The 56,711-nt window shown below is 44.8% G+C and overlaps 5 protein-coding genes and 4 pseudogenes across 5 annotated transcripts; 1 reads left to right on the top strand and 8 right to left on the bottom strand.

Moving 5' to 3' along the window:
- Positions 1-681: 681 nt before the first annotated feature.
- LOC113563853 lies at positions 682-3,230 on the bottom strand (annotated as a pseudogene).
- Positions 3,231-3,602: 372 nt separating this feature from the next.
- Positions 3,603-4,749, bottom strand: LOC113563852 (annotated as a pseudogene).
- Positions 4,750-6,207: 1,458 nt separating this feature from the next.
- LOC6555068 lies at positions 6,208-7,289 on the bottom strand (annotated as a pseudogene).
- A 1,147-nt stretch (positions 7,290-8,436) lies between these two features.
- Positions 8,437-9,592, bottom strand: LOC6555066 (annotated as a pseudogene).
- An 869-nt stretch (positions 9,593-10,461) lies between these two features.
- Positions 10,462-11,640, bottom strand: LOC113563848 (phospholipase A1-like). The gene is made up of 2 exons (XM_026976368.1): positions 11,564-11,640; positions 10,462-11,497 (listed from the first exon to the last, which is right to left on the bottom strand). The coding sequence occupies exons 1-2, from the start codon at positions 11,601-11,603 to the stop codon at positions 10,512-10,514; spliced, it is 1,026 nt and encodes a 341-aa protein (XP_026832169.1). The 5' UTR covers positions 11,604-11,640; the 3' UTR covers positions 10,462-10,511.
- Positions 11,641-13,388: 1,748 nt separating this feature from the next.
- Positions 13,389-14,477, bottom strand: LOC113563850 (pancreatic triacylglycerol lipase-like). The gene is made up of 2 exons (XM_026976371.1): positions 14,411-14,477; positions 13,389-14,341 (listed from the first exon to the last, which is right to left on the bottom strand). The coding sequence occupies exons 1-2, from the start codon at positions 14,448-14,450 to the stop codon at positions 13,431-13,433; spliced, it is 951 nt and encodes a 316-aa protein (XP_026832172.1). The 5' UTR covers positions 14,451-14,477; the 3' UTR covers positions 13,389-13,430.
- Positions 14,478-22,319: 7,842 nt separating this feature from the next.
- On the bottom strand, positions 22,320-23,498 carry LOC113563849 (phospholipase A1-like). Its single transcript, XM_026976369.1, has 2 exons — positions 23,422-23,498; positions 22,320-23,355 (listed from the first exon to the last, which is right to left on the bottom strand). The coding sequence occupies exons 1-2, from the start codon at positions 23,459-23,461 to the stop codon at positions 22,370-22,372; spliced, it is 1,026 nt and encodes a 341-aa protein (XP_026832170.1). The 5' UTR covers positions 23,462-23,498; the 3' UTR covers positions 22,320-22,369.
- A 1,689-nt stretch (positions 23,499-25,187) lies between these two features.
- On the bottom strand, positions 25,188-26,334 carry LOC113563851 (phospholipase A1-like). The gene is made up of 2 exons (XM_026976372.1): positions 26,268-26,334; positions 25,188-26,198 (listed from the first exon to the last, which is right to left on the bottom strand). Exons 1-2 carry the CDS (start codon positions 26,305-26,307, stop codon positions 25,213-25,215), a joined length of 1,026 nt encoding a protein of 341 aa, XP_026832173.1. The 5' UTR covers positions 26,308-26,334; the 3' UTR covers positions 25,188-25,212.
- A 6,914-nt stretch (positions 26,335-33,248) lies between these two features.
- Positions 33,249-36,994, top strand: LOC6555063 (RYamide receptor). The gene is made up of 5 exons (XM_001981569.3): positions 33,249-33,950; positions 35,107-35,223; positions 35,896-36,094; positions 36,686-36,851; positions 36,915-36,994. The coding sequence occupies exons 1-5, from the start codon at positions 33,295-33,297 to the stop codon at positions 36,992-36,994; spliced, it is 1,218 nt and encodes a 405-aa protein (XP_001981605.2). The 5' UTR covers positions 33,249-33,294.
- Positions 36,995-56,711: the final 19,717 nt, after the last annotated feature.

A 56,711-nucleotide genomic window follows, 5' to 3' on the forward strand; every position in this document is an offset into this window, starting at 1 on the left:
AAAACTTAAATGTCCGTTTGGCAGTTATTTTAATTTGTTCGTGAGAGATTGCCTTATTGACGTGGATGAAATCTGCGTAAGGAAAGAATACAATTATGTCGAGTAATAATGTGCAATTGATTAGTTCTGCAAGTATTTCTATATGATAATATAAAAATATATAAATCTAAAAAAGAAAGAAGAGAAGAGGAAGAAAAGAAACAGTATATGCTCTAATCAGGGCAACGACTTTTCCAACCTGATAATTTCATATAACGTAGTCTATTGATTTCGCATGAATAATAAATATGCAGGCATGATAAGTTCCAAGTATATAAATCTAGTTAATTGGAAGTAGCCATTTGGTAACCGGGACTTTTCGGAAAGTTTTTGATTGCCACCATCGAAAGCAGCAGTGACTGGCGGTAATGCGATAAAAGAACTTGAACATACTAATCAGCACGTTCTGTCTCAGTAATAATCAAGTGTTCGAGCTGATTAACTTGACATATAGCATGGATTTCTGGTCTATGTCACTATTAATTGTGAGTCATTCCAAAGCAACCTTAATTATTCTCTTAGTTAAATAGAGAAAAACAAACCAGCTAAAACAACCGACATGCATTGATATTTCAATTTTATTTTTATTTTTTCTTCGCCAAATGGGCGAGAACTAAGTGGAAGCATTGGCTTATTTTTCACTTTGTTTTCAATCTTTACATTCACCAAAAAACACGTTAAAAATGAAGATGTTCTTGGTGTTTCCAATCTTTCGGTGGCGGTGTTGAGGGAACTTCCGGAGCCAGGGTGGTGATGGGAGCTTCGGGAGGAACCCCAGTAGTCGAAGGAATCTCAGAGGGAACTGTGGTTGTCGTCCAAGGAAGCTCAGTGGAAATCGTGGTTGGGGTCGCCGGAAGCTCCGTGGGAACAGCGGTTGTGGATTCATTCTCGAGGTCCTCCGTTGTCGATTGGTCACCTTCTGGATCCACAGTACTATCAACATCCGGTTCAACGGTAGTCGATACTTCCTGTTCTGCGGTCGTTGTAGACGTCTCCTCAGGATTTTCGGTTGATGTAGGATTGTTTTCGGGCTCTTCTGTTGTAGACTCCTCGGAAACTTCAGTAGTGGACTCCTCGGGTTCTTCGGTTGTAGTGGAAGGTTCTTCGGGTTTCTCGGTCGTTGTAGTCTCTTCAGGAGCTGCGGTGGTCGAGTCCTCGGTTCCATCCTGGGGCTCTTCAGTAGTCGTGTCCTCAATATCGTTAGGGGTAGTAGTAGTAGACACCTCTTCGGGCCCTTCAGTCGTCGATTCCACTTCTTCAGGAGCTGCGGTGGTCGAGTCCTCGGTTCCTTCTTGGGGATCTTCAGTAGTCGTGTCCTCAATTTCATTCGGTGTAGTAGTAGTAGACACCTCTTCGGGCCCTTCAGTCGTCGATTCCACTTCTTCAGGAGCTGCTGTTGTCGAGTCCTCGGTTCCTTCTTGGGGATCTTCAGTTGTCGTATCCTCAATATCATTAGGTGTAGTGGTGGTCACTTCGGGGTCCTCGGGAGCCTTAGTAGTAGTAGTCACCTCTTCGGGCCCTTCAGTCGTCGATTCGACTTCTTCAGGAGCTGCGGTGGTCGAGTCCTCGGTTCCTTCTTGGGGATCTTCAGTAGTCGTATCCTCAATATCATTAGGTGTAGTGGTGGTCACTTCGGGGTCCTCGGGAGCCTTAGTAGTAGTAGGGTCACCTCTTCGGGCCCTTCAGTAGTCGATTCCACTTCTTCATCTTTTGAAGTAGTGGTGGTAGTTTCGACTTCTGAGGCTTCCGTAGTTGAAACTTCTGGTGCTTCGGTTGTAGTAGAGGACTCCTCTGGTTTTTCGGTTGTAGTAGAGGAGTCTTCGGGAGTTTTGATTGTTGTGGATCCTCTTCGGGTTCATCAGTTGTCGCCTCCTCTGGCTTATCTGTGGTCGTCGATGGGGAGACCTCTGTCGTCGATTCATCCTCACCATCGACAGTAGAAGTAACTGCAGGAGCAGCTGGTTGTAACCTCTCCGCCACTGCTCACCTCTCCAAACCCGTAGGGGGAATCCTTGTTTACCGGCACATAGAAGATACCCTCTGCGACAAAGAAGTTTACGGGCATCACCCATCATACTGAACTGTACGTATCGCCACAGCTGTTCTTGTTGGCGTCCAAGTAGGATGCGCACTTCTTCGAAGGGAAGTTGTTCCACAGCAGCGCCTCCACGTAATAAAGAACTGATTTGGTGTGTGAGCAACTGCCGGTTATATCGATACCACAACCTGGCTGGGATCTGCCTCCGTTCATGTAGAAGGCAGCTTTTCCAATTGGCTGGCTAAAGCCCAAAACTGCACCGTTTGTGTGTACTGACTCCACATATAAGGCATCATCGCGGGACAGACGTTTTTCAGTGTTCGAGTAACTGATGAGCGGGGAGGCCGGATCCAAACCCACGACTTTTCCCACGATGCCAGAAGCCACCTGCTTGGCGGTGTGTCCTGCAACGTGGGCGCCCAAACTGAAGCCCACAATTTCCAGAGTGTCCAGGCGCATGCCGTATCCCTCCACAAGGAAATCCACAAGTGCGGCTATCTTTTTGCCAGCTCCCGGGGCTCCGGCTACAGAGGTAGCGTACTCCAAGGAACGTCCACGCGCCCAGTCCACTGCAATCATGTTGTAGTCTCCGTACTGGAACCAGGCGTCGGCTATCCTGGTGTTCACACCATCCTGTGTAATTCGAGTTCCAGCCGTGAATGGTAATTCTAAAGAGCCATTGCAGTTAGTTGAAGTGTAAATTGATTTCTTGTATGCCCACCTGGTTGGATTTTGGGATTGAAGTTAGAGGCATCGATGGAGGCCTGGGTAGCCTTGATCTGCTGTCCAGTGGCTAGGATTCTGCTGCGTGTATAGGTAGAAGTTAACCGTGTTGGTGGACAGGCGACCTTCCAGCGTCTCCAAGTATTTCATTTCGCGCTCCGCCTCCGCTTTACCATCACTTTAGGCCACCATCCCTTTGAGGGACAAACCATCCATTGATGCCATGAACTCGAACCGAAAGGTGGTCGACCGGCCAGGCGCTGGCTAAATACAATTCATGCTAGGTTACCGAAAACTATCAATGTGCTAAGTCTTTACCAGCATCACGCAGCTCAGCACAAGAAGGCACAATCTCATCGTTGAAGTGAATATTTATAATGGTTTTTTAGTTGTTCCTCGTACTGGTATTTATACCTTCAGTCTGCACAAGTTGAATGAGAGCCAAATCTGCGCAATACCAGGGAAGTGATTAGATCAAGTTTAATCAGTGAGATTCTAATACCACGGAAAAAATACGTTACTAGCACTTAACGAAATTCTTGGAACCCTTATTTGGGCTCGGAAATGTTAATCCTCTAACTAAAGTAATACCACATAGGTTGTTAAAAATCTTTATTGTATAAAGATTGTAATTAAAATAATAGAAATAAATAATAGAAATCGCAACCGCTAGAAAGATAACCCAATTTTTGTTTTATAAATCATTTTTGTATTGAAAAGCTTTCAGTTATAAGTAAATCTAGTTAGTCCCCAAACTTGCGCTCCACAATGGAATATCGGTAAAATAAAAGCTCACAACAGATTGCTTTCGCTCACAGAGCTTTCACTCAATTTATTAGTTTAAAGACTGGACTTAGTTGCCCATTCCGTAGGGAGCATCGCTACGGACGGGAACATAGTAGTCTCCGGCGACCATGTAGGCATTGCTGGTGGCTCCCATGCGGACGGAGCTGTAGGAGCTACCGCACGACTTGGCCACAGCCTCCTCGTAATCGCCACAAACGCATGGTGGGGAAGTTGTTCTTGGGCACGGACTCGGCATAGTAGATCACCGAGCGGCTGTGGGCGCAGGATCCGGTCAGGTCAACACCGCATCCGGGCTGGCTCTTGCCTCCGTTGGGGTAGAAGGCTCCCTTGCCGATGGGCTTCAGGAATCCCAGGGTTCCTCCGTTGGTCTGGATGGACTCCACATACCAGGCATCATTGGAGCTCAGACGCTTGTTGGGGGGAATCGTAGCTGAAGAGGGGCAGGGCGGGGTCCAGACCAATGATGGTGTGCAACTGGCCGTTCTTCACATTCTTGCCAGCATAGCCAGAGACATGGGCGCCCAGGCTGTGACCAATCACCATGGTGTTGTCCAGGTTCAGGCCGTGGTTGTTGCGCATAAAGTTGATCAGGGTAGCCACCTGCTCACCGACTCCGGGAACAGCCAGAACGGAGGAGGCGTAGTCCACGGAACGGGCACGTCCCCAGTCCACGGCAATCATGTTCATGTCGCCGTGGGTGAACCAGGCATCGCGGACTCCGTAGTTGATGAACTCATCCTTGCTGGAGGACCATCCGTGGATGGTGAAGCGGGTGGGGTGATTGGGGTTAAAAGTGGGAGCCAGAGATTGATGCTGACGTAGCCTTGATCGCTGGGGAGAGTTGCGGTTGGAGTTGGTGTAGCAGGTAGAAGGTCACGGGGTTCAGAACACTGCGTCCCTCCATGCGGTTCTTGGTCTCCAAGTAGGCCTCGGCGAACTCGCGGTCCATCCACTCCATGGTACCATCGGCCTGGGGCACATACCATCCGTTCTCACCATTCACACGATCCTCCACGGCATTAGCTAAGGATGCGCAAGAAGTGCAAATAATTTATTAAGGACGATATAGTACTGAGTGTGAAACCTTCTCGTACTTACCCCGCCAGGACACAAAAGGCGAAGGCCAGGAACAGTTTCATCATAGCGGCAAAGTCAACCTTCAACTAACAACTGTGGGTGGCGTGGTAGCTACTTTATATGGGAGGTGGGTCCGATCAGTCGATCAAATCACAGACAAGTTGAAACATACCACTTAAGATAGCCCACTGGATTGGCCACTCGGACCATCGACCGCCTCGATAAGGATGGAACATGTGTTTCGGCAATCTATTCTAAGTTGAATGTCCATCTTGAATATAATTTGATTTCTTCTGGGCCGCGTGTCCCCATGAAGTAGTTCACGTTTCAGATAGGCAACAACTGTTGACGTATTATTTGATCAGTGCTATTATCATCTTTGTGTGGAGAGATAGACTATCTTTCTGCAATTTCAATTAAAGGTGTGTCCATGTCATTGCACTACTCTTAAAATTATTTAAATAAGATATAAATCTTATTCCTTTCACGCACAAGTGAATGATAGTGGATTTTGCTACTATTTTACTAAAATTGTTGTATCGCGTTTTGTTTTCTGGCGGGTTTCAGTTGCTTGCTTGTTGCCAATTCGTCAATTCTAATCACTATTTTTTGCTGCCAAAACATCACAGCTGGCCACCAATTTAAATATAAAACAAGATAAAATGCTATAGTCGAGTTCCCCCGACTATCAGATACCCGTTACTCAGCTAGTGAAACTGCAAACGAGAAATTTCAACATTATCTGGAATATCGGTAGAAATTGGGGGAAAAGTAATAAAATGAAAAAAAAAACTTAAAAATTGTTTGACAGTTTTGTGGGCTTGTTGGCGTTAGTGAGGGCGTGACAACATTTGGAAACAAACACTTCGCTGGGTCTATGTATAATCTCAACATTCTAAATATTGTAGTTCCTGAGATCGAGGCGTTCATACGGACAGACGGACATGGCCAGATCGACTCGGCTATTGATCCTGATCAAGAACATATATACTTGATATAATCGGAAACGTTACCTTCAGCTTGTTACATACTTTACAACGAATCTAGTCTACCCTCTTACTCTACGAGTAACGGGTATAACTAATCGCAAAAGCTTTTGAATCCTGAAATCAGTGAATGGCTTATCAAAGAAATGATCTTTGTCACTGCTATAAAGGTATTTTAATATTATATCAATATCTTAATTGCTGAGATAAGAAGCAACTTTAAATTTAACATAAGCAAGCGAATACACAATATATGTTCGTATCAATGAAAACCAATTCGCCAATGAGACGTTTCCCAGCAAACGATTTGATTAAAAATGCAGAATATCTGAAGACAACGTGACAGTGACTTGCCCAAAGAAGCCCTTCATGAATGGCGACTCAAATTCCACAGAGAACAGGTGAACCTATCCTTATCCACTGACGTGCGACAAAGCACTTGGCGATTTGACAGTGATTAGCACCCCCTGAGAGCCGTATCAAGATGCAGATAGACTGACAAAAATAGACCACCTGATTTTCGGGAGCTCAGTTTATTGTTTTTATTCAGTTTGCCCGAATGGAGCCTCACTGTTTACAGGCACATAGAAGTGGCCCTCCACATTGTAGGCATTTGTATCCTCTTGCCATGCGGACGCGGCTGAAGGTGCTGCCACACTTGTTGTCCAGAGCAGCCTGGTAGTCCTGGCACTGGATGGGCACCAAAAGTGTTCTCGGTGACGGCCTCTGCGTAGTAGAGAACGGATCGTGCATGGGAACAGGTTCCTGCCAGGTCCAGTCCACATCCAGGCTGCTTCTTTCCTCCACTCACATAGAATGGTGGCTTTTCCAATGGGCTTCACAATCCCTTCACCACCGCCATTGGTCTGGATGGACTCCACGTAGAAGGCATCTTCGCTGGATAGACGCTTGTCGGGAGTATCGTAGCTGAAAAGGGGCAGGGCAGGATCCAGACCCACAATTGTGTGGACTCTCTTCTGCCCAACTTGCTTTCCGGCATATCCAGCCACATGGGCACCCAAACTGTGACCAATCACCTTAAGAGTTTCAAGGGACATACCGTGATTCTCGTGCATGTACTGGATCATCTCTCCCACTTTGGTTCCAGCTTCGGGAACAGCACGTACGGACATGGCATAGTCCAAGGATTGGGATCGGTCCCAGTTCACAACGATCACGTTAAAGTCTCCCCTTGACAGCCAGGCCTTGGTTATATCGACATTCATACTATCCGTATATTTTTCCCTTCCATCCGTGAATGACAAACCGAGTTCCATGGTCCTTGTTGAAATGGGAGGCCACAATTGAAGAAGAATCGGCCGTAATTTTTTGGCCTTCCGTGGGGTTTTGTTTGGTGTAAAGATAGAAGGACACCTCATTGGAACGGAAGCCGATAGGGGAAATGTTCTCTAAGAGGTCTTTAGCTTCCTCCTTGTCCATCCACTCAGAAGTGCCATCCTCCTGGGGCACAAACCACCCATTTTCGCCATTGACACGCTCCTCAATGGGAAGTGCGAAACCTAAGGTGCAGGAAATTATTATTTAAGTCGAAATGGTTGGAAAGCCAATTAGGACTTACCCGCTACAAACAATGCTGCCAGAAATAATATCTCCCTCATATTGGTATCTCCGCAAAATGAAGTGGTGCTAAGTGTGCTTCATTACAACGGTTTTTATAGGCTGTAACTTATCAATAGCCAGACCACTTGAGATCCGGAAACGACTGCTATAAGTTGTTGAGAGTTGTATATATGTGGTAATAATATCAACTGATAGTATGCTAATGGCATTATTAAGTTGCTTGTGTTGCATCTATCGAGTATATGGCAGCCCATGGGAATATGCTATCTATAAAGTTTACTTTTAAATGTGACAGTATACCGACGGAATACAACACAACGTTTTAAGTGGTTGAAATCCTAGTGCACTTCACTTGCGAGTACTTGAAAATCGAAATCAAAGAATGACTAAACTTTATTGGAGTAAAGTTGATAAGATGATGAATACAATAGTACCCCCTCTATTCGGTCTTGCCGAAGGGGGCCTGGCCGTTCACGGGCACATAGAAGTCGCCCTCGACCATGTAGGCGTTGTTAATGGCTCCCATGCGAACTCCACTGTAGGTGCTTCCGCACTCGTTGGCCAACGCAGCCTGGTAGTCGTGACACTTGATGGTTCCGAAGTTGTCACCTGCTGCCAAGAACGCTGCTAGAGCTATGAGCACCCTCATATTGATATCTTCGCCGAATCTAACGTACTGCACCATTTTACCGGAGCTTATATAGGCTGTATGTTATCAAAAGCTTATGTTATAGGATCAGGATGGATTATAAGATAATCTTATCATTTGCGGGCTGTTTATTCCTTTTCAATGATTGTGTTTGTAATCCCCAATAAGGCGAAACGCACCTTAAAGGGAAACCACACAAAATGCTTCACAAATATTTCTAATCTACTTCGTGATTTTTCTCGATTGAGAAGCACTTGAGCTTCGAAAATCCCAGTGTACTTCAGTTATAAGTACTTTTTTGAGCGGTAGTAGGTCCTCCATATCGATGGGGTTGCTGAGTATAATTAGGCGCTAGCAAAATACGACTCTATACGACAAAGCGTAAATACTTTCGGAACGCACTATGCTCTTCAAATCGGATTAAGTTAATGAATAATTGAAATATAAATGCAATTTCTTAAGATAAGTGTTTACAGGTTGGCGATTTCCACAATTATTATTATAGCTCTTAAAACTCCGAAATGAAAGAAAGATTGTATTTTTTGGAGTATTCAGTAATGTACTTTATTCAGAGCATGCTTCTACTCGATCTTGCCGAAGGGAGCCTCGCTGTTCACGGGCACATAGAAGTCACCATCGACCATGTAGGCGTTGGTAATGGCTCCCATGCGAACGCTGGAGTAGGTGCTGCCACACCTCTTGTCCACGGCGTCCTCGTAGTCATGGCACTTAATGGATCCAAAGTTGTCCTCGGTGATGGCCTCGGCGTAGTAGAGGACGGAGCGTCCGTGGGAGCAGGAACCGGTGGCGTCCACTCCGCATCCGGGCTGCTTCTTTTCCTCCGTTGGGGTAGAAGGCTCCCTTGCCGATGGGCTTCAGGAATCCCAGTTTGCCGCCGTTGGTCTGGATGGACTCTACGTAGTGGGCATCGTCGGTGGACAGACGCTTGTTGGGCTTATCGTAGCTGAAGAGGGGCAGGGCAGGATCCAGACCAACAATGGTGTGGACGCGCTTGTCTCCGACAGTCTTTCCGGCGTATCCGGCAACATGGGCTCCCAGGCTGTGGCCAATCACCTCCAGACTGTCGTAGTCCAAGCCGTGGTGGTCGTGCAGGTACTTGATCATCTCACCAACCTTGCCTCCGGCTCCAGGAACAGCCAGGACGGAAGAGGCGTAGTCCACGGATCGGGCACGAGCCCAGTCAACGACGATCACGTTGTAGTCGCCCTTGGACAACCAGGCCCTGGTGATGCGTGTGTTCATGTCATCGGTATACCTCTGGGTCCAGCCGTGGATGACGAACCGGGTACCATGATGCCTGTCGAAGTGGGAATCGTCCACGGAGCCAGACTTGGCCTTGATCTCCTTGCCATCGGTTGGATTCTTTCTGGTGTACAGGTAGAAGTTCACGGCGTTGGTGCTCATGCGGCCCTCCATCTGGGCTCCGTTGGACATCAGCTCCTCGGCATCCTGCATGTCCATCCACTCGAAGCTTCCATCGAGCCTGGGGATGAACCAGCCATTCTCTCCATTGACGCGCTCCTCAATGGGCAGGGCACTCACTATTAGAAGTAGTTTATGAATTAAATGTCCCTATTGCCAATATGAAGGACCACTTACCTGCTACCAGTAAGGCGGCAAGAACAAAAAACACCTTCATGTTGGGGGTCTCAAAACAATTGTGGTGGAAAAAGCACTAATTTCTCCCTTTTTATAGGCCTGATATAATAACCGTAATCACCGTTAAATGTCAGTAAGCACTTGAGGCTTTGACAGCTTCTCAATAGTAAGATAGGGCCGATACAAACGATTAGAACGTCATACTTTGATAGCGTATCGTTTTCTCCAGCAAAGATGATAAGGGTAAAACCTAATACAGTGGAGCTTTTCGACTTGCATCAACGCACAGATAAGGTTCAGGGTCACAACCCTAACCTCGATACTATAATGCTTTGTTTTACTAGGTCCATTAAATCAGATCTTACCACTGTTTCTTTCAACAATAAAACCATCGCTAACTAATGACTAAATAACTCAAGGTAATACAAAAAATGGTCAAGTGCTACCATAAATGTCAATAAACCAAAACGGTTGGTGAGCAATGATATGGTTTATGGATCCGACAAGGAAGCTATAAACTAAGAGTGGGTTAACAATATAACGATATAACGATAACAAGAACAATACTCAATGTTTATAAATACAAGGATTTGGTAGCAATTTTATAGTTTACTGAACTTCTATCAGTTAATCATGCCAAAGGGAGCCTTGCTGTTCACGGGCACACAGAAGTCGATATCGACCATGTAGTTGGTATCAGCTCCCATGCGAACGCTGGAGTAGGTGCTTCCGCACTCCTTGGACACGGCTGCCTCGTAGCCATGGCACTTAATGGATCCAAAGTTGTCCTCGGTGACGGCCTCGGCGTAGTAGACCGTAATATGTAAACCATAAATGTCAATAAACCAAAATGGTCGGTTAACAATGATATGGTTTATAGATCCGTCAAGAAAGCTATAAACTGAGAGTCGGTTTTTCGATAACAAGAAAAATACTCAATGTTTATAAATACAAGGATTTGGTAGCAATTTCGTAGTTTATTGAATTTCTATCAGTTAATCATGCCGAAGGGAGCCTTGCTGTTCACGGGCACATAGAAGTCGCCATCGACCATGTAGGCGTTGGTATCAGCTCCCATGCGAACGCTGGAGTAGGTGCTGCCGCACTCCTTGGACACGGCAGCCTCGTAGTCTCCGCACTTGATGGTTCCGAAGTTGTCCTGTTTGACGGCCTCGGCGTAGTAGGTGGTGGAGCGACCGTGGGAGCAGGCGCCAGTCAGGTCCAATCCGCATCCGGGCTGGGTCTTTCCTCCGTTGGGGTAGAAGGCTCCCTTGCCGATGGGCTTCAGGAATCCGAGGGTGCCACCATTGGTCTGGATGGACTCCACATACCAGGCATCATCGGAGTTGAGACGCTTGTTGGGCTTGTTGTAGCTGAAGAGGGGCAGGGCAGGGTCCAGACCCACAATGGTGTGCACCTGGCCGTTGGTGTTCTTGCCGGCATAGCCAGCCACATGGGCGCCCAGGCTGTGACCAATCACGTACACGTCGTTCAGATTCAGACCGTGGTTGTCCTTCAGGAAGTTGATCATCTTGGCAACCTTCTTTCCGGTGGCACCGACCGCCATGACGGAGGTGGCGTAGTCCACGGAGCGGGCACGGGCCCAGTCGACGACGATCACGTTGTAGTCTCCTCTGGAGAGCCAGGCACTGCAGATGTCCTTGTTCATGCTGGCGGAGTAGCTCTGGGTCCAGCCGTGGATCACAAAGCGAGTTGGGTGAGCGGAGTTGAAGTTGGAGGCATCTATCGACTTGGCGGTGGCGGTGATCTTCTTGCCCTTGGTGGGGTTAGAGGAGGTGTACAGGTAGAACTTGACGGGAACGGTGGTCAGGCCACGGCCCTCCAGCAGCTCTTGGGCTTCCATCCACTGCTCGGCAACATCCATGTCCACCCATTCGGAAGTGCCATCCTCCTGGGGAACGTACCAGCCGTTCTCCCCATGGACGCGCTCAGATTCCTTGATCGGAATAGCCGAAGCTGAAAGGACGTGTTACATTTTAGATAGGATTTTTTAGAAATTTAATTTTGTTTTTTATATTTTACCGGCCAGGGTAAAGAATGCCAAAATCAGGAATGTCTTCATAACGTAGTAGAGTCCACAACTGATGGTAGTTCAGTTCGAAAACCATTGCTTTTATACTTCACCAGTGGGCAAACTTATCACCGAATGATTAAATCGGTTGGCATTACTTTTGCTGCCTGGGAGGTTTAGGTACATTTGAATTAATCTGATTGCCGGCCATACTGCCCCTTTTTTTAAAGAGCTCTTCTTTCTGCTGATTGGCTTATCAATTGCGCCATTTGTGGTCGATTTGCAAACTGATTCTTTGATTGTTGGGTGTTAAAGACTATGGAATTTAAATCCAGACACGAGTCATGAATGCCAGCAAACAGTTGCCTCCACTATCAGCTATCGATTACAATGGTTGGCGTCCTCAACTAACTTAATCTCCTGTAAGTCGGGCTAAGTGGACGTAATTGTAGGTATCATTAAATGGGCATTTAATTTAACACTCCAGCGCATTCTTGTTTTGCTCGACTTGTGTTATCTTGGTCAGCTGGTGGTTTGTAATCTGTGGTATGAAGTACGCAACGAAGGTGCAGAGCTGGGGCATTAAAACAAGAAAATAACCAGCAAAACAATCTTTTTTTGCTGCAGCAGTAAACAGGAAGTGTAATTTCACAATTACGCCGCTTAACCGGAAGTTACAACTTAAACATTTTTCCAAAAAGTACAGCATACTTTCAGGCAAAAATCCGTTTTCACTTAATCATCGCTTATTGAGTAATTAATCCAATTAATAACGCGAGTATGAACATGAACACAAACCGCAGACCACCCAATACTTTAACTTTATTATAGTTTATTATATACAGATTCAGTAAGCATTTTGAATTAATAGCATATCGAAGAGTATCGTATTCATGGCACACTGGCTCACATACTGATATAGGGGTTTTGACGTTTGATTAAGCAAATTTAATAGCAACAGCTGGCAAATAGTCGGACTCATCCTTATTAAACGTTCGTGAGACTAATATTTGCTTTACCTTCTTGTTATGCTTACAATACACTACTCGTCCTGTTATTAGGAAACTCTGGCCCACAAAACTCTAGGTGGGAAGTTGGCCACTTCCGTCGGGTCGAAAAAACTCCTTATCAGACTGTCAAGAGCTCGCTCTAAAAATATCCTATCTGACGATTAACTGAATGAATCTGAAGTAGAAAGCGTGAAACTTCAATCTTCAATTGAAGTATGCACCAGGTGCATATACGCGTTATGGAATACTTGACATACTCGAGTGCTAATTGGGCCACAAGGACACACAGACCACCTCCGGCAGGCGGTTCGTTATTCAAATATTTACTGGTGACGTCTTGTGGGTGGTGCCTTCCACTATCATATTATGCAAATAGATGTGGCAGTTGACTTTGCCACTGACAAAATTGCGCTTGCCATTCGCTCATTAATTATAATTACAAACATGGCATACAAAGTGGGAAAACGCTTTGACGAAACTGGCGGAGAAGTTACTGCTAAAAGCACAGTGCCAATACATTATGATATACTTTATATTATACATTATATTATTATATTATCATCGCTAACATACCTCAATCAATTTTCAATTTTTTCAGCCTGTCAGATTTATGACAACCAACTGAATTTTAGCATTGCTCTGATTATGTATAGGTATATTTGGCATTGAGCGATGAGAGATAAGAAACCATTCTTATGAGTAAAATACCATATTTTTTGCCACCCCTTTTCAGATTTGAAAATTTAAAAGAATTCGAATTATTTTGTAAGCGTCGTTTTTATTGTACAGCCATTAGTTGATCTTGCCAAAGGGAGCCTTGCTGTTCACGGGCACATAGAAGTCGCCATCGACCATGTAGGCGTTGGTATCAGCTCCCATGCGAACGCTGGAGTAGGTGCTTGCCGCACTCCTTGGAGACGGCTGCCTCGTAGTCTCCGCACTTGATGGTTCCGAAGTTGTCCTGTTTGACGGCCTCCGCATAGTAGGTGGTGGAGCGACCGTGGGAGCAGGCGCCAGTCAGGTCCAATCCGCATCCGGGCTGGGTCTTTCCTCCGTTGGGGTAGAAGGCTCCCTTGCCGATGGGCTTCAGGAATCCGAGGTTGCCACCATTGGTCTGGATGGACTCCACATACCAGGCATCATCGGAGTTGAGACGCTTGTTGGGCTTGTTGTAGCTGAAGAGGGGCAGGGCAGGGTCCAGACCCACAATGGTGTGCACCTGGCCGTTGGTGTTCTTGCCGGCATAGCCAGCCACATGGGCGCCCAGGCTGTGACCAATCACGTACACGTCGTTCAGATTCAGACCGTGGTTGTCCTTCAGGAAGTTGATCATCTTGGCAACCTTCTTTCCGGTGGCGCCGACAGCCATGACGGAGGTGGCGTAGTCCACGGAGCGGGCACGGGCCCAGTCGACGACGATCACGTTGTAGTCTCCTCTGGAGAGGAAGGCCTTGCGGATGTCCGAGTTCATGCTGTTCAAGTGGCTCTGGGTCCAGCCGTGGATCACGAAACGGGTGGGGTGAGCAGGGTTGAAGTTGGACTTGGAAATGGACTTGGTGGTGGCGTAGATGTGCTTGCTGCTGGAGGGGTTCTTGGGCGTGTACAGGTAAAAGTTCACGGGAACGGTGGTCAAGCCACGGCCCTCGAGCTTCTCCTGGGCCTCCATCCACTCCTCAGCCACATCCATGTCCACCCACTCGAAGGAGCCGTCCTCCTGGGGAACGTACCAGCCGTTCTCCCCGTTGACGCGCTCGGATTCCTCCAGAGCATAAGCCGAAGCTGTTAGAAGGAGCATATGGCATTGCTAAAGGCATTTCTGAGGGATTCGCAATATGTGTCTGTTCTTACCGACTAGAGCAAAGATTGCCAAAATCAGGAAAGTCTTCATATTCTAGTAGAGCCCACAACTGATGGCTATTCAGTTCGCCAACAGTGTCTTTTATAGGTCCCCTGGTGGGCGACTTATCAATAGATTAGATCGTAAGGCTTTACTTTGGCTGACTAGGTGGTATGGGTACATTAAATTAATCTGATTGTTCAGTTTTCTTCATTTTTTGGAATTCCGAATCTGATCGCATTTTTATCTACTGATAGGCTGGCTTTAGTTGGCTCTCTAGACTATTGTATTTCTGTGACGCTTATTATCAGAGATTTTTTTGCAACGTCGAAAGGTTGAATTCCATTAAAGTATGAATAGTAGAGAAAATTTGTTAGTCTTTTTGATATAAGCTGGTTATCTTGGTTTGACGACTTTTCTAAAGCAAAACGATAATTCTATTAGCCGCTGTAAAGACCTTATAGGCAATTGTTTAACACACTGTGGTTTTCCAAAGTATTTTAATGTTTCTCGAGTGCCTAGTTATAATGTTAAATAATCTTTGCGTTCAGCCTAAAAGACCGCTAAGCAAGCTCAAAAAAATATGAACTGCTGCCCATTTTCCAGGAAAACGCAAGACGTTATTATATTTTTAATGACGCACATATCTACAGCTCGAATTGTACGTGATTTCCCTTTTTTTTACCAACATTATATTGAAGGGCTTCAGTCTCTGGTGCCTCCCTTAATTTGCAATTATTTGCTCAGCCTTTGCACATTTTTATTTTTTGATATTGGGTTGTACCAGCAGAATACCAAATGACGTCCTAACAACATGTAATTATTTCACCTGTTTCGGCATTCTCGGCACACATTTGCAGTTTTACATAATTGTTAATCAAAAATTAATGAAATGCTCTTTAATTAAGTGCAGCTCGGTAGACATACTTTTGATTGGCACCTTGCGTATAATAATGTTGTTGGCCTATGCATTTCAACCTGTCCTTTTATTAAGTACCAAAGAAAAACCTTCAGCTATCAGTCAAAAAAAAAACTGAAACGTGAACTTTAGATGGGCTATTTTTAAATTGCATTATAGCTTCTTCATTTTGTACGTTATCTAAGCACACTTCAAGTAAAGCGTAATTTAATTTCATAGCTAGCTCATCGAATGCCTGATTTGAATTTGAATTATTTGAATAACATTAACGAGTAAACTCCCAAGCATTTTCTCGGAATAATGAGCGGAAGTGGCCTGACATGAGATATATTGACAGAACCCTAGGTCGAAGAATTTGCCAGGATAATTGATAAAAAATCAACATGGATGCCAGCAAAATAAATGACAAAAAGAGGCTCCGTACATTTTTAGGCCTTTGCGAAATTCGCAAACCATTTTATTGATCTGAAATAACCAATTTACCCTCTTGATAACATTTTTGCTGGTTGGTGGGACAGAGTGTTTGGGTAATGAGTGTTGTCAGTCGATGCCAGAGTTCATTCAGAAAGTTATTTAAACCAAACGAAGCTTACATACATGCGTCGGATACAGGAACGTTTGTATAGACCATTGCCTAAATTACTTTTTATTCGTACTCAAATTACTTTTATCCCCAAAATTTCTAGACTCTAAAGGCAACTGGATTGCATTTGATGATAATCTTTCCCATGATTCTAAGAAATTAAATAAATATAAATTTAAATTATTATGAGACTAAATTCATTTGCCTGCATAGTTTTTTAAAATTAGCTTAAGCGAGAAACTCTTATACTGACAGGCGCCCAAAAGTATGCAATGTTTTTCGTTCCATTATATTAAATGAATTATTAAGTAGCCGCAATGTAGTGCAGCACATATTTTAAAAACTTTTTTTTTTTTTTTTTTTTTTTTTTTATTGTAGTTTATTAAGATATACAGGATAGCTATGAACCCTTTTATTACCTTATTTTCTATTGTTTCTGCCAATTGGCGCTCCGGCTATAGGGAATATTTAATATAGCTTTTTCTATTTTGGTCTAATACTCTCATGTTGTTTTATAATTAATATTTAGCTATTAAGCTATTGTTATCTTAGCACTAAGTCTCTTGGTTGACGTCTTTTGATCCTCTGCCTCGGTCGAGTAATGGTGAGATCATTAGCGAGACGATTCCTGTGGTTCATCAGTCTTGAGTTGTACCGACTGGAGTGGAAGTTGATTTGTTGTAGTACCGTAACTAGTTTTAGGTCCCTATGTAGCACGCTATTTCGAATGTACCACTCACAGCCTGTAATTAGTCTCGCTATTTTGTTCTGGGCCACCTGAATATTTTTGATTTGGCTATCTCTTGCTATCCCCCAGATTTGGCAACCATATTGCCAGATGGGAGCAATGACCTGCTTGTATAGGGTGAGCTTATTTCGGGTGGAGAGTTTACTGTTGCTTCTTAGGAGCCACCAGTGCTTTGTCACAGCTGCTCTCACCCTTGTTTTGATGGCTGCTATGTGGGGAGCAAATGTGAGCCGGCGGTCTAATGTTATGCCAAGATATTTGGCCGTACTACACTGCTGTACCATCTCCTCACCTAGTTGAACAGCAGGTGGTGTTTTCCTCCTTAGTGAGAAGCACACGTTAGCTGACTTTTGACCATTTATGCCAATATTCCATCTTCTTGCCCATTGCTCGTACCTGTCAGCGTACTCTTGTAGGCCGTCTGCTGCTTCATATTCGCAGGATGATCTGTAAGTAACACAGACGTCATCGGCGAAAGTGGCTAGAGTCATCCTGTCAGGGTTGGCGTCCATACTAGCATTTGGCTGCGGCATATCGTTGGTATACAGACAGTACAATAATGGACCCAGTACACTTCCTTGAGGCACTCCTGCACTGACCTCATGTATCCCTGAGGTTGCGGAGTGGAAACGTACTGCGAACTGCCTATTCGCCAAGTAGGACCGCATTAGCAAGTAATACGGTGCTGGTAGTGTCATTTTTATTTTGGCCAATAGGCCAATATGCCAGACTCGGTCGAATGCTTCCTTAATGTCCAAAAAGAGCGCATTGCAGTATTCTTTCTCATCGTAGGCTTGCAATATTTGGTCAACGATGCGGTGCAGTTGTTCTATTGAGCTGTGACCTGCACGAAATCCAAATTGGTGATCAGGGATGGCTCTTCTGGATGACATTATCCCAGCAATTCGGGCAGAGATAAGTCTCTCAAAGATCTTCGAGATTGATGGGAGGAGACTGATTGGCCGGTAGGATGCTGGGTCACTCTCTGGCTTTCCGGGCTTGTGGATCATACTCACTAAGCCAAATTTCCACTGGGCAGGGAAGTAATGCAACCTCAACATAGCGTTGAAGATCAACGTTATGTAAGAGATCGCGTGAGTAGGCAGCGCCTTCAGAGTAGCGTTGCAGATGATGTCGTGGCCTGGTGCTCTTTTAGAGGATTGGCGGTTTATGATCGCTGATATCTCACATTGGTCGAACGGGAGAATCGGTGCATCCATTTGCAGCGCTTGCTCAAGGACTTCCTGCGTTTCTTGTTTTTCCTGTTGGCTGGCAAGGTTAAAGGGCTTGAACCGTTCAGCTAAGTGCCTAGCAAACACTTCCGCTTGTTCCTTGTCAGAACGACACCATGTTCCGTTCTCATTAGCTAGTGGTGCCTTCCTGGGGCACCTCCTTTTTATGCTACGCGTCGCTTTCCATAGAGAATGCCTCGCTTCGCTTCCAGTACCAGTGTTGGTAAGCCTCTCGTCGAACCATGCAGCTTTATGGTCCACCAGTTTCTTACGGAGGATATGTTGAGCTCTGTTCCACTCTAATTTGTCTAGAGGGTGGCGGGACCTCATCCATCTTGTCCGAAGTCGTCTCTTTTCAGCAATTAAAATAAGAATTTCCCGTGTGAGGGGTATACCTGCTGCTACGGGTCTCTGTGTCAACGATCGTGTAGCTGTTATGGCTGCCGATTTCACCTTTACAGCAAATAGGTTGATTGCGTCCTCAATATCTTCTTCTGAGTTGATTTCTATATCAAGATACAGAGATTGCTCTAGAAGACCGCAGAACATTTCTAAGTTGGTGTGCCTGGTTATCAATCGATCTGCTGCAGGATATGTCAATGCTGTGACATCCAGCGTTATGATGAGAGGCAGGTGATCAGAGCTGAGATCAGGAGCCGATGTTATGGAAGCATGAATATCGAGAATGCCTTTCGTTACTGCAAAATCAATGCAGCTTGGAGTTCCTCTCCTACCGTACGGATACCGAGTAGGACTGCCTGTAGCCAGCGTGTTGACTTCCGTACTAAGAATAAGATCCGCGAGAGCGCGACCTCTTTGATTGCATCTTCCTGAGCCCCAGAGCCAGTGAGATGCATTCCAGTCTCCTGCAATTATAAATTTTCGATGATTTAGCGGTAGTATGTCAGCGAATTCATTTGTTGTCCATGTGAAACGAGGAGGACAGTAAATCGCACCAAAGTTGATCACACCAAGCGCTGTGTTTATTCCTGCAGACGCTATTTGTACTTTTTCGCTGGTAACAGGGCTCAGAGGAAAATGCACCAAGCTAGATTTTATAAAGATCGCAGCTCCTCCTCTAGCATTGCCAACACTTGGATCATTAGCTGGATATGCATCAAAGCCATATATTTTTGGCACAAAGTTTCCTCGGCAGTGAGTCTCACTAATTAGTATGACATCGATCTTATTTTGTCGCGCAAAGCACTCAAGCTCTGGCAGCTTCGTGGAAACGCCATCGGCGTTCCACATTAGAATGCGCAGCGGCATCATATTGTTGATCGTTGCGCTTGGAGGGCAGCAAGCAAATTAAGAATTTGCCCCTGCTGCTGTGTCTGCTGTTGCTGCTGTTTGAGCATCATCATCATCATCTCCGTCTGTTTATCCTGTAACGAGCGGAGTGAATCGATATTTCCATTGAGGGTTCGCATCATGTTTTCAATGTTATTTTCAAGAGATGAGTGATATGCCGTATTTCGGGATCTCGATGCTGAACGGTTGCGGTTGTTGTCTCGTTGAGCTGCAACTCGAGATCTCGATGTCGAGCGGTTGCGGCTGTTGGTTCGTTGGTTTATGTTTGGGTTGTTCTGCTGTTCATGTTGAGAGACATGCACGCCTCCCCTAGCTGCATCTGCATAGGAGACACCTTGACGAGTGGCTACTCTTGGTCTGCTCCTAGTTTGATCATTTGTCTCGGTTTGGCTATTCACAGTAGGCCGAGCTCCAACTCCACGCTTGGGCCGAGATCGTTGCAGGAACGCCTGGTATTTGGGGCACCCTGAATAGCTTGCAGGGTGCTGTTGTCCGCAATTGTAGCACGTGCACGGTTCACTGCGCGGCCTAGTACAGTTGCTGGCAGCGTGCTCGCCAGCACATTTGACGCAAATATGCGCTTTACGACAGTATTTAGCCGTATGGCCAAACTGTTGGCATCGATGGCATTGCACAACAGCATTGCGCTTTCGGAGGGGCTCAACGATAACCCGCATATGGCAAAGTGCCTTGACTAGCAGGATCTCCTTATTATTGGCCGCGGCGGCAATATTCACGAAGAACATATTTACCGGCTTGGCTACAGGGGTGCCTGGCTCACTGCGCCTCTGGGGCAGATGGACGTCAAGCACCTTGTGTCCGAATTTTTCCAGATCCTCCTTAATCTGGCTATGAAGCGTGCTGTGGTGTAAGCCTTTAATGCAGACTTTAAACGGCCTATCTTCCTTCAGTTGGTAGCAATGGAATTCATATTTTTCCTGCTCAAGCCAACTGACAATGCTACGAAAAGTGGTAGCGTCATTTGCATAGAGTCTCATCATACCGCCAAGTGAAGCCCTAGCTTCAACTTTATTTATGTCAATTATTTTCCTGAGTTCTTGCATGAGCAGAGAGACGTTTTCAATACCTTCCATCACTATGGGCGGTGGTTTGGGCTGCGTCTTGTTGGGAGAACCTGAGGTGCCAGGAGAGTTAGCGGCCCGCTTCGCCGCAGCAATGGCAGCTTGATGACTTGTACTAGGCCTCTCACATAGCACGTCGTTGGCGTTCTCAACTTCCATGTCATCTGGGTGAAGCGCTAGCAATTCGAAACGGTTTGAGCTGCCACTATAGTTCGATTGAGGTATGGGAACGTTATCACCGTTCTTGCCGAGGTTAGCTTTTTTCCCATCAGTCTTTGGGGAGGCGCATGACTTGCGCTTTATTGTTTGAAAGCGCTGCGAGGCTTCACCTGAAGCAGGGCTTTGGTAGCGCGAGGCGGTTCCTGATGTGGACCCATTGACGCTCGAAAAAGCAGATGCCAATGAAGCTGCTGTGGCGGCAAAATCGGATACTTGTAGAGTATCATTATCTGAGGGCGCGTTGACGGCATTTCTAAGTTCCTCTCCTAGAACTGCCTTGTTCTTATTAGTAGCACTAGTAGTCGTTGACTGCGGCTTGTCAAATTGTCCGGGTTTCATCGCACGCCTAAGAGTATGCAATAATATCAATTGATCTTGGGGCAGAATAGAAACTAAAAGCTTCTATCTGATACATAGGCCAGAACTTATCTGCTGCTGGAACCAAATGGTAAGCTCCTCACAGATGTTTGTTAAGCTTTCCAACGGATGTTGTGTTAAGCTTGCCGGCACGTGGCCGTTGGACAGCGGAGCACAATTTAATTAAATTTGATAGTTTTAAGATCACTGCACTGGCACGTTACTATCACTGATAGTGACTCAAGATGTCACTAAGCACTAATTGTGCCACTAATTGTGGACTTGTCTCTGGTGATTAGTGGCGAAAATATTAATAACCGCGAGCGATGATCAGGTGCGTGCTGCTCTTCGAAAGCTGCGAGGAAACTCCGCTTAAAAGTATAAGTAAATAATTGCTGAGATGTTTCACTTCACAAATTGAAACTGGTCATGGCATTTTCATTGTGCAGCTGATGCTATCACCCGCCAGCAAATTAACACTCCAACTGGAATCGGAGGCGGAAAAGACTACCACGTAGGGTGTGGACCTGCGGATGAAAAAGTCCGGCAGGCGATGTTCACGTTTTAATTACAAGCCCCTCAGTTGGGTGGCTAAAACGCGGATACACGAAAACGGGGTTAAAGCGCCGCCAATCACACAGTTCGACTCCCTGGACTGGCCCATCTGATGATCTTTGCCATGCCACTGTAACAGCTAACGAGTAATGAACTTTTAAGTGGTATTTCAAATTGGGCACTTGTTGCTGGAAATGAATTTGCTTTAAATTATCTAAATCTGCTTTAAATAATCTGCGTTAATTTGCCACTTCCAATTATTACGCAACTCGAATTGTTCACCATCCTCGGTCAGCTTCAAATTTGCATTATCCCAATGCTGTCGACGGGTTGGCTTGTTAGCTGACTCTCCCATTCATTTGCAGCCACGACATACGCGGCGTATACGCAATGTGACAAAGTGGCAGCTGCAATTTGGTGTGCTCGTATAGTTCTAACATTAATGAGCAGTCCATTGACTTGCTCAATGACTGCGAGAAGGTAATATTACTATGTTGTGCTTGGCTACACGTTAAACAAATCTCTAAACATAATACTTTGGCGTTGTAAGAATATAGTTTAGCTGTTCTGTAGTTGATTGATACATAATTTATTAAAAATTGCCTCAAAGGTATTTTAAAGAAATATAACTTATGGCACTTTTATTTGAAGTGTACGCAAATGAACTATAGTCACTGAGTTCAACTGAGGCATCTCCATTAGGGGCACTCGTCTTGGACTCCGAACATTTTTTAGTGCGTCACTGACACAGATTGCACCCAGTCGACATTCATAAAAGTTGAAGTCCGAACCTTTCACTTTTGTAGAATAACTTGTTCGGGCGCCAAACAAACAAACCTCGCCGACAAACAAGCACAATCAGACAGACAGGTGGGGAAGGGGGCCAAAACAATTGCTGGACAAAATACTCAATGTTTATAAATACAAGGATTTGGTAGCAATTTCGTAGTTTATTGAATTTCTATCAGTTAATCATGCCGAAGGGAGCCTTGCTGTTCACGGGCACATAGAAGTCGCCATCGACCATGTAGGCGTTGGTATCAGCTCCCATGCGAACGCTGGAGTAGGTGCTGCCGCACTCCTTGGACACGGCAGCCTCGTAGTCTCCGCACTTGATGGTTCCGAAGTTGTCCTGTTTGACGGCCTCGGCGTAGTAGGTGGTGGAGCGACCGTGGGAGCAGGCGCCAGTCAGGTCCAATCCGCATCCGGGCTGGGTCTTTCCTCCGTTGGGGTAGAAGGCTCCCTTGCCGATGGGCTTCAGGAATCCGAGGGTGCCACCATTGGTCTGGATGGACTCCACATACCAGGCATCATCGGAGTTGAGACGCTTGTTGGGCTTGTTGTAGCTGAAGAGGGGCAGGGCAGGGTCCAGACCCACAATGGTGTGCACCTGGCCGTTGGTGTTCTTGCCGGCATAGCCAGCCACATGGGCGCCCAGGCTGTGACCAATCACGTACACGTCGTTCAGATTCAGACCGTGGTTGTCCTTCAGGAAGTTGATCATCTTGGCAACCTTCTTTCCGGTGGCACCGACCGCCATGACGGAGGTGGCGTAGTCCACGGAGCGGGCACGGGCCCAGTCGACGACGATCACGTTGTAGTCTCCTCTGGAGAGCCAGGCACTGCAGATGTCCTTGTTCATGCTGGCGGAGTAGCTCTGGGTCCAGCCGTGGATCACAAAGCGAGTTGGGTGAGCGGAGTTGAAGTTGGAGGCATCTATCGACTTGGCGGTGGCGGTGATCTTCTTGCCCTTGGTGGGGTTAGAGGAGGTGTACAGGTAGAACTTGACGGGAACGGTGGTCAGGCCACGGCCCTCCAGCAGCTCTTGGGCTTCCATCCACTGCTCGGCAACATCCATGTCCACCCATTCGGAAGTGCCATCCTCCTGGGGAACGTACCAGCCGTTCTCCCCATGGACGCGCTCAGATTCCTTGATCGGAATAGCCGAAGCTGAAAGGACGTGTTACATTTTAGATAGGATTTTTTAGAAATTTAATTTTGTTTTTTATATTTTACCGGCCAGGGTAAAGAATGCCAAAATCAGGAATGTCTTCATAACGTAGTAGAGTCCACAACTGATGGTAGTTCAGTTCGAAAACCATTGCTTTTATACTTCACCAGTGGGCAAACTTATCACCGAATGATTAAATCGGTTGGCATTACTTTTGCTGCCTGGGAGGTTTAGGTACATTTGAATTAATCTGATTGCCGGCCATACTGCCCCTTTTTTTAAAGAGCTCTTCTTTCTGCTGATTGGCTTATCAATTGCGCCATTTGTGGTCGATTTGCAAACTGATTCTTTGATTGTTGGGTGTTAAAGACTATGGAATTTAAATCCAGACACGAGTCATGAATGCCAGCAAACAGTTGCCTCCACTATCAGCTATCGATTACAATGGTTGGCGTCCTCAACTAACTTAATCTCCTGTAAGTCGGGCTAAGTGGACGTAATTGTAGGTATCATTAAATGGGCATTTAATTTAACACTCCAGCGCATTCTTGTTTTGCTCGACTTGTGTTATCTTGGTCAGCTGGTGGTTTGTAATCTGTGGTATGAAGTACGCAACGAAGGTGCAGAGCTGGGGCATTAAAACAAGAAAATAACCAGCAAAACAATCTTTTTTTGCTGCAGCAGTAAACAGGAAGTGTAATTTCACAATTACGCCGCTTAACCGGAAGTTACAACTTAAACATTTTTCCAAAAAGTACAGCATACTTTCAGGCAAAAATCCGTTTTCACTTAATCATCGCTTATTGAGTAATTAATCCAATTAATAACGCGAGTATGAACATGAACACAAACCGCAGACCACCCAATACTTTAACTTTATTATAGTTTATTATATACAGATTCAGTAAGCATTTTGAATTAATAGCATATCGAAGAGTATCGTATTCATGGCACACTGGCTCACATACTGATATAGGGGTTTTGACGTTTGATTAAGCAAATTTAATAGCAACAGCTGGCAAATAGTCGGACTCATCCTTATTAAACGTTCGTGAGACTAATATTTGCTTTACCTTCTTGTTATGCTTACAATACACTACTCGTCCTGTTATTAGGAAACTCTGGCCCACAAAACTCTAGGTGGGAAGTTGGCCACTTCCGTCGGGTCGAAAAAACTCCTTATCAGACTGTCAAGAGCTCGCTCTAAAAATATCCTATCTGACGATTAACTGAATGAATCTGAAGTAGAAAGCGTGAAACTTCAATCTTCAATTGAAGTATGCACCAGGTGCATATACGCGTTATGGAATACTTGACATACTCGAGTGCTAATTGGGCCACAAGGACACACAGACCACCTCCGGCAGGCGGTTCGTTATTCAAATATTTACTGGTGACGTCTTGTGGGTGGTGCCTTCCACTATCATATTATGCAAATAGATGTGGCAGTTGACTTTGCCACTGACAAAATTGCGCTTGCCATTCGCTCATTAATTATAATTACAAACATGGCATACAAAGTGGGAAAACGCTTTGACGAAACTGGCGGAGAAGTTACTGCTAAAAGCACAGTGCCAATACATTATGATATACTTTATATTATACATTATATTATTATATTATCATCGCTAACATACCTCAATCAATTTTCAATTTTTTCAGCCTGTCAGATTTATGACAACCAACTGAATTTTAGCATTGCTCTGATTATGTATAGGTATATTTGGCATTGAGCGATGAGAGATAAGAAACCATTCTTATGAGTAAAATACCATATTTTTTGCCACCCCTTTTCAGATTTGAAAATTTAAAAGAATTCGAATTATTTTGTAAGCGTCGTTTTTATTGTACAGCCATTAGTTGATCTTGCCAAAGGGAGCCTTGCTGTTCACGGGCACATAGAAGTCGCCATCGACCATGTAGGCGTTGGTATCAGCTCCCATGCGAACGCTGGAGTAGGTGCTGCCGCACTCCTTGGAGACGGCTGCCTCGTAGTCTCCGCACTTGATGGTTCCGAAGTTGTCCTGTTTGACGGCCTCCGCATAGTAGGTGGTGGAGCGACCGTGGGAGCAGGCGCCAGTCAGGTCCAATCCGCATCCGGGCTGGGTCTTTCCTCCGTTGGGGTAGAAGGCTCCCTTGCCGATGGGCTTCAGGAATCCGAGGTTGCCACCATTGGTCTGGATGGACTCCACATACCAGGCATCATCGGAGTTGAGACGCTTGTTGGGCTTGTTGTAGCTGAAGAGGGGCAGGGCAGGGTCCAGACCCACAATGGTGTGCACCTGGCCGTTGGTGTTCTTGCCGGCATAGCCAGCCACATGGGCGCCCAGGCTGTGACCAATCACGTACACGTCGTTCAGATTCAGACCGTGGTTGTCCTTCAGGAAGTTGATCATCTTGGCAACCTTCTTTCCGGTGGCGCCGACAGCCATGACGGAGGTGGCGTAGTCCACGGAGCGGGCACGGGCCCAGTCGACGACGATCACGTTGTAGTCTCCTCTGGAGAGGAAGGCCTTGCGGATGTCCGAGTTCATGCTGTTCAAGTGGCTCTGGGTCCAGCCGTGGATCACGAAACGGGTGGGGTGAGCAGGGTTGAAGTTGGACTTGGAAATGGACTTGGTGGTGGCGTAGATGTGCTTGCTGCTGGAGGGGTTCTTGGGCGTGTACAGGTAAAAGTTCACGGGAACGGTGGTCAAGCCACGGCCCTCGAGCTTCTCCTGGGCCTCCATCCACTCCTCAGCCACATCCATGTCCACCCACTCGAAGGAGCCGTCCTCCTGGGGAACGTACCAGCCGTTCTCCCCGTTGACGCGCTCGGATTCCTCCAGAGCATAAGCCGAAGCTGTTAGAAGGAGCATATGGCATTGCTAAAGGCATTTCTGAGGGATTCGCAATATGTGTCTGTTCTTACCGACTAGAGCAAAGATTGCCAAAATCAGGAAAGTCTTCATATTCTAGTAGAGCCCACAACTGATGGCTATTCAGTTCGCCAACAGTGTCTTTTATAGGTCCCCTGGTGGGCGACTTATCAATAGATTAGATCGTAAGGCTTTACTTTGGCTGACTAGGTGGTATGGGTACATTAAATTAATCTGATTGTTCAGTTTTCTTCATTTTTTGGAATTCCGAATCTGATCGCATTTTTATCTACTGATAGGCTGGCTTTAGTTGGCTCTCTAGACTATTGTATTTCTGTGACGCTTATTATCAGAGATTTTTTTGCAACGTCGAAAGGTTGAATTCCATTAAAGTATGAATAGTAGAGAAAATTTGTTAGTCTTTTTGATATAAGCTGGTTATCTTGGTTTGACGACTTTTCTAAAGCAAAACGATAATTCTATTAGCCGCTGTAAAGACCTTATAGGCAATTGTTTAACACACTGTGGTTTTCCAAAGTATTTTAATGTTTCTCGAGTGCCTAGTTATAATGTTAAATAATCTTTGCGTTCAGCCTAAAAGACCGCTAAGCAAGCTCAAAAAAATATGAACTGCTGCCCATTTTCCAGGAAAACGCAAGACGTTATTATATTTTAATGACGCACATATCTACAGCTCGAATTGTACGTGATTTCCCTTTTTTTTACCAACATTATATTGAAGGGCTTCAGTCTCTGGTGCCTCCCTTAATTTGCAATTATTTGCTCAGCCTTTGCACATTTTTATTTTTTGATATTGGGTTGTACCAGCAGAATACCAAATGACGTCCTAACAACATGTAATTATTTCACCTGTTTCGGCATTCTCGGCACACATTTGCAGTTTTACATAATTGTTAATCAAAAATTAATGAAATGCTCTTTAATTAAGTGCAGCTCGGTAGACATACTTTTGATTGGCACCTTGCGTATAATAATGTTGTTGGCCTATGCATTTCAACCTGTCCTTTTATTAAGTACCAAAGAAAAACCTTCAGCTATCAGTCAAAAAAAAAACTGAAACGTGAACTTTAGATGGGCTATTTTTAAATTGCATTATAGCTTCTTCATTTTGTACGTTATCTAAGCACACTTCAAGTAAAGCGTAATTTAATTTCATAGCTAGCTCATCGAATGCCTGATTTGAATTTGAATTATTTGAATAACATTAACGAGTAAACTCCCAAGCATTTTCTCGGAATAATGAGCGGAAGTGGCCTGACATGAGATATATTGACAGAACCCTAGGTCGAAGAATTTGCCAGGATAATTGATAAAAAATCAACATGGATGCCAGCAAAATAAATGACAAAAAGAGGCTCCGTACATTTTTAGGCCTTTGCGAAATTCGCAACCATTTTATTGATCTGAAATAACCAATTTACCCTCTTGATAACATTTTTGCTGGTTGGTGGGACAGAGTGTTTGGGTAATGAGTGTTGTCAGTCGATGCCAGAGTTCATTCAGAAAGTTATTTAAACCAAACGAAGCTTACATACATGCGTCGGATACAGGAACGTTTGTATAGACCATTGCCTAAATTACTTTTTATTCGTACTCAAATTACTTTTATCCCCAAAATTTCTAGACTCTAAAGGCAACTGGATTGCATTTGATGATAATCTTTCCCATGATTCTAAGAAATTAAATAAATATAAATTTAAATTATTATGAGACTAAATTCATTTGCCTGCATAGTTTTTTTTTTTTTTTTTTTTTTTTTTTTTTTTTTTTTTTTTTTTTTTTTTTTTTTTTTTTTTTTTTTTTTTTTTTTTTTTTTTTTTTTTTTTAATTAAAGCGGCAGCTTTCGAAGAGCAGCACGCACCTGATCATCGCTCGCGGTTATTAATATTTTCGCCACTAATCACCAGAGACAAGTCCACAATTAGTGGCACAATTAGTGCTTAGTGACATCTTGAGTCACTATCAGTGATAGTAACGTGCCAGTGCAGTGATCTTAAAACTATCAAATTTAATTAAATTGTGCTCCGCTGTCCAACGGCCACGTGCCGGCAAGCTTAACACAACATCCGTTGGAAAGCTTAACAAACATCTGTGAGGAGCTTACCATTTGGTTCCAGCAGCAGATAAGTTCTGGCCTATGTATCAGATAGAAGCTTTTAGTTTCTATTCTGCCCCAAGATCAATTGATATTATTGCATACTCTTAGGCGTGCGATGAAACCCGGACAATTTGACAAGCCGCAGTCAACGACTACTAGTGCTACTAATAAGAACAAGGCAGTTCTAGGAGAGGAACTTAGAAATGCCGTCAACGCGCCCTCAGATAATGATACTCTACAAGTATCCGATTTTGCCGCCACAGCAGCTTCATTGGCATCTGCTTTTTCGAGCGTCAATGGGTCCACATCAGGAACCGCCTCGCGCTACCAAAGCCCTGCTTCAGGTGAAGCCTCGCAGCGCTTTCAAACAATAAAGCGCAAGTCATGCGCCTCCCCAAAGACTGATGGGAAAAAAGCTAACCTCGGCAAGAACGGTGATAACGTTCCCATACCTCAATCGAACTATAGTGGCAGCTCAAACCGTTTCGAATTGCTAGCGCTTCACCCAGATGACATGGAAGTTGAGAACGCCAACGACGTGCTATGTGAGAGGCCTAGTACAAGTCATCAAGCTGCCATTGCTGCGGCGAAGCGGGCCGCTAACTCTCCTGGCACCTCAGGTTCTCCCAACAAGACGCAGCCCAAACCACCGCCCATAGTGATGGAAGGTATTGAAAACGTCTCTCTGCTCATGCAAGAACTCAGGAAAATAATTGACATAAATAAAGTTGAAGCTAGGGCTTCACTTGGCGGTATGATGAGACTCTATGCAAATGACGCTACCACTTTTCGTAGCATTGTCAGTTGGCTTGAGCAGGAAAAATATGAATTCCATTGCTACCAACTGAAGGAAGATAGGCCGTTTAAAGTCTGCATTAAAGGCTTACACCACAGCACGCTTCATAGCCAGATTAAGGAGGATCTGGAAAAATTCGGACACAAGGTGCTTGACGTCCATCTGCCCCAGAGGCGCAGTGAGCCAGGCACCCCTGTAGCCAAGCCGGTAAATATGTTCTTCGTGAATATTGCCGCCGCGGCCAATAATAAGGAGATCCTGCTAGTCAAGGCACTTTGCCATATGCGGGTTATCGTTGAGCCCCTCCGAAAGCGCAATGCTGTTGTGCAATGCCATCGATGCCAACAGTTTGGCCATACGGCTAAATACTGTCGTAAAGCGCATATTTGCGTCAAATGTGCTGGCGAGCACGCTGCCAGCAACTGTACTAGGCCGCGCAGTGAACCGTGCACGTGCTACAATTGCGGACAACAGCACCCTGCAAGCTATTCAGGGTGCCCCAAATACCAGGCGTTCCTGCAACGATCTCGGCCCAAGCGTGGAGTTGGAGCTCGGCCTACTGTGAATAGCCAAACCGAGACAAATGATCAAACTAGGAGCAGACCAAGAGTAGCCACTCGTCAAGGTGTCTCCTATGCAGATGCAGCTAGGGGAGGCGTGCATGTCTCTCAACATGAACAGCAGAACAACCCAAACATAAACCAACGAACCAACAGCCGCAACCGCTCGACATCGAGATCTCGAGTTGCAGCTCAACGAGACAACAACCGCAACCGTTCAGCATCGAGATCCCGAAATACGGCATATCACTCATCTCTTGAAAATAACATTGAAAACATGATGCGAACCCTCAATGGAAATATCGATTCACTCCGCTCGTTACAGGATAAACAGACGGAGATGATGATGATGATGCTCAAACAGCAGCAACAGCAGACACAGCAGCAGGGGCAAATTCTTAATTTGCTTGCTGCCCTCCAAGCGCAACGATCAACAATATGATGCCGCTGCGCATTCTAATGTGGAACGCCGATGGCGTTTCCACGAAGCTGCCAGAGCTTGAGTGCTTTGCGCGACAAAATAAGATCGATGTCATACTAATTAGTGAGACTCACTGCCGAGGAAACTTTGTGCCAAAAATATATGGTTTTGATGCATATCCAGCTAATGATCCAAGTGTTGGCAATGCTAGAGGAGGAGCTGCGATCTTTATAAAATCTAGCTTGGTGCATTATCCTCTGAGCCCTGTTACCAGCGAAAAAGTACAAATAGCGTCTGCAGGAATAAACACAGCGCTTGGTGTGATCGACTTTGGTGCGATTTACTGTCCTCCTCGTTTCACATGGACAACAAATGAATTTGCTGACATACTACCGCTAAATCATCGAAAATTTATAATTGCAGGAGACTGGAATGCATCTCACTGGCTCTGGGGCTCAGGAAGATGCAATCAAAGAGGTCGCGCTCTCGCGGATCTTATTCTTAGTACGGAAGTCAACACGCTGGCTACAGGCAGTCCTACTCGGTATCCGTACGGTAGGAGAGGAACTCCAAGCTGCATTGATTTTGCAGTAACGAAAGGCGTTCTCGATATTCATGCTTCCATAACATCGGCTCCTGATCTCAGCTCTGATCACCTGCCTCTTATCATAACGCTGGATGTCACAGCATTGACATATCCTACAGCAGATCGATTGATAACCAGACACACCAACTTAGAAATGTTCTGCGGTCTTCTAGAGCAATCTCTGTATCTTGATATAGAAATCAACTCAGAAGAAGATATTGAGGACGCAATCAACCTATTTGCTGTAAAGGTGAAATCGGCAGCCATAACAGCTACACGAACGTTGACACAGAGACCCGTAGCAGCAGGTATACCCCTCACACGGGAAATTCTTATTTTAATTGCTGAAAAGAGACGACTTCGGACAAGATGGATGAGGTCCCGCCACCCTCTAGACAAATTAGAGTGGAACAGAGCTCAACATATTCTCCGTAAGAAACTGGTGGACCATAAAGCTGCATGGTTCGACGAGAGGCTTACCAACACTGGTACTGGAAGCGAAGCGAGGCATTCTCTATGGAAAGCGACGCGTAGTATAAAAAGGAGGTGCCCCAGGAAGGCACCACTAGCTAATGAGAACGGAACATGGTGTCGTTCTGACAAGGAACAAGCGGAAGTGTTTGCTAGGCACTTAGCTGAACGGTTCAAGCCCTTTAACCTTGCCAGCCAACAGGAAAAACAAGAAACGCAGGAAGTCCTCGAGCAAGCGCTGCAAATGGATGCACCGATTCTCCCGTTCGACCAATGTGAGATATCAGCGATCATAAACCGCCAATCCTCTAAAAGAGCACCAGGCCACGACATCATCTGCAACGCTACTCTGAAGGCGCTGCCTACTCACGCGATCTCTTACATAACGTTGATCTTCAACGCTATGTTGAGGTTGCATTACTTCCCTGCCCAGTGGAAATTTGGCTTAGTGAGTATGATCCACAAGCCCGGAAAGCCAGAGAGTGACCCAGCATCCTACCGGCCAATCAGTCTCCTCCCATCAATCTCGAAGATCTTTGAGAGACTTATCTCTGCCCGAATTGCTGGGATAATGTCATCCAGAAGAGCCATCCCTGATCACCAATTTGGATTTCGTGCAGGTCACAGTTCAATAGAACAACTGCACCGCATCGTTGACCAAATATTGCAAGCCTACGATGAGAAAGAATACTGCAATGCGCTCTTTTTGGACATTAAGGAAGCATTCGACCGAGTCTGGCATATTGGCCTATTGGCCAAAATAAAAATGACACTACCAGCACCGTATTACTTGCTAATGCGGTCCTACTTGGCGAATAGGCAGTTCGCAGTACGTTTCCACTCCGCAACCTCAGGGATACATGAGGTCAGTGCAGGAGTGCCTCAAGGAAGTGTACTGGGTCCATTATTGTACTGTCTGTATACCAACGATATGCCGCAGCCAAATGCTAGTATGGACGCCAACCCTGACAGGATGACTCTAGCCACTTTCGCCGATGACGTCTGTGTTACTTACAGATCATCCTGCGAATATGAAGCAGCAGACGGCCTACAAGAGTACGCTGACAGGTACGAGAAATGGGCAAGAAGATGGAATATTGGCATAAATGGTCAAAAGTCAGCTAACGTGTGCTTCTCACTAAGGAGGAAAACACCACCTGCTGTTCAACTAGGTGAGGAGATGGTACAGCAGTGTAGTACGGCCAAATATCTTGGCATAACATTAGATCGCCGGCTCACATTTGCTCCCCACATAGCAGCCATCAAAACAAGGGTGAGAGCAGCTGTGACAAAGCACTGGTGGCTCCTAAGAAGCAACAGTAAACTCTCCACCCGAAATAAGCTCACCCTATACAAGCAGGTCATTGCTCCCATCTGGCAATATGGTTGCCAAATCTGGGGGATAGCAAGAGATAGCCAAATCAAAAAAATTCAGGTGGCCCAGAACAAAATAGCGAGACAAATTACAGGCTGTGAGTGGTACATTCGAAATAGCGTGCTACATAGGGACCTAAAACTAGTTACGGTACTACAACAAATCAACTTCCACTCCAGTCGGTACAACTCAAGACTGATGAACCACAGGAATCGTCTCGCTAATGATCTCACCATTACTCGACCGAGGCAGAGGATCAAAAGACGTCAACCAAGAGACTTAGTGCTAAGATAACAATAGCTTAATAGCTAAACATTAATTATAAAACAACATGAGAGTATTAGACCAAACTAGAAAAAGCTATATTAAATATTCCCTATAGCCGGAGCGCCAATTGGCAGAAACAATAGAAAATAAGGTAATAAAAGGGTTCATAGCTATCCTGTATATCTTAATAAACTACAATAAAAAAAAAAAAAAAAAAAAAAAAAGTTTTTTAAAATTAGCTTAAGCGAGAAACTCTTATACTGACAGGCGCCCAAAAGTATGCAATGTTTTTCGTTCCATTATATTAAATGAATTATTAAGTAGCCGCAATGTAGTGCAGCACATATTTTAAAAACTGATGTAATTAAATTTCACTTGCAGGCTGGCTGCTAACCGTAAAGGATTCTTGCCCAGAATGCTGAACAAAGTTTTCCACGACTTCAACTTGGCCTAAGAGTTTGACTTCCGCCCATTGACGCGCTTGAATGGAGCTCCACAATAGCCATCGGTTGACTGGGGGTAGCGAGAAGATGTTCTACATAGCTCCCCAGCAGCCGCTGCTGCGAAACGAGGAGGATGACTACCAGGAGGGATCCCTCAGCCTGCCGGACGCTGCATCCCTTGTTTACAATACCACTGCACTGCCGTCGGGCGATGAAGAGTCTAACTATGGTTATGGCTCCACAACGACGCTCAGTGGCCTCCAGTTGGAGACCTATAATATCACTGTAATGATGAACTTCAGCTGCGACCGCAATGAGCTTCAATCGGAGGACATGTGGTCCAGTGGCTACTTTAAGAGCATCGTCTACATGCTGTACATTCCCATCTTCATCTTCGCTCTGATCGGCAATGGAACGGTCTGCTATATCGTCCAGTCCACACCGCGAATGCGCACGGTCACCAATTACTTTATAGCCAGCTTGGCCGTGGGCGATGTCCTGATGTCCGTCTTCTGCGTTCCGTCGTCCTTCATCTCGCTGTTTATCCTGAACTACTGGCCTTTCGGCCTGGCCCTCTGCCACTTCGTGAATTACTCGCAGGCGGTCTCCGTTCTGGTTAGCGCCTATACTTTGGTGGCCATCAGCATCGACCGATACATAGCCATCATGTGGCCACTAAAGCCACGCATCACAAAACGGTAAGTCCTCAAATAAAGTTAATTACGACTTTATTCATAGCAGATTAATTGCATACAGAAGAAGAATATTCAAAAGTAGGGAAAATTAAATGATAATTTCGGTGTGAATTTATTTCATGTACTTTTTTCTTACCATTAGTTTGGCATTGAAATGAAATTCGTTTTTAATGTTATCACTTTTATTCGCGTAATAAATTTATATAGCCGTAACTATTTGCAGTAAGCCAAATAAAGGTGTTCATCAACTAGGAAAATAGAAAAGCCATGAATTTAAGTACTTTCTCCACAAGCGTTTGCCAAGAGTTTGCACATTGGCGTGTCTAGTCAGCGCTAAGTGGACACTGTGGTATTTACTTTTGTGTCCACTTTGACCACTTGACCTAAGCTGCGATCCCCAGGGAATGGCGTACCGGTAGGCTTTTAGCAAGACGGCTCACAGTGTTGATTGGCTTATATGGTAATCCGAGACCCAGCAAATCCAAGCCATGCGTCAATTTGCTTGGTAACTGAATACAACGGGTTTCCCTCGGAAAATCCGCCAACCCTCGGTGTCCATCCACTGACATCCATCTCATTTTCCGCCGAGTTCAAGAGCTGGCATGAGTATTTCACGCTCGGACGACTTTTAATGTCTGTTATATATTATGTGCACAGAGAAAAATTCAAATTATTCAAATAAGTTAGTTCTTCTAAAGTAAATCAATAAAATAAATTAAATAACATTACAAATTATTTTTGAAGGAATGTCCGTTTTAAGCTAAGATTTTATTAGCTTTGCAAACTGAACTTCGCTTTTTGCTGTGTTGTCCAAATGGAAATCCAGCTGACGTCAATGTTTGCGGGTGCGTGACTGTGTTTGATAGTAGTTGTGGGCTACGAAAGTCATCCTTCGTGGCTTCTGCAAATATTTGCGGGGACATAACGTCAATAAGGCTAGTAATTATTCAACATGACTGCAATTTATCAGCACGCAGCTACAGAGGAGCGCTCCTTGAGCCAAAACAAACCGAGCTCCATCAACACACAGCATCACTCATACGCCCCGTTGAATCGGGAGTAAGTGCAACATTTTATAAGAGTAAACGTTGGAATACAAAAGAAGCGTACAATATGTCGAAAATAACCAACATTCAACTCAACAACCCATTTTTTGCAGCTATGCTACCTACATCATCGGCTGCGTTTGGTTCATCGCACTTGCCACAGCACTGCCCATACCCATCGTCTCTGGACTCGAGATCCCCATGTCGCCCTGGCACGAGAAATGTGAGAAGTAAGTACCACCACTTCAAGCACCAAGCAAAAGTAACAAAATGTGACCGATTATTATGGACTGATATTATTCACATGCGGAGAAGAACATTTATTTCATCAATTCTTAGTTATGAGAAGTTTGTGGTATATTTAACAGATACATTTTTAGAAATTTAATTTTGGCGAGTGTTTTTCCTACTTTGCATTTGTATCTCCGTGTCAAGACGATTATGCCTAAAAGCTGGCCGTACAAAGAGCAAAGGGTGCTGGGTTCATGGAGGTCAAGTGGAGAGCATATTTAATGTATTACGCACATTTAAGCACCTTCCCACACAAACAATTTAAATCATATGCATGCCGGCCACGTTCTACAAGTCATTGCTAATATTAGACTGAAAGTGGTTATTATGTTGTATCGCGAAACTTGACATAGATGCAACTGAAACTCACCTGAAATGAGAATAATGAGAAAAGGTTTTGCAGGAGCAAACTGTTTGCAACAGCCTGAAGGGCTTGGCATTAAAATGAAACTGTGCACTCAACCGAGAGTCTATGAGCGCATATGCGGGTGTCCTTCTGTGACAGCAGATTCTGGGTGACCACCAGAGCTGACCACTTCAAACTAATGCACTGCTACCCGTCTCTGTCCCCTCATTGCATGTGATGTCCTTTATGCGCGTGCATCCATCAGATACATTTGCCGCGAGATTTGGCCATCGCGGACGCAGGAGTACTACTACACCCTGTCCCTATTCGCGCTGCAGTTCGTCGTGCCGCTGGGTGTGCTCATCTTCACCTACACCCGGATCACCATCCGCGTCTGGGGAAAGAGACCGCCAGGCGAGGCGGAGTCCTCCCGCGACCAGCGGATGGCACGCTCCAAACGGAAGGTGAGTGCATTCGAAACCCTGAAACCCTGAATCTCCCCTTTTCAGCCACCGCAAAAACTAATATGCGCTTAAAATTGACCCTTCCGTCCAATCAAATCCCCGTGAGAGTGCCCATGGCTAAGGGGTTTTGTGGGAAAATATATGGGGACTGGGAAACAACTGAAAGTACCAAAGCAACGAACTGAATTAATATAGTACATCATTCCAGTATAAGATATAAGTTGTAGATACATTTATTGATTGTTGATCTTTTTAAACCAAAGCACAGACAATCAATGACTGTTTTAATTTGTTTTAGTTATTTTTTCTTTTCTTTACCATGCCTAACTATTTCTAAGCAACGACCAATATTTAAAAAACGTGCCCGCATACTCACGGAGTTTTAAAGACGGATAGCAAATAAAGTTGTTCAATGAGCACTTTAACGGACCCTCGAATTTACTTAATTTTTATTATTAGTAAATATTTTCCAATCAGTGTGCCTATATATATTTTGAACTTATAATTTAAGCAAATGCCAGTAATCTCCTTGCCAAAACTCCTCTTGCATAATTCAAACCATCTCCTGTTTGCGTTGTGTTGACTCTACAGTTTAACCCCAATCGCAGCACCTTGCCAGTGCCTCGATCTGCAGTCAATGACAAGCCCCACTTGTTGGCTGCTCCGAGGGAGCTCAGACCCAAGACGAAGCCCTGGCTCAAACTGAGCCATCAGCAGGCCGGAGTTTGTGGAAACGACAACCACGATGACGACAGCTGTCGAAGCAGCAATCTTGAATTTGATTTTGCATTTTTTCCCCTATTTTTCTTGCTCCCAACAGCCGGAGAAAAATCTGGGGTCAATGGGGAGCAAGCGTGCCAGGCTGGCTTCCTGCTCCTCACTGTTGATGGTATACCCTAGCAGTGGGTAATCTCACATTTTGTACGGCTCAGTGAAAAAATAGCAGCTTTCTTAGCTACCAATAATGAAGAGTTCTACACTTCTAACGTCAAAGTGGATAAAGCAAAGCCATGTCTTAAGATTTGTTTAGGTTTGCTTGAGCCAACGGCTATTAGTGTGTTTCATAAAATGCTTTTACATAAGATAGTGTGCTTGAAGTTTTAACTTCTTAAGCAATTTTCTGTGTTTTTTTTTTGGGCTGTTGGCGTATTTTGGGGCTGTGGCAGCGTGTCAAATGGCATGTAATGCTCACATAATCGCGCGGTGCAAGGCGCAGACACTATTTACAATAAACTTGCACGAGCCGAGTTTCGGCAAAAGTAAATGAGAAAAGATTTATGCGGTGCATGTGGTCCGTACTTGGTACAGGGGTCCCCGAACCTATCCACTTGCCAGCTGAAGCCTTTGCGATCCAACGAGATTGCCATTGCGTCTGCGTACCAGTCGTTGTAGTCGTCGCCTTCGCCTTCGTCGTCTGAAGATGCCATCCAGCGTTTTGTGGTCTTCCAGGAAATCAATTGCGATGAGGGTGGGGATGGGAGCACCACGTAACCACATTACTTGTCAAACAAGCCCCCAAAGTCGATGGCCAATTGTGCAGCTGAGCAAAAGAGGAAGAGAGCCGAAAGCCAGTTGGCCAAAAATGTGCACATGGGAGCTGGCCAAAACCTAAGCTGACCAAATGATAAATTGGAAAACCATCTTATCCTAAAAATGATTTAGTTCTTTGAGATTCATATCATTTTCTTAAGTTTTTTCTAATATCTTATATGTTTTAATGTTGTCTGGCTTGAAATGAACTCACTTTTAAAGTAAGCTTTTGACTCTTTTTAATGGTGGACAGCGCCGCATTTGCTGGGAAACGCAGGCACAGAGTGCCACAGTTGGCCCAATGACTGCCCAATCCCAGAGATCAGACAGTCACCCGACAGGGACTCCTTCATCTGCCAAAAGATGGAAACAAAAACAATTGCTGACAGTTTCGCCCACCGCTGTGCAATGTTACCCAATTTCAGCCCAAGGCAATGCAGCTTCATCTGCCATTCACTTTTGCGATGCAGTGGCTCCAACCGAGCCCCCCCAGTGTCCAAGCTCTGACCATCCTTCGATGCAGTTGCCCAAAAAGTGGCTACCAATAGCTATTTGGTTACTTAACTCGGCAACAATTTCTGCTGACTTGGATTTCTCATTTTCTCATGACGGCTCCCTTCGCTCAGTTCGCTGCCATCGTCCATCGTTGACAATTTCTTCCTTGTGTCTCATCGTCTTTCGAACATTTTTGCCAATTGGCAGCTGAAATGATTAGCAAATTGCTCGATCTCCCCATGGGACCACGACTGTGTGTCGCAGTTTCCTCGAAAGCGTAATTGTCGCCCGTTGTTAAAAGTCGATTGAAAACTACAAGTTTATTGGGTAATCTTGCTCAGGCTTAATTGCTTGAGTGGGGCAACTGGAAGGATTTATGAGTGACTCGCGCGGAATAACTATTAAAGCATAATTCTACTAACAAATATAAAAGACATACGTATGTATGGTCACTGGATCGCGATAATTCACTTTATTTTTCCTAGACAAATGGCATTCCCTTTTCCAATGCACTTTTTCAATATCTGCCAAGTGTTTTCCAAATTTGTTTGCACGAGTTGCAAATCGCAGTCCATCACTTAATTGCTGGGAAACACACCGCGGGCAAAACAATCAGTCGGATTCGGAGATCCGAGGGGAGGAATAATATTATTGCTGACTTGGGGCGATGACACTTCATAGTTGTCAGCGGACGACTGCAGCTGTGGATCGAGTACGTGTATCGCCATTACTTCTTCACCCTTTTTTTTTTCTTCTTTTTTGCACAACCTACTATCGATCTGCTGGCCAACATTTGCATCTGCCATCTGCCGTCTGCCATTTGAGTCTGTTTTGTCAAAGTGTCCACTACTAATGTGTAATGTGGGGGAAACGCGGATCGTTTGGCGCGATTGCTTCTTGTTTGCTGGCAAATCGTTAATTGCATAATTGACTGCAAGAGGCGTAACTCTTGGCCAGAAAGTGCCCATGCATTGGCCATCGTCCATCGTCCTCAGCGTCATTGTGATCATTATCGCCACCGTCATCCTCCCGATATTTGAGCCCCTGTTGGCCGGGCCGTGGATGGTCAAGATGCAGACTGATGAGCCATCCCCGTCCAACTGGGCAGGTCCCAAACAGGAGGCGGCCACCAGTCCAATCCACAACGGGTTCCATTTCTGCTTTTTCTCTTTTGCATTTATATGCCTCACAAGGGGTATCTATAATTTTCAAGCGCCTGACAATATTAGACTTTGATTAGGCGCCCAAAATCTAGTTACTTGTATATTCAACCGAACTATGCTATAAAAAATAGTCGTAAGTTGTAATGTTCCATAAAAACCGTCCTTGAACTATGGTTATTGATAGAATTTATCGATCTTGAAGAGCAATCTTTGCTGAAAAGAGTATTTTAGGATGCGGTCTGCTTGATTAAAGATGAAATTCCTTGTCATATTTCTCCGACTGATGCTGTGCCAGACGTTGCAGCCGCGTCATCGTCTTCTCTTCCAGCTGAATTGTGTTAAAATGTTAATTTCGCGTTACGTAATCTGTGTCATATCCAGCAGTCAGCAGGCAGCAGGCAGCCAGTCGAGCTGGCCGGGCAGCTGGGATCTTCATCATCGTCAGCTCAGCCGCATCCCATGGATGCACGGCTACAATGGAGAGTGCATGTGAAAAAAGTGAGAGGATTCCCAGGCTTGGGCAGTAAGTTCGGCTCGGTCTTCCCGCACAAACACACACGCGCTGATCCAACTGTGCACACCCACATCCACACCCACACACGCTGCGGAGCCGAGTGTTGAATGCACTTTGTGCGTTTTGTGGCAAATTAAAAGATAAAACCCACAAAGCCAGCAGCTGCAGAAGCAACCACTCCGCAAACAGGCTGCAATTAGTCTCCCCTTCGTGCGATTTGTTTATCTCGCCGCTCGGATCTCGGATCTCCTCCAGCTGCGATTCCGGTTCCCTCTGCGGATGGACCACCGAATGGGTAACACTCGAGCCCTTCCATGTCATTGATTTATTTACGCCCAATTCATTTCTGTCCATCCGTGCATATCTGCATATGGCAGGAAACAACTCTGCAGTAATAAAGAAACTTTCAGCTTACAAAAATGTAATTTTATTTTTGCCCATGCGTGTAAATGTCAGCATGTTATGGCAATGTAAAAACATATGAATACAATATATTAATATTAAGACGGCATTTTTTGACGAGCAATATTTTTTAAATATTTTCTTGTGCAATACGAATTTTCTAAGCAACTAAGTTGCACATTGAAGAACTTAACTGTCTAAGCAGCAAAATGAGCTGTACATTAGATGCTAGATTGTTCAAAGCAGAGGCCATAAATATACATTAAAATTAAAATTTACCATGAATGCACGTTTAATTGCAGGTTTTCAAAGATATAATTATCCAAAACCTCCGCAAACATATTTGTCCCGGGTAGAGTCCTCAAAGCTTAGGGAGATTTATGGCTCTGTCAAATATTTGAAGAGCCCTAGCCAAGTGTTGGCATTCCTAATTCTACGTTAATTATGCAAGAGTCTACTATTTGTTCGCCGTTTGTGGACAGATCGTTGGACTATTGCAAAATGAGCGTGTAGTCCATTAATTATGGGACACACAAGTAGGAAGACGTTAACATTAACACTCGACTTAATGGGCAGCTCATTTGGACTGTTTGCCCTCGACTATAAAATGTATCAGCCTGTTCGTTCTCGGTCAATTTGGGCTTAAATCAATAAAACTGAATACTATGCGGTGGTGGTTCAATGGCCAGGTATTTTGCAGCATTATTTGCAGCCAAATAATGTCCGTAAATTAAACATTGACAAGGTGAGAGGACAGTTCGTGTATGTAAATTGGTTTCAAGTCGGTTTCTGTAACTGCAAAAATGGGCAATTAAAGTCAAAGACCGATAAATATTAGGTTTAATTATCGCACTAGGAGGATTTGTTGGCCAGAAAGAGCAGCTTGTGACCAAAACCAAACGCGTTGGTAGCTGCAGTTGGAAGACAGCTGTCCGGTAATTGTGGTTGCATCTGCTGCTGATTGAGAAAACATCTTGTCCAGCAATTGTTTTGGCCCCCTTCCCCACCTGTCTGTCTGATTGTGCTTGTTTGTCGGCGAGGTTTGTTTGTTTGGCGCCCGAACAAGTTATTCTACAAAAGTGAAAGGTTCGGACTTCAACTTTTATGAATGTCGACTGGGTGCAATCTGTGTCAGTGACGCACTAAAAAATGTTCGGAGTCCAAGACGAGTGCCCCTAATGGAGATGCCTCAGTTGAACTCAGTGACTATAGTTCATTTGCGTACACTTCAAATAAAAGTGCCATAAGTTATATTTCTTTAAAATACCTTTGAGGCAATTTTTAATAAATTATGTATCAATCAACTACAGAACAGCTAAACTATATTCTTACAACGCCAAAGTATTATGTTTAGAGATTTGTTTAACGTGTAGCCAAGCACAACATAGTAATATTACCTTCTCGCAGTCATTGAGCAAGTCAATGGACTGCTCATTAATGTTAGAACTATACGAGCACACCAAATTGCAGCTGCCACTTTGTCACATTGCGTATACGCCGCGTATGTCGTGGCTGCAAATGAATGGGAGAGTCAGCTAACAAGCCAACCCGTCGACAGCATTGGGATAATGCAAATTTGAAGCTGACCGAGGATGGTGAACAATTCGAGTTGCGTAATAATTGGAAGTGGCAAATTAACGCAGATTATTTAAAGCAGATTTAGATAATTTAAAGCAAATTCATTTCCAGCAACAAGTGCCCAATTTGAAATACCACTTAAAAGTTCATTACTCGTTAGCTGTTACAGTGGCATGGCAAAGATCATCAGATGGGCCAGTCCAGGGAGTCGAACTGTGTGATTGGCGGCGCTTTAACCCCGTTTTCGTGTATCCGCGTTTTAGCCACCCAACTGAGGGGCTTGTAATTAAAACGTGAACATCGCCTGCCGGACTTTTTCATCCGCAGGTCCACACCCTACGTGGTAGTCTTTTCCGCCTCCGATTCCAGTTGGAGTGTTAATTTGCTGGCGGGTGATAGCATCAGCTGCACAATGAAAATGCCATGACCAGTTTCAATTTGTGAAGTGAAACATCTCAGCAATTATTTACTTATACTTTTAAGCGGAGTTTCCTCGCAGCTTTCGAAGAGCAGCACGCACCTGATCATCGCTCGCGGTTATTAATATTTTCGCCACTAATCACCAGAGACAAGTCCACAATTAGTGGCACAATTAGTGCTTAGTGACATCTTGAGTCACTATCAGTGATAGTAACGTGCCAGTGCAGTGATCTTAAAACTATCAAATTTAATTAAATTGTGCTCCGCTGTCCAACGGCCACGTGCCGGCAAGCTTAACACAACATCCGTTGGAAAGCTTAACAAACATCTGTGAGGAGCTTACCATTTGGTTCCAGCAGCAGATAAGTTCTGGCCTATGTATCAGATAGAAGCTTTTAGTTTCTATTCTGCCCCAAGATCAATTGATATTATTGCATACTCTTAGGCGTGCGATGAAACCCGGACAATTTGACAAGCCGCAGTCAACGACTACTAGTGCTACTAATAAGAACAAGGCAGTTCTAGGAGAGGAACTTAGAAATGCCGTCAACGCGCCCTCAGATAATGATACTCTACAAGTATCCGATTTTGCCGCCACAGCAGCTTCATTGGCATCTGCTTTTTCGAGCGTCAATGGGTCCACATCAGGAACCGCCTCGCGCTACCAAAGCCCTGCTTCAGGTGAAGCCTCGCAGCGCTTTCAAACAATAAAGCGCAAGTCATGCGCCTCCCCAAAGACTGATGGGAAAAAAGCTAACCTCGGCAAGAACGGTGATAACGTTCCCATACCTCAATCGAACTATAGTGGCAGCTCAAACCGTTTCGAATTGCTAGCGCTTCACCCAGATGACATGGAAGTTGAGAACGCCAACGACGTGCTATGTGAGAGGCCTAGTACAAGTCATCAAGCTGCCATTGCTGCGGCGAAGCGGGCCGCTAACTCTCCTGGCACCTCAGGTTCTCCCAACAAGACGCAGCCCAAACCACCGCCCATAGTGATGGAAGGTATTGAAAACGTCTCTCTGCTCATGCAAGAACTCAGGAAAATAATTGACATAAATAAAGTTGAAGCTAGGGCTTCACTTGGCGGTATGATGAGACTCTATGCAAATGACGCTACCACTTTTCGTAGCATTGTCAGTTGGCTTGAGCAGGAAAAATATGAATTCCATTGCTACCAACTGAAGGAAGATAGGCCGTTTAAAGTCTGCATTAAAGGCTTACACCACAGCACGCTTCATAGCCAGATTAAGGAGGATCTGGAAAAATTCGGACACAAGGTGCTTGACGTCCATCTGCCCCAGAGGCGCAGTGAGCCAGGCACCCCTGTAGCCAAGCCGGTAAATATGTTCTTCGTGAATATTGCCGCCGCGGCCAATAATAAGGAGATCCTGCTAGTCAAGGCACTTTGCCATATGCGGGTTATCGTTGAGCCCCTCCGAAAGCGCAATGCTGTTGTGCAATGCCATCGATGCCAACAGTTTGGCCATACGGCTAAATACTGTCGTAAAGCGCATATTTGCGTCAAATGTGCTGGCGAGCACGCTGCCAGCAACTGTACTAGGCCGCGCAGTGAACCGTGCACGTGCTACAATTGCGGACAACAGCACCCTGCAAGCTATTCAGGGTGCCCCAAATACCAGGCGTTCCTGCAACGATCTCGGCCCAAGCGTGGAGTTGGAGCTCGGCCTACTGTGAATAGCCAAACCGAGACAAATGATCAAACTAGGAGCAGACCAAGAGTAGCCACTCGTCAAGGTGTCTCCTATGCAGATGCAGCTAGGGGAGGCGTGCATGTCTCTCAACATGAACAGCAGAACAACCCAAACATAAACCAACGAACCAACAGCCGCAACCGCTCGACATCGAGATCTCGAGTTGCAGCTCAACGAGACAACAACCGCAACCGTTCAGCATCGAGATCCCGAAATACGGCATATCACTCATCTCTTGAAAATAACATTGAAAACATGATGCGAACCCTCAATGGAAATATCGATTCACTCCGCTCGTTACAGGATAAACAGACGGAGATGATGATGATGATGCTCAAACAGCAGCAACAGCAGACACAGCAGCAGGGGCAAATTCTTAATTTGCTTGCTGCCCTCCAAGCGCAACGATCAACAATATGATGCCGCTGCGCATTCTAATGTGGAACGCCGATGGCGTTTCCACGAAGCTGCCAGAGCTTGAGTGCTTTGCGCGACAAAATAAGATCGATGTCATACTAATTAGTGAGACTCACTGCCGAGGAAACTTTGTGCCAAAAATATATGGTTTTGATGCATATCCAGCTAATGATCCAAGTGTTGGCAATGCTAGAGGAGGAGCTGCGATCTTTATAAAATCTAGCTTGGTGCATTATCCTCTGAGCCCTGTTACCAGCGAAAAAGTACAAATAGCGTCTGCAGGAATAAACACAGCGCTTGGTGTGATCGACTTTGGTGCGATTTACTGTCCTCCTCGTTTCACATGGACAACAAATGAATTTGCTGACATACTACCGCTAAATCATCGAAAATTTATAATTGCAGGAGACTGGAATGCATCTCACTGGCTCTGGGGCTCAGGAAGATGCAATCAAAGAGGTCGCGCTCTCGCGGATCTTATTCTTAGTACGGAAGTCAACACGCTGGCTACAGGCAGTCCTACTCGGTATCCGTACGGTAGGAGAGGAACTCCAAGCTGCATTGATTTTGCAGTAACGAAAGGCGTTCTCGATATTCATGCTTCCATAACATCGGCTCCTGATCTCAGCTCTGATCACCTGCCTCTTATCATAACGCTGGATGTCACAGCATTGACATATCCTACAGCAGATCGATTGATAACCAGACACACCAACTTAGAAATGTTCTGCGGTCTTCTAGAGCAATCTCTGTATCTTGATATAGAAATCAACTCAGAAGAAGATATTGAGGACGCAATCAACCTATTTGCTGTAAAGGTGAAATCGGCAGCCATAACAGCTACACGAACGTTGACACAGAGACCCGTAGCAGCAGGTATACCCCTCACACGGGAAATTCTTATTTTAATTGCTGAAAAGAGACGACTTCGGACAAGATGGATGAGGTCCCGCCACCCTCTAGACAAATTAGAGTGGAACAGAGCTCAACATATTCTCCGTAAGAAACTGGTGGACCATAAAGCTGCATGGTTCGACGAGAGGCTTACCAACACTGGTACTGGAAGCGAAGCGAGGCATTCTCTATGGAAAGCGACGCGTAGTATAAAAAGGAGGTGCCCCAGGAAGGCACCACTAGCTAATGAGAACGGAACATGGTGTCGTTCTGACAAGGAACAAGCGGAAGTGTTTGCTAGGCACTTAGCTGAACGGTTCAAGCCCTTTAACCTTGCCAGCCAACAGGAAAAACAAGAAACGCAGGAAGTCCTCGAGCAAGCGCTGCAAATGGATGCACCGATTCTCCCGTTCGACCAATGTGAGATATCAGCGATCATAAACCGCCAATCCTCTAAAAGAGCACCAGGCCACGACATCATCTGCAACGCTACTCTGAAGGCGCTGCCTACTCACGCGATCTCTTACATAACGTTGATCTTCAACGCTATGTTGAGGTTGCATTACTTCCCTGCCCAGTGGAAATTTGGCTTAGTGAGTATGATCCACAAGCCCGGAAAGCCAGAGAGTGACCCAGCATCCTACCGGCCAATCAGTCTCCTCCCATCAATCTCGAAGATCTTTGAGAGACTTATCTCTGCCCGAATTGCTGGGATAATGTCATCCAGAAGAGCCATCCCTGATCACCAATTTGGATTTCGTGCAGGTCACAGTTCAATAGAACAACTGCACCGCATCGTTGACCAAATATTGCAAGCCTACGATGAGAAAGAATACTGCAATGCGCTCTTTTTGGACATTAAGGAAGCATTCGACCGAGTCTGGCATATTGGCCTATTGGCCAAAATAAAAATGACACTACCAGCACCGTATTACTTGCTAATGCGGTCCTACTTGGCGAATAGGCAGTTCGCAGTACGTTTCCACTCCGCAACCTCAGGGATACATGAGGTCAGTGCAGGAGTGCCTCAAGGAAGTGTACTGGGTCCATTATTGTACTGTCTGTATACCAACGATATGCCGCAGCCAAATGCTAGTATGGACGCCAACCCTGACAGGATGACTCTAGCCACTTTCGCCGATGACGTCTGTGTTACTTACAGATCATCCTGCGAATATGAAGCAGCAGACGGCCTACAAGAGTACGCTGACAGGTACGAGAAATGGGCAAGAAGATGGAATATTGGCATAAATGGTCAAAAGTCAGCTAACGTGTGCTTCTCACTAAGGAGGAAAACACCACCTGCTGTTCAACTAGGTGAGGAGATGGTACAGCAGTGTAGTACGGCCAAATATCTTGGCATAACATTAGATCGCCGGCTCACATTTGCTCCCCACATAGCAGCCATCAAAACAAGGGTGAGAGCAGCTGTGACAAAGCACTGGTGGCTCCTAAGAAGCAACAGTAAACTCTCCACCCGAAATAAGCTCACCCTATACAAGCAGGTCATTGCTCCCATCTGGCAATATGGTTGCCAAATCTGGGGGATAGCAAGAGATAGCCAAATCAAAAAAATTCAGGTGGCCCAGAACAAAATAGCGAGACAAATTACAGGCTGTGAGTGGTACATTCGAAATAGCGTGCTACATAGGGACCTAAAACTAGTTACGGTACTACAACAAATCAACTTCCACTCCAGTCGGTACAACTCAAGACTGATGAACCACAGGAATCGTCTCGCTAATGATCTCACCATTACTCGACCGAGGCAGAGGATCAAAAGACGTCAACCAAGAGACTTAGTGCTAAGATAACAATAGCTTAATAGCTAAACATTAATTATAAAACAACATGAGAGTATTAGACCAAACTAGAAAAAGCTATATTAAATATTCCCTATAGCCGGAGCGCCAATTGGCAGAAACAATAGAAAATAAGGTAATAAAAGGGTTCATAGCTATCCTGTATATCTTAATAAACTACAATAAAAAAAAAAAAAAAAAAAAAAACTTTTAAGCGCGCAGACTTTTAAAATTATTGAAAATGGGCCAACATTGTGTAACCTTTGGGTAAGCCTCTTAAAACGTTATAAATGTTGTTAGGAATTTTCCTCCGTGCAGCAATCAAATGGAAACCAACAGGTAGCTGGTGTCGGACTTGAGAAATGTCAGACACGAACAATTTAGATTAACGCGGATTCCCATGAAAAGGAAAGGGGGGATGCTGGCTGCACTTTCGAGCCCAACGCTTTTCTACTCTACCCATCGAGACATTCAAGGAAATCCCGCACAGAAATAATTCAAATTGATAAGCCACTGTTAATGGTCAGCTCTTAATGACCAGTAGCCACGCCGAAGCGGGTTAACTTGCCTTCGTTTTGTTGTTGCTTGTTACTTCATTGTTGCTTGTGTTGTCGACTGCCATTATCTCGGAGTTGGCACCTTAAACCCGTAATTAGTTTACACTTGCGGTAATTGCGGCATAAATCTTCAGCTTGCCAAGTGTCGTAATTTTCAAGGCACACATGCGGAGAAATCCTATCTGGATCCCTGGAGGCGCACGAGTGTGGGTCTCGTTCCCAACAACTTTATATCTGCATCACCTTCCTCCCAGCTCCATTCCCATTCCCATCCCATCGGATCCGATCCCATCCATGCCAACTGCCGCAAAATGATTTGTGGCCTTAAGTGGAGCTCTGAACGTCGTGCTCTGCAGAAAATGTAGCAGCACATCGCTGACTTGCGGACTCCTGAAACATGGAAACAAAAGCTGTTCGACTGGGCTGAAAATAAAATTAAATTCTGGCAAAGTTCAAATTTAAAATAACAGGAAATATTTCCAACTTACTTGATGGAACACAAAGCAATGTACTTCCAATGCTTCGTATAAATGTTTAACAAGTAAATATAAGAATGATATGTGTACAGTTTTTTTATTTGGTAAGCCAAATAACATTCTCCCACATAAATCGTTAAAACAGACTTTTCATATATTGTACTTCGAGTGCAGACACCGTTGGTTGTGTGACTTCTTGCCGCCAGTTTCAGTTGGCCGCTGTCATGCCATTTTCAAATAAACAGCGCCACTGCAAATATCATTTCTATCCCGACTGCAAATAAAGGCACGAGCATGGCTCCCCTGGACAAACCCGCATCCCACTTTGTAGGAGCATTTGTTAGTGGTTCTCATGGCGAAAGTAATATGGCCATATCATGGTTCGGACCTGGCCCATGACGCAGCATCTGCCACCCTCTCCGCTCCCCGAACAATTGTCTTTGATGGAGCGGGTGCGTGGGTGCCTTTGTGGGTATTGTCGCCCCGTTTTATGGGGCCATGGAGCTATTAAGGTGTCGTCTGTGCGACTGTTGCCACAATTGTCCCATTGTCTGCCAGGTACGGAAATGTCGCGTGCTAAGGGCTTCCCCCGTTTTTCTACAAATTTGCCATTTTGGATGGAGTTAATACAACATTGGGGTCCAGATTGCTGAAGTTCAGTGCTTTAGAAGCAATGGGATATCATTGGGTATTTGAAACTATATGAAGATCAACGATTTGATATGTTAGCTTTTCATTAAATAACTAAAATACTAAGATAATAGTGCCTAAAACCTCGAAGTCTCAGATTCAGTAAATAAAAACCGCAACTCGAGCTCCACAACGGAATTGAATTTCGTTGTAATGGAAAATGTTAACAGGATAGATAAAAGGAGAGAGACAGGGTAAAATATGCTGGGAAAATGGTTTAATTTAGTTTTTCCTCGACCAATCGTCCGCAATGAAATGTGAAAATGTGCGAAAGAAGCTTGCGAAAGTGAAGCACTTTCTCTCGGCTCGCTTTTCCCGAAAAGTAAACAACGGTTCTGCATATAAGTTGTAGATACAGATACCGAAAACCAGATAGCTGGCAACCGCCGACGGACCACGACACGACCATGCATATCCGTGAGATACATTTGCTGATGCCTCTTGGCCAGCATTGCGGCGCCTCCACACGCCTAATTAAAACGTGGGCATTTGCGGTTGACGAGTACGGGAGTAATGACTAGAGGCGGGCAGCAGCCACTCCGATTCGCCGGAGGCACGCATATCAGATGCATGCAGATGCAGATACGGATACATTCAGGTGGCTAATGCACTCGTGAGGATGCTAGTTGGGTGGGTGCCTCGAGAATGGAGCGATTAGCATAAATGCGTAAAACTTGTGCGACAACCAGCCTACGGGATGCCCAGCTGCAATTGCACTTGCGGCCTGCACAATTCGGTGTATCGCATTGTCGCTCGGATGCATCCATTAAATACGCCCCGATTCGCTAAATTATGTGGTCGCATGGTGACGGCCACATTTAAACACGGTCCCTTAAGAAACCTAAATAAAATAATCCAAATTTTTAACGCATACATTTAGTGTTGAATATTAAAGAAGAATAGAAGAGGAAGCGCACATAAAATGTATCTAGGGCTTCACCAAATCACAGTGTCGTATCGAACTCACAGTAAGTAGCAGATTAAATCCAAGCCTGGCGAAGATTTGCCATTAAATGTAACCCAATTCGCCTTTACTATTATTTTATGGGTATTAACATGGCAAATTACAAGTATTAAAAGTTAAAAGCTATCTTTCCTGGTCAATTGCTGTCCACGTTTCTATTTGTCTCTTCCTGGAGGGCGAAGTCGTGGCCAAATTCATCTGAGAAAGTGGAAAAAAGTGCAAGTATCTTGTACCGTCGAATGTGCCCCAAACAGAGCCTTGGGTCTGTGGTTATGCCAGCGCATTTCCTGACACGTTTCCCCATTCGAAAGGTTAAATGTTGAGCCCGTTTGCCGAGACTTCGCCGGGTTCGCCTCCTTCGCCTTGGCCAGACACTTTTGCGGACTCCGACTGCCAACTGGCAGACCCACAACTTACAACTTACTGGCTGCAACTGTGGCAAGGTCTGCAAGGTTAAAAGCGGCCAGCTCGTGAATGCGACCACTTGCGCTCGCATTTGCAACTGCTGACAATCTGTGAATTGCGGATCGCCAGCCACCGGATGCAAACCAGTTCCACCAGTGACCTTTTCGTGTCTCGCGCAATTTTCATAAGCCCCTAATCGAGCCGCGTGTCAAGTGCGTGAGTCGCTGCATCTGGCGATGATTAAGGGGCGGGGCAGGTGCTGCAGATCGCAGGTATGTATCTCGAGGCTCCAAATGCTTGTACATTTTTCACAAATTGGGCACGCAAACTAATGCCACGCATCTGTTGCCATAGGTTGGGGTTTCGACAAGAGGACACAGCAAACCACATGTGCGTGTGCCGTCAAGTGGCAAACTGACTTGGAAGTTAACGCTTTAGAGGTCTTTAGATTGCCTTCAATTTGGGACCTGGACCTGTGCGAGTTGGCCTTGCCACAGAATAATCGCTCTTTCCTTTCGGCCGTTACGCAACAAGTGATAAGTCCCTTTCACTCTTCTTTCACCCGACCTGCTTCACCTCCTTGGGCCATTGATTATCTTTCCGCATTTACGATGAAGTCATTTGGCAAGGGACAATTATCACCACATTGCATACGAATTCGTGAACGCCCCGATCCGCCGGTCATCGTCAACATCTCGGACACGTTCGCTCATTAATATTTGCACTGCCAATTGAAGCGGTTTCGGGTTGTCTTAACAACAAAAGTGGAAATGATGACAACACCAGCGGCAACAAACGCCACTCGAGCAACTGCAAAGCAAGCAACGCCGGCTACTTTGCATGAATACAAACCGCAATGTGATCTGCCAAGTCACAACAATTCGTGGATACTCTAAAAATGCAAAAAATAATTGTTACAGAGTTCAATTGTTACAAATTTCATCAATTAACTACACTGCCTTATAAGTAATGGATTAAATAAACCTCAGTAGATCCAAATTAGTTAAGTGCGTACAGTGCACGCTGATTAAAGAGACCCAAGCAAAGGCAGCCGCTAAGTCCCACCGTTTAATTAAGCCAAAACACGCTATGTAATTGAAAGCATAACAAGTAATGCATTTTTCCTAATTGCCATTTAAAGCTTAATCTACTTATAAACTGAATACAAAAAACTGAACTGTGCACTGCCATTTAAGAGGCCCGTTTAGATTAATTACGAGTGACTACTGCATGTGATGTTCAAAAATCTTCAATTGGCGGCGTCTTCATTTTGGATGGCAGTGGCTAAAAGCGAAAGTTAGCCAGCCAGTTCCGATGGGAATCTCAATCTTTTGTGAACTGGTCATTTATCTTTGAGTTCAATTTGCGCTTACCCAATCGGTTACGGAGGATTTGGGGTTGGGGGGTGGTGGCGCCGAGGATTCCCATGGAGATGTGGTCACGGCTTGGGAGTTGGGGGGTGCTTACATCCATTGGTGAGCCGGTCCATGGTGGTCATCCTTTTTGGCGCGTTGCCACGCGTTTTGCAGTCACCATAAATCGCCTTGATTATCGCGCCATTTCAATTGACGGCAGAGGTCTCTCTCATCTTTCATAACTCGATGGCCACTGCATCTGGAACCGTGTTGCGTAACCAATCCGGCGATGGACCACTCTCTTTGGTTTTGACTGTCATTTGTCCGACGGCCGTTCTTTCACTTTTCGCTTCATGCCCTTAATTGATTTTAACAAGTTTTCAGCCTCGGCCGTGTTTATCTTGACAATTTCATATTTCCCCTGGCATAAAGTGTCTTTCCCCCAGGCCTTCGGCCCCTTCAATCAATCTTTGGACCCAAAGTTTATGGTTATATTTCGTGCCTTGTACTCGTGGCCAAAGTGTGAAATCTGAAACCCATTTACGCAAAATACGATTTCATGTTTTGACTCTTGTTTGTGTAAAGGAAGGTGGTTTAAGCTCTGCTGTCAACTTCAATTACTTTTGCCCAAGTTGTAGGCTTTCAATCGAAATTTAATAGGACCAGCGTAACCGAATTACAAGTTCCTTGGGAGCAGTTGAGGAAGTTGTTCAAGGTTTTTTCATAGTTCCCAGACTCTTCCAGACCTCTTAAAATATACGAAATCTTAAGAAGACAAATCAAGACTGCAGAGGATTGCAAAAGACTTGAAGTAAACTTCATTGCCGCACGCAACAATGGAAAGATACAAAGATACGGCGATACAAAACTATCTGCCGCCCCGAAAAAGTAAAAGGAAATCCCCAAACACTTCACGCATATTTACGTCTTCGACGGTTGCAATTTAAATAATTGTGGTTTCTTCTAGCCACAAGTCTGAAGTCTGGACAATTGCATAAGCCGGCCAATAAAGTTGCGAATTCCGACTCTGTGCTTAATGACCATTTGCATTATCTTCTTGCCAAATTACACGGAGTTCGCCCAGAGGAACTGGCCACGTATCGGGGAGTGTATGGATGTCTTTGATTGAATTACGAATATTTCGACAGATATGCAAATGCGAATGTGGCTGCCATTGTTGGATCGATGGCCGAAAGACTCGCACGTTTTTCCCTTTCCCAACAGCTTTTCTTCTCTTCGGGTCTCCGGGTTTTTGGGGCACGTGCAGCTGCTGATGGACAGATACTCGTAATGATGAAAAATTGCGCCCAGGAAATGCAAATATGAAACTGAAAAGAAAAACACAAAGCGAATTCCGCTGATTTGGGGGAAAACCTCTTAATACGCCAGACAAAAAGATATTTTAGTTTAATATGCATTTTCTGTTTCCACCCCAAAAACAAACAAATCAACTTCAATGACCGCGATCCCACACAATTTAACCCCGCGGTTCCCACCGCAACCATAAATTACACCGCAATTGGCATTATAGACATAGTTTCAATCCCCAGATTTCACCTCCATTTCAGCCACTGTCCATTTGGGTGGGAGCCGCAGATATTTGTAAATTCCACTCGGCGGCAAGGGAATCAATTGCAATTCAAATGCAATAAAAGTTTGGCACATGCAAATCCAAGTGAGCGGCCCTGCCCTAATTGGCATTACAATGTATTTTTCTCAGCGTTTTTACGACGAAGAGGACACATCCTTCATGGCGTAAAAAATGGGTTTTAGGCATAATAATTTTCCTAACTAAATAAAGAATACACAGGAAATGTATATAATACATTTAGTTTCAAATGTACATGCATATACAAAACATTTACAACTCTCCCAGCTTTGTTCTGTTAACTAAAATGAGATCAGTGCAAATATTTTGAACATCACTAATGTGGAAAACCACTGGATACTACGCTCTTTTTCCCTGTGCATCGCTGTTGGCTTTAATTATTTTCATTAGGTAAAGTTTTACTATATGCATTAAGCGCAGACTGGCGCACAATCAAAGTCGGCAGTTTCTTTTCACACATTTTCGCTTTTGCGAGCGCGGCAGCATCCAGTTTTAGGATTCATTCGAATTGCACTTCATTTGTAAAATTACGCATACGCCCGTGTGCGATGGTTTTATGGGCTCTTTGCATTTATGACTGTGCACCTGCAAGTGTAATTCGCCTATTTTGAGCACGCAGCGATTCGCATTTCCCCGGACTCAGGTGTGAATTTGATTTCGATTCGGGACGTAAGTTGAGAGTTAACTTAGTAACTTGTCTGCCTTGTTGCGAATGCACATGGAGCAACTTTGAACTTTGAACTCCGCAGTTAGCCCTCCGCGCCGCCAGAAATGCAGATAAAGTTTCCGGACCTGCATACTTCAAAAGTGATATAGGTGATATGCGTTTGGTATGTGCGAAAGGTGATGATTAATGTTCTGCCCTCGACACGACTTTTCCATTTGTCAGTTGGATAGGAAGCCACCGAAATGCGGTACAATACACCACTCAGCAAATTGTAACAGAGTGGTATCAACTAAAATTGCGCCCATTAAACGGCTACCGTAAATGAAAGAAAAAATGGCTGAAAGTCATGCAAAATTCTGACTGCAGGCCACAAGAAACGGGGATCCGCAAGTGGGAAAGTGTTTCAAGGAATAGAAGTTGCAATTAAATTAACAGCTTCTTGTGGGTCGCAAAGTGGAGGCAATAATTTGCCAGGATACGGGTGGAATAGTGTGTTTACGGAATGGAATGAAAAACGCAAACGCTTTGAAAAGGTGCAGAATTTAATGCATTTTACACAAGGTAAAACATTTCTTACTTAACGTAAAGTGGTAAACAAAACTGGTGTGGAAGATAGCAATCGTTTAATCCATTTTCGAACTGAGATTTGCGGTAGAAATCTCTGTAAATCCAAATCCAATTTAGGTACAATGGGCAAAAGTTTCTTCAGACGCACAACAGAACTTTTAATTGCCGCCTGCAAATGAAGGTTAATGACAAACATTTGAGCTCGGCTCGAAGACAGCTAACCACTCTGAATGGCCCATTCGCTATCAGACATTAACATTTTCATTTGCCGGCGACCTTAGACAATTTGCCGCGTTACTTGAATTGCCAAATGGCCAACCGTTAAGCGAAAAACCAAAATATAAAAGCCAACTCTGTGGCAAAAAGTCGTTGACACTAATTAGCATTTAAAAGTGAGCGAGCAGAAACTTTTGCGCCGGCAGAAGAGTTCGAGTAGCAACAAATTCAATTGAATTGAACATCTTGAGCCGTTGGACATCCGAACATACAATAAATAATAAGTCTGCACATCTCGAATCGATGCACCGATGCGACGATACCATCGCGAACAGATGGAAGATGCAAGTGACGCGCCGGCGGCAACAGCCACATGCAACATGCAACAACTGAGGCAACACCAAAAATGTCAAATGTAAAAACGGCGAAACCGTTCAGTCGGCTGCACAAACTAAAAATAAAGAGCCAGAGAAAAAACGCAAAGAGCCTAAACACAGAAATCGCACACAACAATATAAAATTTGCACGCTGCCGTTTGCCTAACAAGCAGGAAGTGTTGCTGGGCAGACTGGAGATGGAAACCCGAGGTGGAGATGAGGAGGTGCAGTTGAGGGGATGATGCCGCCGGTAAAAACCAGCGACAATGGATGCAGGAAGCAACAACTGTCGGCGTCTCAGCCGACTTCCTAGCCATCATCCGCCGACCCCCGGACCGGCCCGGCCCCAAAATCATAAAAATCCCCCACTTCCCAGGGATGCACCCATATTTCGGCCCATTGCGTGTGCTTTATCTTTCAGTGTCAACCTGAAAGTATTGCATCTTTGTATCTTTTATGCAACTTTCTGTTGATTCACCGCCCACTGAGGCGTCAGCCCAGTGAACAAAGTTCAAGTCATTGGATTCCCAGATATGCCTGTTGAGATGCCTGAGTAAACAAATCCCCCTGACATTTTGTGGGATCACACATAAAGTGCAAATGACTTTATAGCTGCACGAAATTTTAATTACTGCTACACCAAACGGATACATGCCAAGAGTTTATTTACAACGTACATTGGAAATTTAGTGGTTGGTACTAAGTTTATTTGGCGATTCAATTTGTCACTTAAACACGAACAGGAATAACCTTAGCTAAACAATATGTTTTTTGGGAGCAATGTTACTTCTGTTGCAAAACCTATTTTGAAAGTCCGAATGACATAGCATCCAGTTGTCCAATACTTGCATTTCAATGCCTTTGCAACGCATTCAAATTACGGCCCACATTACAACTTACTGAGTCGAGCACTCCAGTACACTAAATTTCACACAGTTGACTTTACTCCAATTTAAACGCTCTTTATCGTCCCAAAGGCATTGTGATCCCCATTGACTGTTTGGCAGCCTCAGTCGACCGACCGCCGAACGCTGCTTTTAGCCGCTTATTTTTAGCCGCATTGTTGAGCGTGAGATTTATCGCCAGCTGCGGTTTCTTTTTGGCCTTTTGGCGATCGGCGCGCTTTTGGCGCTTTTTCCCAGCGGCATTCGGAAGTTGAATGAAAACCGCTTAGTTTGGGAAAAGGAAAGCGCATACTCACCCTTAAACCAGCCGATACCCTTTTTCATCTTTTAGTAGTTTCTTAATTTTTAATATTTGTTAAGGAATATTGGAATATTTCCATATGACAACAAATTTTATTAAAATCCAAATTAGGTCCTTAGGTAAAAGACCATTTCTTACGGGTTTATTGGCATAACTTGGCTTAGAAGCGAACCACAGTCCGCCGAAATGCATTTTTTTCATCTGATTACCTAGAGGATTGAACCCAACTATTTCCAGGCTGAGATGGAAAAAAAAATTTTTGCCAAAATTTTCGATTTTGATAAGGGGTACCATCATCAAAATTTAAAAATTAAAAAAAATTTTTTTTTTTTAAATCAAAAAAATTGGAATGCCAGTTGTTAGAGAATATTTTTCCCAGCTCAACAAGGTATGGCATTCCATATTTCAACAATTTTTTCTTCTACTTGTAGCAGTTTGACTGATTTTTCAGGGTATTTTGGGAGTAGAAACTCCAAGACTTGTGCATTTCAAGGCGACCGCTTTTCATGGACTCAGATGTGAACTCGAACTTGGATTGCAGCTACGATTTGCATTCCCATCCATCGAGTGACATTCGGAGGCAGCGAAAATGCAGATT

This window comes from Drosophila erecta, unplaced genomic scaffold (genome assembly GCF_003286155.1).
Source record: "Drosophila erecta strain 14021-0224.00,06,07 unplaced genomic scaffold, DereRS2 tig00000012-arrow-arrow-pilon, whole genome shotgun sequence".
NCBI classification, from domain to species: Eukaryota; Metazoa; Arthropoda; class Insecta; order Diptera; family Drosophilidae; genus Drosophila; species Drosophila erecta.

What these genes read in the sequence shown, in the direction of transcription:
- LOC113563848 (XM_026976368.1), bottom strand. Translation starts at nt 11,603, where the DNA reads ATGAAGACATTCCTGATTTTGGCATTCTTTACCCTGGCCG. An exon ending in GGCATTCTTTACCCTGGCCG is followed by an intron (nt 11,498 to 11,563) that starts GTAAAATATAAA and finishes ACGTCCTTTCAG; the next exon opens with CTTCGGCTATTCCGATCAAG.
- LOC113563850 (XM_026976371.1), bottom strand. Translation starts at nt 14,450, where the DNA reads ATGAAGACTTTCCTGATTTTGGCAATCTTTGCTCTAGTCG. An exon ending in GGCAATCTTTGCTCTAGTCG is followed by an intron (nt 14,342 to 14,410) that starts GTAAGAACAGAC and finishes TCCTTCTAACAG; the next exon opens with CTTCGGCTTATGCTCTGGAG.
- LOC113563849 (XM_026976369.1), bottom strand. Translation starts at nt 23,461, where the DNA reads ATGAAGACATTCCTGATTTTGGCATTCTTTACCCTGGCCG. An exon ending in GGCATTCTTTACCCTGGCCG is followed by an intron (nt 23,356 to 23,421) that starts GTAAAATATAAA and finishes ACGTCCTTTCAG; the next exon opens with CTTCGGCTATTCCGATCAAG.
- LOC113563851 (XM_026976372.1), bottom strand. Translation starts at nt 26,307, where the DNA reads ATGAAGACTTTCCTGATTTTGGCAATCTTTGCTCTAGTCG. An exon ending in GGCAATCTTTGCTCTAGTCG is followed by an intron (nt 26,199 to 26,267) that starts GTAAGAACAGAC and finishes TCCTTCTAACAG; the next exon opens with CTTCGGCTTATGCTCTGGAG.
- LOC6555063 (XM_001981569.3), top strand. Translation starts at nt 33,295, where the DNA reads ATGGAGCTCCACAATAGCCATCGGTTGACTGGGGGTAGCGAGAAGATG. An exon ending in AAGCCACGCATCACAAAACG is followed by an intron (nt 33,951 to 35,106) that starts GTAAGTCCTCAA and finishes CATTTTTTGCAG; the next exon opens with CTATGCTACCTACATCATCG. An exon ending in TGGCACGAGAAATGTGAGAA is followed by an intron (nt 35,224 to 35,895) that starts GTAAGTACCACC and finishes TGCATCCATCAG; the next exon opens with ATACATTTGCCGCGAGATTT.